This window comes from Hydra vulgaris, chromosome 08 (genome assembly GCF_038396675.1).
Source record: "Hydra vulgaris chromosome 08, alternate assembly HydraT2T_AEP".
Lineage (NCBI taxonomy): Eukaryota > Metazoa > Cnidaria > Hydrozoa > Anthoathecata > Hydridae > Hydra > Hydra vulgaris.
Genome location: NC_088927.1, coordinates 1,086,280 through 1,158,368, shown reverse-complemented (window position 1 = coordinate 1,158,368; position 72,089 = coordinate 1,086,280). Strand labels below are relative to the sequence as shown.

The 72,089-nt window shown below is 28.5% G+C and overlaps 6 protein-coding genes across 6 annotated transcripts; 2 read left to right on the top strand and 4 right to left on the bottom strand.

Annotated features, from left to right (window-relative positions):
- Positions 1 to 1,964: 1,964 nt before the first annotated feature.
- LOC136084206 (uncharacterized) lies at positions 1,965 to 2,378 on the top strand. Its single transcript, XM_065804319.1, has one exon. It carries the CDS (start codon positions 1,965 to 1,967, stop codon positions 2,376 to 2,378), a length of 414 nt encoding a protein of 137 aa, XP_065660391.1.
- Positions 2,379 to 44,997: 42,619 nt separating this feature from the next.
- LOC136084204 (uncharacterized) lies at positions 44,998 to 48,118 on the bottom strand. Its single transcript, XM_065804318.1, has 3 exons — positions 47,022 to 48,118; positions 46,565 to 46,958; positions 44,998 to 45,048 (listed from the first exon to the last, which is right to left on the bottom strand). The coding sequence occupies exons 1-3, from the start codon at positions 48,116 to 48,118 to the stop codon at positions 44,998 to 45,000; spliced, it is 1,542 nt and encodes a 513-aa protein (XP_065660390.1).
- Positions 48,119 to 48,195: 77 nt separating this feature from the next.
- Positions 48,196 to 48,867, bottom strand: LOC136084202 (uncharacterized). Its single transcript, XM_065804317.1, has one exon. It carries the CDS (start codon positions 48,865 to 48,867, stop codon positions 48,196 to 48,198), a length of 672 nt encoding a protein of 223 aa, XP_065660389.1.
- A 2,086-nt stretch (positions 48,868 to 50,953) lies between these two features.
- On the top strand, positions 50,954 to 54,857 carry LOC136084201 (uncharacterized). The gene is made up of 3 exons (XM_065804316.1): positions 50,954 to 52,205; positions 52,332 to 52,583; positions 54,433 to 54,857. The coding sequence occupies exons 1-3, from the start codon at positions 50,954 to 50,956 to the stop codon at positions 54,855 to 54,857; spliced, it is 1,929 nt and encodes a 642-aa protein (XP_065660388.1).
- Positions 54,858 to 61,471: 6,614 nt separating this feature from the next.
- On the bottom strand, positions 61,472 to 61,951 carry LOC136084200 (uncharacterized). The gene has a single exon (XM_065804315.1). The coding sequence runs from the start codon at positions 61,949 to 61,951 to the stop codon at positions 61,472 to 61,474; it is 480 nt and encodes a 159-aa protein (XP_065660387.1).
- A 1,731-nt stretch (positions 61,952 to 63,682) lies between these two features.
- Positions 63,683 to 64,975, bottom strand: LOC136084199 (general transcription factor II-I repeat domain-containing protein 2A-like). The gene is made up of 2 exons (XM_065804314.1): positions 64,922 to 64,975; positions 63,683 to 64,843 (listed from the first exon to the last, which is right to left on the bottom strand). The coding sequence occupies exons 1-2, from the start codon at positions 64,973 to 64,975 to the stop codon at positions 63,683 to 63,685; spliced, it is 1,215 nt and encodes a 404-aa protein (XP_065660386.1).
- Positions 64,976 to 72,089: the final 7,114 nt, after the last annotated feature.

Here is a 72,089-nt window from a genome sequence, read left to right as displayed (position 1 = left end):
AAATTGTTTTGATTTTATGAATAACTTTTTAAACCATTGTAAAACTCTGCTGATTATTCCGTAATTTTTAGGTTTATGGAGCTAAGTATTGTGATCTTCAGTATCAAATGCTTTAGATAGATCATTAAAAATGCACAACGTAAATTGAGAACCTTCAATGGAATAGGAGATTTTGCGTTCAAACTGAATAATTGCATGTTTAGTTGAGTTATTTTTTTAAAACCGAATTAAATTTTGCATAATAGATTATTGTTATTAAAATAATTAAAAATTCCATTAAACAAATTTTTTTCTAAATTTTTTGGCAAACAAGTCCTGAGGTTTTACTTATTTTTTAGGTATTTCAAAATTCAAATAAAACTGCTTACTCTGACAAATTGAGAATGCTCTTGTTATTAAAACGAAAGTTAAAATTTTTAAATTTTTAACGGAACTTTAGTTGTTTTTGGTCTAATTTGCCCAAAACTAAGGAAACAAGCCCTGAGATTTTTACATATTTTCAGATATCTATAAATGTAAATCAACTTATTTACTCTGACAATATGGAAAAGCTTTTTTCCTTTTACTAAGTTTAATTTTCATGGGTTTTGCAGGGCTTTAATTGCTTTTGATCCAATTGCCCGAGAAGGAAGAAGCGAGTCCTGGAATCCTTTTCATCATAAAAACAGTTAGTAAAATTAAATGCTTTGAATCTTAACAAAAAGTAATTTATCATAACTATTTTAATAAAACTTTTTTCCATAGATGGCATTTGAAAATTAAATATTATATCAAGATTTGGTGCAATAAATCCTTTAAGAAAATTAAGCAAATCTTCACGAGTTATTACGAAAAACATATATTGTCATAACTCGGAAACCATTTATCAAAATTAAAAAAAAATACTTATTCTCATTATTCACATAGTTTTGCATAAATTATAGCCGGAAATAACGATGACAAAAAAAGCTGCTCCGTAACTCGTCAATACCAACCAAGTATTTTCAATAATTTTTAAGTACATTTTTTTAGTATTTTAATGAAACCTTTCCTCATGAGGTCATAAAAATGAGAAGAAAAAAAAGATGATTGTTAATAGATTATATTATTTGCTGTTAATTATTCGCTTTTAAAATGCAAAAAAAAAAGCGAAAACTTGATTTCTAAATTTCGAATAAAACGGGTTTGTAGAAACAAAAATTATATTGGAGGGGGGACACGGTCCCCCCTCCAATATAATCCACGGTTTAGACTTTAGAAATAAGTGGAAAGTCATTATACGCAAGCGCAGTATAGTTAAAAATAATTTAGAATTTTAATAATGGCTACGGATGCAACGTTTTTAAAAACTTATCATTGACAACGAGTAACTTGTTTAATTTTAGATAATTAAATAGACTTTTAACTATTTTTTAAAATGAAATTATTGTGAAAATAACTTGCAGCTGTACTTAGAAATGTTTTAAATAAAATACAAGACAACTGAATGTGAATAAAATCTACTTTCAGCTAAAGCTACTTTTACTGTTTTTGTTTATAATCTTTAAACCTTTTTTAAAAAAATTTTGAGCGTAAAAATTTTATAATTTTTATTTATTCAGCAAGATGAACCTTTTATCTTTTTTGGATGTTTTGCTTATATGAGGATTCAATTTTTTTTGCAGGGTTAAAATAAAATCTTAATCGTTAACTTTTTGTAACCTGTTGCTACGGTACTCCTTTCCGATGTGTATATATATATATATATATATATATATATATATATATATATATATATATATATATATATATATATATATATATATATATATATAGATATACACATATATATATATAAAGAGAAATAGAGAAAGAGATCTCGAAAAGAGAATAAATAAATAGGAATTGGTAGATAAATATGGATGAATTACAAGGATTTGTAAAAAATAAATTTGTTTATAATTATATATATATACAATTTTTTATATAGTCTAATATTAAATAAAATGGAACTTCACAACAAAAATGTTAAACTCATTTGCAGAGTTTGTGGACAGTTACTTGGTAAAAAGCATTATTTTATAGGAGAAATTCTTAAAGTAAAATTAGAGAAGCTGTTTCATGTTGAAATGACAGATTTGGATATTGTCCATCCTCCAAAAATGTGTAAAAAATGTTATTGTACAATGAACAATGTGCTTTCAAGAAAAACATCAACTGCCCTTAGTCTCTGTACTAAGTGGAAACCACACTATGATGACTGTTTTACTTGCCAATCAGTAAAAAAGCTTAGAAAAGGTTTAGTAGTTTCTAAACAACAATCTAGAAATAAAGCAAGATGTAGTGGCCGCCAAAAAAATGATTCAAAGATGTGGAATGTTCACTACCATAAAAGAAGCAATAACCATAATACAAGATGAAGACATAGATATATCAGAGCTAAATAATCAGTTAAATTCACATTTGTAACATTGCTTATGTAATATATGCGGTAAAATTCCAAAGCAACCTTTAACTTTAAAAAAATGCGAGCATCTTTTCTGCTTTTTTTGTATTGTAGAAAATATTAAGTTCAAGCCAATTAGTAAAGCAATATGTCCTCAATACCAAGAATATTTATTATATGAAGATTCATTAGCAAGTAACAAAACAAATTCTCTCATTAAAATGTTGACTGTTGCATTTATTTCAACACAAAATAAAAGATCAAAATATAATTTAAATAAAAATATAAATATCTTTCATGCATAAAATACATTTTTCATTCCTTCAATCTTTATGTAAAAAATATTCTAAATATATTCATATTGATTTTAACAGTTTCAAGCTAAAAAACATTAAAAAATAAAAAAATTTAAACACGAAATACAAAAAATATTTTTATCGAGTTCCAAGAAAAAGTCTTTCTGCTTAAGTTTATTTTTCCCTTCTTTACAACAGGTTAGTTTCCTTTTCAAGACCCAAATATGGTTGGAATACTAAAAAAATATATATTTGTTTTAAATCAATTTTTATCATAAATTATTAATTTTGAATCAATATGTACAAAACCAGACTGATGATTCAATAGATAGAATCAAAATGATAGCATTCAATTGATAAAGTCCAAAACATAACCAATGGTATTGCTTTGAAGCAGGCAATACAGTTGATTTATTTGAAGTTATTGACTAAATCGAAAGCCTGGAATAATAACATTCAAAATTTTGATCATAAATAAGAGTGCATAATAATATAATGTATGTATGTGTATGTATATGTATATATATATATATATATATATATATATATATATATATATATATATATATATATATATATATATATATATATATATATATATATATATATATATATATATATATATATATATATATATTAGGGCCTTGCGAATCGATTCGATTCGCGAATCAAGTGTTGCTTCGATTGAGTCGAAAAAAAAGATTCAAGTTTTTTCGAATCATATTTTATTTTGCGAATGTTGCTATTTTTTTAGATTTCTAAAGCTAAAATGTAATTGAAATGGGTTTTTACCCCAGGTGGAGAAGAGTAAATGAAAATAGTTCTAATATCACTTTTAAACAAACGCCAAAAATATAATCCGGGCAAAAAGAATTTAATCAAAGAAATATTTTTATTTTTTTGGAAAAAAAAATGCCTCAATTTGGTTTACCACGAATTGCTGATTCGATTTGCAAACCAAGACCTGCTTTGAAATTCAATTCGAAACAAAATATGTCGATTTGCAGGGCCCTAATATATATATATATATATATCTGTGTGTGTGTGTGTGTGTGTGTGTGTGTGTGTGTGTGTGTGTGTGTGTGTGTGTGTGTGTAAATTATGTTAGTGTATTTTACAAATAGAGTATTAGAGTATTCAATGTTCTTAAAGAACAGAGCAATATTAAATGCCCTGCTAAATAATAACATTTCCAAAAAATGTATGCTATGTTCGCAAGAAAAATTTGAAATAATTACTCATTTAAATCAGGAAAATTTATTAAATTAAAAATTTGAATTAATTTCTAAATGTAAACACGAAAATAAATACCTCTTAAAAAATTATAAAAACAAATGATCAAATTAAATTATCCCCATTCCAAAGATATTTATTTAATAATTACTTTCTGTAACTTCCCGTTAACCAAAAAAATATAGTAATTTAAAAAAAAAAAATTTTTATTTTTAGTTATAATAATTTATAACTTCCTGTAAAATAATTTTTTCTATAAATTGAATTTTTTTTCGAATTTAGTAACTCTTCCTGATGATCCAGCAATGGTAAAACTTAAAGTTGAAGAAAAAAGTTAGATAAGTGTTTTTTACTAATTTACATATATATATATATATATATATAAATATATATATATATATATATATATATATATATATATATATACATATATACATATATATAAATATATATATATATATATATATATATATATATATATATATATATATATATATAATATATATATATATATATATATATATATATATATATATATATATATATATATATATATATATATATATATATATATATATATATATATTGCCACATCGGAAAAGAGTACCATAGCAACAGGTTACAAAAGTTTAATGATTAAGATTTTCTTTTAACCCTGCAAAAAAAATTGAATCCTCATATAAGCAAAAAATACAAAAAAGATAAAAGGTTCATCTTGCTGAATAAATTTAAATTAAAAGATTTCTACGCTCAAAAATATTTTAAAAAAGGTTTAAAAATTGTAAACAAAAACACTAAAGTTGCTTTAGCTGAAAGTAGATATTATTCACAATCAGAGGTCTTGTATTTTATTTGAAAAATTTCTTCGTACAGCTACAAGTTATTTTCAAAATAATTTCATGAAAAAACTAGTTAAAAACCTATGTAATTATCTAAAATGGAACAAACTACTCGTTGTCAATGATTAGTTTGTATAACGCTGTTACCGTAGCCATTTTAAAAATTCTTCATTAAATGTAATTCCACTGCGCATGCGTATAATAACTTTCCTCCTGCAAACGACCGTGGGGAGGAGGAACGAAGGGGAAGGCAGTGCCGGAATAAATCTTACTCAATAGTTTTAAGGACCTTTTATTTTTTTTTTTAAAGTCATTTTTTCAGTCAACTTTTATCGAAATTATTTATTTGAAAAAATATTGGGGAAAGGGGGCAAATGCCCCAACTGACCCCCGGTTGCTACAGGCCTGTAAAAAAAGTTACTTAAAATAAAATGCTAAATAAGAATACTACGGTAATCAAATTATCAAATGCAAATTTGATAACTAAGAAACGTGGTTCGTCATTAATGGCATAACAGGAAGTGAAAAGATAAATTCACCATCTCTATAAAAACTATTATCAAAAACACCATCTAGATAGACAGAGATGCATCTTTATCAAAAAAACCTATTATCAACAACACTGGCATATTTTGTAAAATATTATAATAACATTTTACAGAATATAAATAATATGATAAATTATGTATGACAAACTATGATAGACAATGTCTGAACTAAATAAAGTAAATACATGGTTTAGGCTAACACTCTCACTTAACGTTGAAAAAACTAACCATAAACTGTTTCATAAAAAAAAATATCAAGAATATCTTACCCTTAAGTTGTCTGACATTATTGTAAATGGTTAGTCTTATAATGGCTTGTTTTTTAGGTAATAAAAAACAAGGCGTTATAAGATTATAAAGTATTCTTGCTAATAAACATTTATTCTGGCTTGGTCAAATAAATTCCAATATAACACACCGAAATTGTTGGAATAATCGAATGTGTTCACGCATCAAACAGACATCTGTCAGCATTTAACTTTTATGTATCGGTTCAACAATAATCTCTTTCCTACAAACTTTTAAAAAACTTTGAATTAAATATAACACACCCTCGTGGAAATATTGCTAGTGAGAAAAAAAGTAAACCAGAAACCAAGGGTGTGGAGTCGTAAAAAAAAAGTACCAACTCCGATTCCGACTCCAATTATTGAAATTTTCAGAGTACAACTCCGACTCCAACTCCAACTCCAGATCAAAATTTATAAAAAAATTCTTTGAATTCTTTAAAAAATATTACGCGTTAATTTAAATAAAAGTTTTTTTGCTAAAAACATGGAAATTTCTTTGAAGGTTAATATATTGTTATTTTTTGGACGTGCAAAACCGAGAAGTTTTATTATTGGAGTCGGAGTCGCGATTATGTTGAGCGATTCCGACTTCGAATCCACTTCAAATGTCGCGACTCCAACTCCAAGACTCCGACTCCAACTTCGACTCCACAGCCTTGCCAGAAACTGATTATACCTGTACAAACGTTGTACAGTAATAATCTAAATTTTGAAAATGTTCTGTCTATATAATATAAAATAAAGGGAGGATAAAGGAGCGGATCCTGAGTGGATTTGAATCTGAATGATGCAAATTTGAAACTGTTTAATATTGATACTGGAGTCATATAAAAATGTTTTTAAAAAAATTACGGAGATTGGAGTCTGAGAACTTGCTCAAACTAAAAAATTGGGTCCTTGATTCTATGTATGAGTGTAATGAAATAAAATTAATTTCTTTAATAATATCTTAAACTAAATAGAAGTTGTTTTTATTTTGACCTTTAGTTAACTGCTCTATTTCTTCAATATTTGTTATTGTCATTTGAATTGTTATATTTTTTTTGAATGTTAAAATATCTTTTGATATTGCCAGTATATCATCAACACTCATTAGAGTTGATTTTGGGAGTACTAAAGTCCTTCGCAACTTCTAAATTTAAATCAATCTCTGGTTAAGGTATACCATTAAAGAGGATGAAGTTAGATGCTATGTCTTTTAATACTTCATCGATATACTGGAGATTAAGCTTTGTCGGAGAATCAGAAATTTGATTATATTTTACGCAAACTGTCAACAAGGATTTAAAGTTTCATCTATAAATAATTTGTTGTTAAAAACTATAGATATTTTAGGTCTATTAATTGCCGATCTCAACAAATAACTTTAAATGTTTATAATTTTTGAACGAACATTTTTTTTCGCATGAAATTTGAAATCTGGCAATGGATTTTAGTTTTTCTTTTACACAAAATTGAAAAAAAAGGAGTCTCTTGGGAAAGGTTCTTAAGTTTAAAGTCGGATACTTTGGGTATATCTCTTGTACCCTGAAAAAAAGTATTTTGGTATTTTTGATAAAGTTTTTGATTTTGAGTAGGGTTGGCTTCCATTATTTGGATTAAAAAAAATTAAAAAGGTTTTTGATCTTTTTTTTATGGATTTTAGTGTTATTTCACATAGAATAAATAATAAAGACAATTAAAAATCTTGTCAGTGTTTCCACTGAGAAGATGTACCGGTTTATTTATCTATTTAAAACAAACATGACATCCATTTAAAACATCGTGACAATCAATTAAAACAATAATGATTTTCAACTAAAACATTTAATGCATGCGCAATCTCAACATTCTATATTATTCAAAAATAAAGATTTTATTTATATATTTGTTTATTTAAATTTATTATTAATTTATTGATTTTCACGAAGTTTTAAATGAATGTCATGGTTGTTTTAAATGGATATCAAGTTTGTTTTAAATGAATGCAAAAACCGGTAACTGCATGGTAACTGCATGGGAGCAAGTACTTTTATAATCTTGGTTTCATCTAGTAGATCTGAAAACTCTCGGTTCACACAATAATAAATAATAATAATAAATGCAGCAAATAATTTTTTTTTACTAATTCTTTTTCTGCAAGCATTTTTGTAATTACTAGCTAATAATCTAATCATTCCAAACCTTCTAGGTTCACATTGAAATTGAAAACTTTGAACTTCATCTTTGCTAGATATGCACCAAGAGCGAAGATGAGTTGATTTGAATCAGTAAAAAAAGCTGTTGAAGAGATTTTTGGTGTTTTTACAACTTTGATTAAATTGCCTTATTTTTCAAACATTCGTTTAAGTCTATTGGGACATTGCATTTCGTCACGCCTGTCATCGAAAATAAAAAAGTACAACGTTTAGCATTTCGCCACGTCTGTTATTGAAATAAAAATGTACAACGTCATGCATAAGGTTGTTTAACTCTTTGCTGTTTTAGAATTTTACTCGAAGTTAAATTTTAATAGAAATTCAACAATCTAAATAATATTTTTTCATCTTTATTAAGTTGCTCCTTTAGGTTCTCAGACAACAGATATGTGCTAATCCTCGTCCAATAACATTTAAACAGCTTTTACAGACTTTATTCTTCCTTTTTTTTATATACTTGATCCACATGTTAAGATGCTCTCAGATATAATGTATATAGCACATTGGCAAAGTTTTTGGTTTCTGGTAAGAACAGTTTCTTTACCCCTAAAACCTGTAATTAGGGTTCTTAAATCAAGAAGACTTTTTCACTTAAAATTGACTCAAAAAATAAGCTCCTTAAATTTGCTAAATGGCTTATAAAATTGCAAATGAGCTCCTTATTTTTGCTGGGCTGCACCTAATTGGGGTGTTTATCGTATTGTAATTTATTCTCGTCAGGCTTTTGCCCTGCAGAGGTATTAATAATGTTATAGTAGTAAAGAATTAAAAATACAAGGTGGTCTACTGTTTCACTATTAAAATACATAAAGACAGACTCCTAGGTGCTCACGTTTAAGAAAATAAAAAAAATCACTTAATAAAAAATTGAAAACGAACGAAAAAATTAAAAGTCAAAGAAATTTAAACGAAAAAACGAAAAAGAAAAGTTCAAAAAAAAATTTTCATAAAAAATATATCTGGGCATTTTAATTTGTAAGAACTTTGTTATTAATTTCTAGATTGATATTATTTTCTCCGCTCCAGATATTTTTGCATTCTTGTAGAAAAGAGATCTTTTTATTATTAATTATAGAAATTAGAAATTCTTCTGACAAAATTCTTTTAATTTTGCCTCGGAATTCCAGCATAAGCGTCCTTCTGGGATAAATTTTGTTGTTGTGGAACGACCTCATTCTATTGCACGACCTCATTCTATTGCAATATATTATGTATAATAGTTCGTTAGTTATTAGTTTTCCAATATAAAATTTATTTACAAAAGTTGATGAAAAGTAGTGATTTGTAAGTAATTATGGTATTCAAGCCAAGGCACTTATTATAGACAACCAAACAATACCTTTTTTCTAATTATCTCGGTAAATGAATTTGCATATCTATTTATTTTGCTTGTGGTGTTTATATAATAAACTTATATGGTGTTTATATAATAAACTTATATGTTATGAAAAGTTTGTTTGTAAAAGTAAAATATAAAATTCTTGACATAAATTTGTTATATAAAGTATCACTAAACTTCTCAAAAAAAAAGATCGAGATTTTTATTTGTTTTTTAATCCATGTGAACGGAGCCAACCATGCTCAAACTCGAAAATGTTAATAAAAACTTTATCAAAAAATACCGTATTTTTTATAGATTTAAAATATCTATAATTTTTTAACAACAAATGATTGTTTAATGAAATTTTAAATTTTAAATTGATTTCTATTTAGTTTAAGACACTATAAAAAAATTAGATTTATTTCATTACACCCATAATGGTTTCAAAAATAGTAAATAAAATCTCAATCGATGGTTTTTATATTAGAGAAAAATGTTTGGATAAACGTACTGAAGTTACAAAAAAACAGCAAAATAAAACTATATTTTATAATTTTTTTTGATGAAACCAAAATTACCTTTATTGCGAAAACATAAAGTATTACTATTATTTGAATGTATGATAATTTGTTATTTACATTTGCATAATGATACTTAAAAAGCGTTTTTAAGTATCATTTTACAAATGTAATTTCCACAATTTGCAGCTATGAGATCATAGATGATCTCATACCTGCAAATTGTGGAAATTGCACTTTTTCTTTGCCAAGATTTTCAAACTTAACAATTTTTACTTTAGCTTCTTGCAGAATAACGGCAACTAGAGCCATAACAGTGATATGCAGACGTCTTCTCATTCCGTTTAGAACTAGTCGACCAACGGGCAAGTATCTTTCAGATAAATCTTTTACATCTTGTTTAATAGCAAAATAAACAGTTCCTAGTCTTTCTGAGTAGAATCCGTTTTCACTGGCTTCATTTTTGCGGAAGAACCCCGAGGCGACTTGCTTTTGATTCCGGCTCTTATTGCAGAGTCCAAAAATCAGATTAGCAATATCTTTTCTTGCTTTATCGCAACATTCTGGGTCGAAGTAGAGGTTGCAGAGTATAGCTGGACCTGTATGTTTCAACTAGTTTGCATGGTGTGGCAACTCCAAGTATGTTGAGATCAATACTACAGCTTCTTGCGTAACTTACATTTTCAAATACAGAAACAAATCAACTTAACCTTTGTCAAGTTTAATTCATCCTGGTTTGCTTCTTGACCCCCATAGTATTTTAAACAATTTTTTAACAGAACTGTTTGTCGCACCGCTGCTAACATCTGGTTCAACGCTAAGTAAATCTTCAAGCATGGATGCAAATTTTGGCGGTACACCTGTGGGTTTGGGTGGGGGTTTTCAACAACTTGATAGTAACTCGGAAATTTAATTATCATTAGGATACGTTTTTATGTTATCAATTATAATGCCATTTTGTGCTTTTTTGCATTTGGGTGTCTTTAATAATGACTTTGTCAAACTCCTTAGTTTCACGCTCAAAGAGCCACGCGTGCTTATCATGAACTAAAAGCCTCCTGAAATTTTTTAAGAAAGGCTCGGAGGGTCATATTTCCAGACAAGGTTACCGCGGATACTAATAGCACGTCCAGCAAGACGATATAGTGCAAGGCATTTTTTGCATTCGCGTTAACTGACTCCTGCTGCTTGACTTTTAACAAGTTCAAGGCTTTTTGCAATACGGTAAAAATTTGCTGTAGTTAGTTTCTCTTTATGTGTTTTTAATCGGTCATACCAGGTTTCCAGAATTAAACTTAACATACAGCTGTCTTCTCGGTTTATTAAATTATTAAATCAGCGCCTTTTATTCAACTCAAGATCTATTTATTCGGGCTCAAAACTCAAGTATTCAAGCTCAACCCACTTTTAAAGCAACAAAAAAAGCTAGTAAAAAATAGTGTTTGTTAAACTAAGCTCGTCTCATGGTAAGATATTTTTAGATATCTTTAAGCATTTCTGGCTAATTGTCTACATCACCAGCTTCCGTTTATTGCACCTCCTGGTCAACATATCTTAGAAATGTTTGAAATTTTTCTTCAAATTCTTCAGCAGGTAACACACTATTGCTAAGAGCGCGCAATATTCTTTCTTGTAAAGAAGATATAGCCTCTTCGGCTGATGTTTACATGTGGAATGTGATGTATACATGTGAAAGCGTTTGCTATTGCTGTTATATTTTTTTGCATCAAACTGAGCATTGCAGAGATAATTTCAAATAAAGCACCAGTTGCTGCAAGCTAAATGCATACATGAACAGCAACGAAAGTAACTATAATTGAGCCTGCAACTACTTTTGTTAAAAGTCCAGCTTTATCAAAACCAGTAGCCGCGATAGATAAACGTTTTGAAATTTTTTTACGGCGTACCCTTTTTTTTCAAAATTCGTACCGAGCTCATAAGCCCTCTGAACATGTGACAAAGCTGCTTGAAATTGCCAGGTTGACGGAGCATCTAGCGGAATATTTTCCAATGTAAGACCTGAAGTTTGAAACCCTATATTAGTAAGAAATGGGTATTGTTCACTTTTTTCTATTATTACCATTACATTACTTGTTTTTATTGTTTAATTCGCAACAACATCTATCCTATACATCAAAAACTAAAACAGCTTGAGAAAATCCAAATGCTGTTCCATCATAAACAGTAAATTTAAAAGTCAGTCAATTACTTAAAAAGGCTGTAAAGAAAAACTAATTCAACGATTTAGGCTCACAATATTAAAACTGACTCACTTGCAGATGCGGTAAATGTAGTGTCTATTACTCTTTGAGGATTTCCTTTAATAGTTTCCGCGTTTGAAGATATATTATCACATTCTATTATATATAGCACCAGGTGAAGTATCAACACCTGCATAGTGTATAATTCTTCGTAAAGCTATTTTAATATGCGCTGCTGTTGTAATCGGTACTGTTAAAGTAACCATCATTGTAAAAAAAAAGCAAATTCATATAGCTCACCAAGTAATACTTACTTGGTGAGCTATATGAGTTTGCTTTTTTTTTTTTTTATAAAATATTTACATTTTCTGTCTAATACTTCAGAGCATACACAATGATAACTATTTCAGCTACCGCTATTACAATACTTGTCAGCTCCTTGCTCTAGTCACTCCCGCTTTCTTCAACAGCATTTGTTGTTTCAATTGTTGAGTTGTCGAGCTGTCCGTTGATTTTGTAGATAGTTGCTATGCCTAGAGGAGCACTAACAGGGGCAATGACTAATTGATTGTTATATTCAACTGAACTACCCATTTTTAATGCTAAATTGTTTGTGATCATGTAAGCACATGGGACTACATAGTAATCAATTGGTCTGGAAGCATTTTGCATTATTGTTTAATAATTAGATATACCAGCTGTTCATTTTCTTGGCGATGAATACGCAACTCCAACGCGTTAATAAACTCCGAATGCTTAGTTGAGGCATCAAAAGAAAAATACCGTATTCGTGAATGCTTTCTGAAATAGCCACAAAACTAGTTTTAGTTACTCCATCCGTTTCATAAGGAGTCTAACCTATACTTATGTTAATAATGTAATAATCACCAATTTTTCTATCTTGAGCTAACATTTTTGGATCATAATCATACTCCCAAGCCTTAGTATTTTTACAGCTGGTAGTTTGTTAACTAATCTTGGGAGTTTAACTTGATTACTATCTGGAATGCGATACTTTTGTGGCCATTCTAGTAGAACTTCTTGATCCGTTTCAATAGCATAATATTTTGCAACTTTTCTTGATTTTTCAATATTTATTGTGTTATCGTTAACTAAAATATACTTTAAATCAAAAAAATCAAATAGCGTCATCTGGTATTAAGTATAACTTTGTTCCTGGTCTATAGTAACTCATTTTTCATATTTTAATGTTTTTTCTTTCTTGCTCTTTTTCTTTTTTCTAGATAACTATCAACTAACTAACTGAAGCAACTCTAAAATTAAAACTACTAGCAACTTTAAAAATTAAAACGCCGATAGCTATAAGAAGAAGCATTAAATTTTTTACTAAACATCCGACAACGTAAGCTGCAACGTGGAATATCAATGACAGAGTTCCTGAAATGAAACCCGGAAGGGAAATTTTTCCAGCAATCCACCTTAAACCGTTAGCCAAATGATCTAAAATATTTTTTTGGTTCAGGCTTAGGGTTAGAATTTGATGAATTTGTGGCACCGCCTTGCTTTGAAAAACTTTCCACTTTAGCTGCAATAATCGCTTCTATAGCTGTAAGAATAACTGCTACTGTCACTCCTTGTTCTTGAAAATTTGTTCGTATTTTATCACCTAAAGCTGATTCTCTATCATTAAGTCATCGATTATTGATTGCGAATCTTAGCAAATTGAATTTTAACTTACATTGAATTTACATTGAAGTATTAAGTTAAGAATATTAAACATAACACCAATTTTGAAAAAATATTAAAAACTTGCATATATGAGCTAAATTTAAAAAGCAACTTCATTCTTGAAGTTTAGAATTTGAAGACTCTGAATCACTTTATCTCTTTAGTTCTTTAATCAAGATTTAGGCTTGTCAATATTTATGATTTCCACTCTTTATACGGTGAAATTAATGGTTTCGTATTTTTTTACTTAAAGTACAGTCGCTTTCTTAATTTTTATTATAATCGATGATTGTTACTACTGAATAAATTCTTCCAGTTAAGCTAAAAATAATCATTGCTCAATATTATGTATACAAAGTTAATTCTACTAGAATTTCTACTTGTATAAATAATGTAGAGCAATTGCTAGCTGGAGTAAAAATAATCTAGATAAAAATAGCATTATACATTTATAAAAAGATTTATTTATGAAATGATTCTAACCTAAACTTACTTTATTTTAGATTATGATTTAACTATTGTAACTAGCATCTTTGTTTCTCATAATTGAGAATGGTAGTTTAACTTTTTTTGGTAGGGGAAAACAGGGGCAAGATGGCAAACGTTTTGAAAAGCCTGAGTTATTGTAAAACTATCAGTCATGAAACAGTAATACTTTGTCAGTGTGTTCACGATACCATAATAATTCTTTTCCTGCATTGATTTTTAATTAGCAAGTTGAAAATTTGAAATAAAATTTAAAATAATAAGTTCATAAATTTGTTATCTGGTCACGTGACCGGGGCAAGATGACTTATTTTGCAAATTCTGCCTCCAATTTTATAAAAATTTAAAAAATACTTACTACTCTAACTAAAGTAACACAAAAAAAACCCGCTTCATAAAAAAATATTTCTAAAAAACAACCTGAATTTTTTTCACCTGATTTTATTTTGAATAACCGGAAGCAAGGTTATTTTATTTAGCGCAAAAAGTAAACTTATGCGCATAAAGTTGCGTTAATAATATATTAAAAAACCAATTGGCGTTTTAAAAAACAAGATGGAAATACAGTTTCTTTTTCACCCAGTTTTTTGTTGAGTTGTTTCATGGTAAGTCATCTTGCCCAATTCGCCATCATACCCCGTGTTCTCCTATATATAAAAAGTAATTTTACACACATAAACAAAAAAAAAAATTATAAACAAAATACATACATATATATATATATATATATATATATATATATATATATATATATATATATATATATATATATATATATATATATATATATACATATATATATATATATATTTTGTTTTTGTTTTTTTGTTATTCACCTCCTCAAGGCCGAGAAGGCCACTACAGATGAGGAGGCTACTTAATAGCGGTTATAACCCTTTCTCAACTCTATAACTCCAAAACACGAACATATTTAAACGAATATTTATTTATATACGCACAAACATTTATATAATTTTTTAAAAAGTTTGCATATATGTGAACTAAATGTTTAAAACAAAAATTGTTTCTTGGATTTTAGCGCTTGAAGACTCTCAAGTTTTGAATATATATATATATATATATATATATATATATATATATATATATATATATATATATATATATATATATATATATATATTGTATTTATGTATGATCTTAGTAAGAGCTGTAATAGAATTTATAAATGTATATTTTACTTTAAAAAAGATTCTTTACAGTCGTATATGTTCGTAGATTCGTAGAAAAACTTGAAAATACACAATCTGTGCCATTGTCATAAAATACAATCTGTTATTAAGACTAATAAATACTCCATATTTAAACAATCGTCGTTCAAGCGACTATTAAACGTTTACTAAACATTTGCAAACCGTACATGTGCCCACTGGGTTAGTTTGGTTAATGGCCGAACGTTATTTTGGTTACTAAACGAACATTTTAACATTTAAACATTTAAACATTTATTTTGTCATTTATAAAAATTTTACAACGATCTTGTTGTACAATTTTTATCAATAAAATTTGAATAAAAAAATAAATAAATAAATAAATAACGACAGGAGCAAGTAGAAGACAGAAGTCTTGTCACCAAGCCCCTATAGTAAGCGTAAAATATTATTTATAAAGTTCTCATTATATAAATTTACAAATACTCGTTATATAAAACAAGTTAAGACATAATTACAACAGGAATACGACAAATTTTAAAAATTAAATAAATACATACAGTGAGAAATATTACAAGATTTTTTTTTTTTTTTCATTTAAAAATACAAAAGTATGTTTGTGTCTGTTAAATCAAGTATATACTGTTTAACTATGTTTTTAAAACAATTTATTGAAGTTATACTTTTCATATTTTCATTAAGAACTATAATCCACAAACGAGACCCTCTCTATGAAATTGAGTAATCAGATCTTTTAAGAGTTGACTTTTAATTAAATTGAAATTGGTAAATTAAAATTATGGGTAGAGCACCTCGTAAAGTATTTATGATTTATTTTTAGAAATCGGTTATTAAAGAATGGTCGAAACATGTAATTTTGATATTTAAACATGAATAACAAGTTTTGGAACAAGTTTAACTCTAAGACATTAAGAGCTTTTATTTCCCGGAGTAACGGCTTGGAGTGGGCGTATTTATGCACATTGCATATAATTCTACTGGCTTGTTTTTGCTTAATATATATATTTTTTTATGCTGAACGGCAAGTACTTGCCTAAGTAATTTTAAAGTGGCTTATGTAGCTATGGATAAAAAGTAATATAAATCTATTAAACATTTTTTACTTAGTAGGTGTTTTATTTTATGCATAATGCCTATAGTTTTAGAAATTTTGTTTTCAACTAGCGTAATATGATTTTTCCAATTAAGATGTTCATCAAATATTATTCCTAAAATTTTAAGTGATGAAACTCTGTTTACTACATTGTTATTTATTATTAGCCGAGGAAGTTGCAGAGGCAAGTTGTCGGATTTATATTGATGATGAAATAAAATGTACTTAGTTTTACTGATATTCAAAGAGACTTTGTTTGATTTAAACCAGTCATTTAGGTTTTCCAGCTCACGATTTACTGTAAAGAAAATTGTTTAAAATAGTGTCATCAGCAAAAAGAACAAAATTAAGCATGTTTGAAGATAGGTAAATATCATTTACGTAAACCAGAAATAGTAAGGGTCCAAGCATAGAGCCTTGACGAACTCCGCAGCTTATTGTTTGTAACTTTGTACACGTTGAATCATAAAATATTCCTTGTTTTCTATTTTTAAGGTAACTTTGCAGCCATTTTAAGTTGCTATTTATTACTCTATATGTTTCTAGTTTGTACAAGACAATTACAAGACAATTTTATGATCAACAGTGTCAAAGGCTTTTGACAAGTCAATGAACAACCTGAGAGTATAACTTTTTTTAGCAAACCCAATTAGAATTTGACTGGCTAAATCAGTTACAGTCACTAGATGTGTTGAATACCCTTTTCGAGAACCAAACTGCTTGCTGTATAAGATATTATCGTTTTAAAAATAACCATACAGTCTGTTATACATAATACGCTCAATCAACTTTGAAAAACTAGAAAGGATAGATATAGGTCTGTAGTTAGATGGTATAGAATCGTCGCCATTTTTGTATACAGGGACTACTCTTGCTATTTTGATTTGACATAGAAAAATACCAGTTGTTATTGAAAGATTGAAAATAAACAAAAGAGGTAATTTAATAACATTAAAAACAGCTTTTAGAACATTAACATTAATATCATCAAAACCGGCAATTTTATTTATTTTAGGCGCATTAAAGGATGCCTGAAGTGCATTTGGAGACAGTTCCGACTCATCCACTACATAGTGTGTTTTTTTTAAATAGGATTGGAAAGTTTTATTTCCATGAGTTATATCTGCTGCTAATGTTTTTCCTATATTTATAAAAATGTTGTTGAAGTTTACAGTTATTTCTTTCTTATCAAATATTTGTTTGTTCAAGGTTAGCTTTAATCTATTTAGAAAAGTAATGTTTTTTTGTAATTTTTTTTTCCCTGTAACTTCTTTAATTACTTCCCATGTCTTTTTACTATTTCCAATTGAATGTTCTAAGAGGTTAGAATAATATTTTTTTTTAATTTGCTTTTTTATTCTTTCAAAACAATTTTTATACTTTTTGTATTTAATTTCATTGTTATAAGTTTTATTTTTTTTAAAGTTTTCGTAAAACCTTTGTTTTTTTCTGGATGATTTTCTAGGACCATTTGTCATCCACGGAATATTAAAGTTTTTGGAATTAGTTGTTTTTCCTAATTTTTGGAAAGGATCTTTCGTATTGTTTAGAAAACAACCGTAAAAATAAGTTGTATGCATCATTAGCATCATTGCACTCAGTTAAAAGATTCCAGTCAATTTCTGTTAATAATTCACGAAATTTTATAATAGATTGGTTGTTTATTTGTCTTAGATATGTTGCGAATAAATTTTTAGATTCAGGAGTTAAAGAGTAATTTATAAGAAAATTTGGAAAATGATCGCTGATATCAGTTTTTAATATTCCACTTTTGATTTGGCAAGTCATGTCAATATTAGTGATGATGTTATCAATAATTGAAGAAGTATTTCATGTTACGCGCGTTTGTTTGTTAATTACAGGTATTAAACTGCTCTGAAGTAAAGTATTTACAAACCGTTTAGCGTAGGAATCATTATTTATTTTTTGAATATCTATGTTAAAATCACCAATTAAGTAAATATGTTTTTTAATGACTTTTGGCAATATATTTTTTAAGTGTCTTTCAAACGCTTCAAAATTACCATTAGGTGGTCTGGTCTTCAAAATTACCTTTAGGTGGTCTGTTAAGAAAAGTTATAAAAATATTTTTAGTTTTCTGATTAAGAATTTCAATTGTTATCGACTCACAATTAGCGTCATTGACACTGAGGTTTTGTAATTTTCTAAAAGTAAAAGAATTAAGAATAAAAATACATACACAATAGTTTAAATCAAAATTAAAAAGTTATATATACTTTGAATGAATATTTAAAGGTAACATATATATGTATTTTTTTTTTTAATTGGCGGAAAATAATATTTTGAATGTTTTTGATATATCTACTAGAGAAAACACGATACTTTTAATGTCAATGCCGTTTTTCCTGGGTTGGTGTATTGAATTATAACCTGGTAGAAAAAAATTAGAATTTAACTCATCGCCATTTTGACACCAAGTTTCTGGTAGACAGATTACACTAAAATTGTAGTTTAAGTTTTGTAAAGTTATTTTTAGGGATTCAAAATTTTTACTCATACTCCTGATGTTCAAATTTCATAATGAAAAATTGGATAAGGAAGAGTTTAAATAACTTGAGGCATCACTTATATTAAAATAAACAGTATCTATTGAAAAGTTATTAAAATAATTCACGTCAGGAAGTCATTTGTTAAAAGTATCGTGTTTTCTCTAGTAGATATATCAAAAACATTCAAAATATTATTTTCCGCCAATTAAAAAAAAAAAATGCATATATATGTTACCTTTAAATATTCATTCAAAGTATATATAACTTTTTAATTTTGATTTAAATTATTGTTACTAAATTTAAAAAAAGAGTTTTTTGAAGTAATAACTTTATCATACCTAAGATAAACATTTTCACGATCACCCCTTGGATCACCTTTTCTTCACTTCCGCCAATAAATCTTTTCTTATATCCACAGTTTCACGGTGAAAAGTCTTCGTTCACATACATGTTAGTTCCTTAAAGCTTATATGATTCTTTCAGAATTTTTATCTTGTCTTTATATGTTAACAAATTAATAACAATTGTTCTGGAGCGTCCATTTCTTTTTAATCCTGTTCGATGAGCGGGCGCTCTACATCTATTCCAGTTAAGCCTAATTTATTTGCAAAAGCGATTGAATTTTTTCTTCTGTTTCATTCCAGCTATTCGTTTTCAGTTTCCAACAACCCATCAGTTTTCAGATTCTTTCTTCTGGATCTATCTTCAGATATTCTTTGTTTTTCCTCGATATCTCTAAATGATGTTTCTTTTCTTGATTTTTCGTTTTCTCGCTCGTTGTTACTGGCAATTTTTTTATCGAACAGCTCCTCGTGGAAATTCACGCTCACCTTAACATCTTCTACATCATTAACGAATAACTTTATTTCGTTAGAATTATCATTAACTTTTTGTTCAACTTTTTCTAGTTTTTCATTGAATATCTTGGTGTTTGCACATAAAATGTCGATAACAACTTTTTCTTGCTGTTTCAATATAATCGCCATCTCATTTTTGTTTTCTGAAAACATTGCTGCAGTTTCTTTTTTATATTCTAAAAACTTTTCTTTTAACATTTTTTGAATTTTAACAATTGTGACTGCCATATTTATCAAACTTTCCTGTTGTTATTATATTTTTTCTTATTTTTTTTGTTCGAAATAAATATATGTTATTATAAAATTTGCTTAAAGATTAAACTTTTTTTAGCCGTAAAAAAAACAAAAACACGTCCGCTTACTTCGGTGCGCATTGCGCAACGTCCACTTACTTCCGTGCGCAATTGCGCAATTATTAGTTTGGTTACTAACAGAATTTTAATTTTAGGTTTCTGAACCAAGCTAACATTCTTAACATATTTAAACCAAAATTTGATTTAAGTTTATTTTTTTTTTAATTAAAGTTATTTGTAAAACAGTTTGGTATTTTGTATTTTATTTTATCTTAAGATTAAATTCTCAAATTTCAATGTTTTTTTTTTAAGTAATTGTAAATAGTGTACGCTTACATTTTTATTTTAAAAGTAATATAAAAAAAAACTGCACCAATCCTGAGTTTATATTTTTATTTTTTTTAATGAAAATACAAATAAAAAATGCGTTATTTCCATAATACATTAGAAAAACAATTTCATGCTGTAACTACTTAAAAAGAATTTTGTTGTAACTAACGCACAGTGGGCCAGAATGCACTTTTACTGGACAAAATTCATAACTAATTTAATATTAGAGCTATATTCACTAAAATTAGTATGAGTACTAATATGATGTCTGCGCTTTTTATGAAGGTAATATTTTTTTATTTCGTTGCTATGGATAACTTTATTTTGCTTAGCAACAACCTACTTTTGTTATCTGCAGATATTTTATAAGTGCTATATTCACTAAATTTGGCATGAGTACCAATATGAGATCACACTTTTTACAAAAGTGATAATTTTTTAAATTTAGTTGTTATGGATACTTATATTGCTTAGTTACCGGATACTTTCCTTAGTTACAAAGTGGTAAATTGATATTTAAATATCTTATCGGATTTTTGACCCACCTATATTGAATAAAAATTGAGTATTTAGGTAAATAATGTTTTAGGAATAATAAAAGCAAAAAATAGTGCAAGAAAACGTTATCAATTTTAAATTACATCAAAAAATTATAAAACAATAATATCGTTTGAAGATTGTTTAAGTAATTGTAAAACATCTGAAGGAAATGCTTTATGATTTGTTTGGTGTGATGTTGATTTACGCAATGATGAAATAACAGGATCACTGGAAACTAGGAGTCTATTGATAAGATCAGTATTTGTTGCTTTTCTGGATGTTTTTCGGCTGAAATTTTCGCGATAAGATTTAAAGTCTTTATTTTTAGCCTCTTGAGCTTCCTCTGACATAAGTCCGATGGGTAATGTAAGGCTTTTAATTATGTCATGTCCATGTATCAATACTTTGTGAACTGATTGAGCCATGTAATACCATGGATAAAGGGACACATATAGTCTAAAAGTGTCAAAACAATAACCCTTGAACTTTAAGCAGTCTATTTCATATCCTGAAGAGAGCGTTACCAAGATAATGTAAAATCTGAATATAAGGTTTTGGTCAATACCCAGAATTTCAGCTGTTTGTTCATATGCTGCAAAAGCACGCCTTGAGGTATTGCCATCATTACTTGTTCCAGAACCACCACTTTTAGGGAAATCAACAACAAGTCCCATTTTGTTCATAAAATCTGTCTGAATCTTTTGTTTAGCTACAGATGCCTTTTCTTTGTGTTCTTTAGATCTTGCTTGCCACTTTCTTGTTTCTTTTTTATATGCAATGTGCAATAACATCTCAAAAAATCGAATCCATGCATGAAGACTGGAAAGACCATATTTGAACTCTCTGTTAGTATAATCTATATTAAGGATATCAAGACTATTCATATTTTTTGGAGAGACACCACACACTGAACAGCATTGGTATGAGTTATTTTTTTCAGATAATATTGTTTGAACCTTCCCATCAATCATTGTAAGTTCAATAATACAATTCACTTCAATAGAAGATCCGCAAACCTCTAATAAAATCATACCCAAGCTTTCTATCTCACTTTTAATGTACTGATCTTCTTCAATCACAGATTCCTTGGATTCCATTTTGTATGCAAATCTTATGGGTCTACAATAGGCAGTGGAGGACGACTTTTGATTTCTCCAAATAGGCACCTTTTCGTTGCTGTTGTTAAATCCAGTCAAATCCAATGGGACAAGACAAGTAATAAATAATGATTCTTCACGCTTTAAATCTCTGTTAATGTCGGGTTCTGATAAAACTTGTTTATAAATGCTTTGGCCAGTAGCACCATCAAAACCAGCCTTACACGTTAGTGTCATTGTTTTTATTGCTTTGTCGTTCAATATCAAGTGCCTTAGCACAGGTTACTGAACTGCACAGATTCTTGCCAAAGTATGAGTCATTAAATCTTTTAAAGGAACTGAAGCTGAATAGTCCTCCACTGTTATGTTTGCAGGATAACATTTCAATTTTGCATCTCTGACATCATTGTAAGCGGGGTAGATGTTATATTCTTTCTCCAAGGCTCCGCTTCTAATCAATTGATAGGAAGCTTTTGTCAGACTTGCATCAATTATTAAAGCCAGTGCTTCGTCTGCTGAATATTTAGTTGCTTTATCTGTATTTGATATATTTAAAACATTCTTGGCAGCAATAACAACAGATTTATCTCTAAATTTGTTATTAGCAGCAAAAAATAATTCATTGGATGAATGAGATTCAATTAAACAAGATACACGCCGTTTTTTAGTTTTATTAGAACTATTATCAAATGCAACTGGTTTTCGACCACGTCTACTTGCAGTTGGTTCATTGTCTTTTTTTCTGACAATTAAATATTCATTAAGCCAGTTCACAAACTACTTTTCAAAATTTTTTCACAGTATAGTTTGCAGATTTCCACTTTTTTTTATACATGTAAACAAACCGTTGAACAGCATGTCTAAAATCAACGTCTTTAAAATCAGCAAATTTTGGCTGAATAAATTTTAATATATCTTCAGTAATATTTTGTTTTGAAATACTAAGATTGTTTTTTTGGAGAAAATTATGAATGTCTAAGTTTAACAAAACCATATCTAAATAATTATTGTAACAAGTATTTTGTATTTAAAAGTAAAATGTTATAATATATATGCCGCCTGGACTACTAATACTTGTTATTAATTAAATTACTACAAGTGTTAGTAATTAAAATTAAAGTAATTAAATTACTGTCAGTGTTAGTAATTAAATTACTAACAACTACCGAAAATATGTTGTTGCTATGTTATGCAAAGTAAGGTATCCATAGTAACCAAAAAAAGTTAACCTCATAAGAATTCTGAATCTCATTTTAATACATACCCCCAATATTGTGTATTTAGCGCAAGTAAAATACTGTTAAAACAACGTTAATGTAAAAATGAGTTGTTGCTATGCAAAATTTAGTACCATAGCAACCAAGTTAAAACATAAATAAAATCTGAACGGGGATTTAAGGGGACGAGCAATCAATTAAAACTCGATTGAAGCATCATATAGCTCAAATAAATATAAGACAGCACATGGCAAATTGTGGTAATTATTAGTTATTGTGCGGCAAAAAATAAGTTTCTTAAGAAATTTTTTTTTTTAATCTGTGATTTTCAAAGTATAACTGAGATAACATGCTATAACAAATTTATTTCACACATTGGTTTTTCTTATCTCTAAATACTCTAGAATAACATGTACTAATTTTTTGTTTCAAAAACGTAGATGTAATTGAAATATAACACAACGTTGATGTCACCGTTAATTATTTATTTATAATTTTTTTTTTTTATTTTATCTCAATATTCAAATGCTTAGAGTCCTGGTAACTAAGGGATTTAATATAAATAAATTATCAATAGATTTCTCCTAATTTATGTAGATACTAAAATTAAATAGGTTTTCAAGATTAGACAACTAAAATTTTTCCCATTTTGTCCACCTACTGGCCCGCTGTGTAACGGAACGTTAGTTTAGTAACTAACCCAGGGTTAGTTTGGTTGCTAACAAAACATTAGTTTGGATTCTCAACCAATCTAAAATTCCAATTAAACTTAAATCAAATCAAAATTATTTTTTTTATACATAAAATCATTCGTAAAACGTGTATTACGGATTTTAATATATCTAAATAATAAATTCTCAAGTTTCAATAGTTTTCTTTTAGAGTAAATAAAAAATGTTCCCTTATGTATTTCGAGAAATTTGTGCATATAATGTGTAAAAATTCATGTTATTTCAAAACATCGTTGTTCATAAAATATTATGTAATGTAAATCTATCCCCAAAAATGCCTTTTACTAAATACTGTTTCAGAGCTTCTGAAATAAAACTGAAATGCCGAACCTTCCTTTTGTTGCAATCTATGTAAAAATGGTATACCCGAGTAAACTCAAGGTTTGTCACTTACAGAAAATAGTAAATGACCATAAAATTTTTATATAAAACCATAAATATAATTATTATAAAAATAAAAAAAGAATAAATAACAAAGCAAAAGATATTACTAAAAAAAGTTATTACTAAGTAATAATCGTGCCGTAGTGGTTAAAGTAAGTGGTTAAAAAAATCTTTAGTATCTAAAGCATATTTTTGCGTTATTGGTAAGAGAAGGAGATGTGAACGCCCTAATTAAATGCTCCTCCGTGCTCTGTGGCAAGACCGTTAGGTCTTTTTGGGGCACTAAAACAAAAATTCAAAATTTGAAGAATAAAACAAAATAAAAAATACCCTATAAAGGATATATCCGTTTAGAGATGGCAAAATGCAATATTAACAAAAATAAAAAAAATCATATTTATTGTGAGCGGAGCCAAAGATTCCCAAAACACCAGAGCTCTGGATAATAAATTATAGCTCTGAACAATGGATATAAGCTCGGAATCCTTAACATATCCTATATATTAAAAAATTTTAGGGTTTAGCTCAAAACATGGTAATAAAAAATGTTTAACAAAAATGGAATATTTTAAAAACATACAAAAAAAACTGAAAATAGGTTTTGCTTTCAATTAAAACTAAAAAAAGCGAAAAAAAAACAACTTAACTCTTTGGATTTTGAAAATATAATGGAAATTAAAGATTTATCAAACGCAACATGCAATTTATTGAAATTCTTTCTAATGAAGGAATTTCAAAAACTATACACCAGTATTTTATAAAGAGAGGAATAAAAAATTTGTAAAGATAGAGACTTAAAGATAGAGACTTGAACCAGAGAATGAACATTAATAGAATCAAAAGGTGGAGAACGGACGGTAAATAAAAGCAAGTTTAGCAAGTTCTAACTTTTCAATTTATTGTATTAATGGTTTTTATGAGAGGTCAGTAGGGAATAATAAACTAAGAAGAGTTTTGTTAGAGTAACAATTCACAAGGCACTACAAGTCCCAATCTGGTACAGAAGTGAGATTAGATTCGAGATCGGCTGCTTATTCTAATGGGTTGAAAAGAGTAGACTTTTGTAAAGACAGGATTATAAAATGAAGTTTTCAGGAAAGAGAGCCACTTTAGATTTAAGATTTTCATGAACAACATTTATGACCCGTAAAAAACGCTATTTACCACAAAATTTGCACAAAAATATATACTGATGAAATTGAATTAAAAAAAAATTTTGTTAAAAAATTTTAATAGTGGTTCTCGACAAGTACATTTCATGGAAACCACATTTTGATTATATTCAAAATGTGGTTTAATGATATGTTCAAAAACATCTAAAGTTAATGGAGTGATTAATAATTCCAAATTTTATCTAATCAAAAAAATCTTAACCTAAATTTATCACACATTTATTCACAGCCATATAAATTATGCAAACATAGCAGTGGTAAAACACTGAAAAAGCTAAAGTACTAAATGCCTCTACAGCCGTTAAAAGCATGCGATTTGCTTGAATTATTTTGCGGATTGTTTTACTCTTTCCAAACCATTATTAATGGAGATGAAAATACTTAGTATTTACGAACTCAATATTAATAACGTTTTATGCTTTACATACATGTGTAAAAACAAGTTAACTTTACCAATCTTTAAAGATCTTTTTTCTCTAAACCCTGTTAATAAATATACACTTAGAAGTTTTTTTATGAAAAGTTTGCAAAGTTCAACAGATTTTGCATCAAATTTCATGTACCACATCTCAGAAATAAAATTGTTAAATCTAATTTTTATATATCTAACACTTTTTTGACATTTTAATTGTAAATCTTTTACTGCATTTTTCTCATTCATTCATTATTATAAATAGATGTCTGTGTTAACTGCATTTACTTTCTGAGCTGTTCCGAGGAGGGGGCGTAGGGGGTGTCTAGCCCCCCTACAAATTTCTTTAGTCGGCAAATTGGACACTGGAGTCTGCAAAATTGTCGGTCAACGAGAACAAAAATGTTGGCCAACGAGGACCCTTTTTTTTTTTCAGATAAGTTAGTTTAAATTTTTTTTTGGGCTTTAGTCGGCAAAAAACAGATACGTCACCTCACCCCGCACACTCCCTAAAACCCACCTCTCTCTTCGGGATGGCCCTGTTTACTGTATTTATTTTTTGTATATATTTATATATTTAATTTATATGATATTTGCGCGTTTATAGGTTCTGAAAATAAGATCCTACTTTTTGACTACATATAACATTTGGTATCCTCTTAAGATTTATATTTTTAATTCGAAAAATGATTTATTGCAATTTTTATTCTTGTTTATGTTCTCATGTAAAAAAGTTTTAAACTGGTAAAAAATTCTGATGATAAGACCATTATGATCTTATTTCAGAAGCCTTGTTTATTTGTTTTTGTAAATGATGACAAATGTAAACAAGCTAAAAGATAAAAATAAAAAATAAAACTCATTTATTCTTAAAGCATCGTAAAGCATCGTAAAGCCCAACTGTCTATGGTTAGGACTTAGAGATTGATGATTTATGAAAAAAAAATTTACTAAATTTTGCTTACTAAATTTATGTTATAAAAAATTTACCTTGGTTAAAAAAATGGCGAAGACCGGGTGCTGTGTTCAATATATTTGATGAACATTAGGTGTTAGATCCAAAAAATTGCCAACACCGGGAAGTTATATATATTTACCTTACATATATAAAACTTTATTAAAAATTTTCTCTAATTAATAATAAATACGAAACAAGACATTCAATAAGTAATTACTACATTCCATTTTGAATTGAATATGTATACGTATAAATCGATTTGTAAATTGTAGATCAACAGCGTTATCTGTTGTTTTAATATCAATTTGCGATGGTGTTAAATACTATTTATTTCATAAACAGTTTGGCGGTATTAAACCTTTTTTAATTTAAGTTTTTTTTTTACCTATGTTTTCACAAATGTTGTCATGATATATAAGCTTATAGGTTACGTTTTTGTAAAAGATGTTTTAAGTAGTGAACGATAATAAAACTAAATTTGCACTTTTCTTGCTCTAACGATTGATTTTTTTATATGTAAATAAAATATGTATACTCTAAACATATATTTTATAACCATAAAAATTTTCTTTAAATACTTACTCAATGAATAAAAATGTTTTTTATCAACAAAAAAAGAATAAAAACATCATAAAATGAACAAGTATTTAACTTACTAAAAAAACGTTTAAAATTTTATTAAAGAATTAAAGTAAAGTTATTTAAAGTGGAAAGTGTACTAACTAATACCAATAAAGTCCCTAGCCCTGGTTTATATTAAATCACAAACGCAGCAGCCAGTTAGGTTTTTTTTTTGTTCAAGACACTTATTTAGTGTATTTAAACCACAAAGGATTTTGCAGAAGTTTTTTTCTCACTCTCTTATTCTCTATTTTTGACTTCACGCGATTCAAAGCATATATTGTAATCACCACAGTTGGTTAATTTAAAAAAAAACAATATGTATAAACAATTTGTATTATATTCTTTTAGATTGAGTCAATAAGAAACTCAAAGCCCTAATAAAGTAAACCATTTTCACGTGAGTAGGTGAAATGACTTAAATAACTTTTAATTGAAGTGTCATTTTTCATATGAAGAGTTTTTTACCTTTAATAGTAAAAATGTTCATTATTATTTAATGAAAAATCAAACATTCTTTGTATTTTCGACAAATAAAAACGTCTTAATAAACATAGGTTTGTTTTTAGGTATTAAATACTTCTTATAGTTTCATTTTTCAAAGTTGAAAACGTTTATTTCAAATAATTTCGAATGTTGAAAATTTTATGTATATATATATATATATATATATATATATATATATATATATATATATATATATATATATATATATATATATATATATATAGAAATTTTACGTACATATATAAAGATATAAAGTTTTTTTTACTCATTACTGTTTGTGAAAATTAAAAACGGGGGATCTTTTATTTTTGCTTAATACTATGTAATATTCAGATTTGATATATATATATATATATATATATATATATATATATATATATATATATATATATATATATATATATATATATATATATATATATATAATTTTAATTATTTATAAATTTTTTTTTTTTATCTAATTTTAAAATACTCATTAATACTTTATTATAACCTTTTAGAATAACGACTGTACAAATTTAAATGGAACCAAATCAAGGAGATAAAATTAGCTCTTTTAAAGGTAATTTTTATATAAATACCCATTTTTTAATTCTTTCTTTCAATGATAGTAATAGTAGTAGTAGTAGTAGTAGTAGTAGTAGTAGTAGTAGTAGTAGTAGTAGTAGTAGTAGTAGTAGTAGTAGTAGTAGTAGTAGTAGTAGTAGTAGTAGTAGAAGTAGTAGTAGTAAACGACCTGCAGAAGAATCATCGGTATATTCGAGTAGATCAGACATATATAAAACTTTACAAAACACTTAAAAAAAGTTAGTAGTAATATTAATACAAAGATTTATGAGAATAGATTAGAAAACGCAGCATTATTTTGGAGCCTGGAAATTCATTTTTAATCAAATTTAGATTTTGGTATCAATTTTGTTGGAAGATATTAGTTATATAAACTTTTATAGATATAAACTCTTAACAATAATAAAACCAAATGGATCTATAACCATTCGGTCTCTTAAATACGCTTTTTACCCCAAAACTCAGCCAAGTTTTTTATTGATGAAATTGAAATAAAAAGAGATGTTGTTACGAAGCATTTAGGAGTGGTTTCTCGACAAGAACAATAAATGGAAACCACACATTAACAATATTTGCTCAAAAAAATTTAATTGTAACGGAGTCTTGTACAAATCCATATCATTTCTTAATAAAAAATCCTAAACTCAACTATATTTCTTATTTATTTGCAGTTATATAAACTGTCAAAGTATATTTTTGGAAATCACTAAAAAAAGTAACAAAAACTTTACGTAAATTTACTTTTACCGCCGTCAGAAACATGCAAACCGCTTGATTAATTTTACAGATTGATTTACTCTAAACCATTATTTATGGAGATAGTACAAAAACATAAGAAAAACAAAAAAATGTTTTTATAAACATTTATTAAATTTAAAAATAATAAACTTTTATTCAGTGTTGTTTTAGTTAACGGAAACGGAAATGTCTGTTAACTGAAATATATCAAATCCGTTAACGATAACGGTAATTGAAACGGAAATACATGCTAAAACGGTAATAAAACGGTAACGGAAACGGATCGTTAACGGAAATACTTCAGAACATTAATAGAATTGTAAATAACGAAAATATATTTATTCATCATTTTCTATGCGTATAATCATTGTGTCATCATTTTCTATGCGTATAATCATTGTGTAATTTTTTAAAAGTTTTTATTCGTGCCTCAAGTAAACGTTTAATTCTATAATAACCACAAATGCTTTACGTTGGTTTGACTTCGATCAGATCTTATATTCTACAAACAAAAATTAGATGGTTTCCAAATTTCGAGCAGAAAACCAATTAATAACAATAATTATTAATAACATTATAATTAATAAATTACAATATGGCATCAAGTCAGAGAATATATGCAGCTGGGCGAAAGCAGAAATCTGCTGTATGGGATTATTTTAAGCAAGATATTGTTTCTAACACTTCCGAATGCAAAGTTGTTGCAGAAGGTGGAACTGTATGCGGTTGTGTTTTTTCCGGTAGAAATTCAACGAATGCGAAAGTTCATTTGAAATCTTACCACAAATCGGAGTATGCCGAGTTTCTAAAGAAAGAAGCTTTGTTGTCTACTCACGCTGAGTCAAAAACAAGAGGCCAATTGCAAGTACGTCCGGAGGGAATGATGCCCACGAAGCCAGTACTACATCAAATTTGAAAAATTATTTGCGTGAACCAAAGACTTGGAGTGCTAAATCGACTGAGGCTAAAAATAAGGATGATGCCCTGGTCAGAATGGTGATTGATTGTGGATTAGCTATGAGCATTGTTGAGAAAGAGTCTTTCAAGCAATTCTGTAAAGCACTGGATGACAAATATACGGTACCTGCCAGAAAAAAACTTAACATGCTGTTCCAAACAAAATTCAATAACTGTGTAGAAAATGTGAAAGAAGCTGTGAAAAGTTGTCGTCGGGTGACAATTGGAATGGATATTTGGACCAAAAAGGGCTACATTGCTTCCTATCTTGGCATAACGGTATGTTTATATCATCCAAAATTGCACTAATCAATGCACGTCCTATTAAATTTATTCACAGTCGATCATCCTCATAATGGTGAAATGATTTCAAATAAACATGAAGAATGCCTTTGCACTTGGAATATTGAAAGAAAAAAAAATGTTGATTGTTACTGATAATGATAGTAACATGAAGAAAGCAATCAAAACACTCAATGAAGATATTTTGTTGGAACGAGTAGATGATGAAGACGATAGGTCAGATTCAGATGTTGGAGATGGCGAACTAAGAGATAATTTTGAAAAAATGGACATTAATTTTGAAAGAAATATTTCGTTGAAACGGTTACCATATGCTGTTCATACTCTACAACTCGTTGTGAGGTCACTCGACAAATGCACGAAATATAAAGAAATGGTCGACAAAGCAAGAATTGTTATTCGAACAATCAGGAAATCTTCAGTTGCTACACAGAAACTCATTCAACGATGTGGACTAACGATCATCTTAGATTGTCTCACGCGCTGGAGCTCAACATAGCTCAACTGGAGCTCACTATGCTTGAGCAATTTTTGGACCTGCGAGCATCAATTAAAGAAGTGACTGAAGGAATGAAATACGATTGCCTGTATCCTAGAGAGTGGATACAACTACAAAACATCAAACAGATTTTGGAACCATTCAAAATTTACACGAACACTCTTTAAACAGACACATCATCTCTTTGCAATGTATTGCCCTGCATTTTTGATTTGATGTGTCACCTCGAAAATCCGGAATTGAATCAATCGATAACAAAAATTTTGTATTCAGAAATAAAAAGCCGTTTTGACATGTTTATTATGCCGTCGAACCAATTATTTGATCCAATACCTGCTGCATGTTGTCTCATGTCACCAGACGTCGTAAAGCTAATACTGTTGACTCAAGAAACTAAAGAACTGCTAGAAGCTGCCAAAATATTCATGTTGTCATTAATTCATTCTTCCATTGATGCTCAAGAGGTGATTTATTTTCGTTTGCTATCAACATCACTAATACTTGACACCTAATGATTTTTCTCCTTTTAGTGCGAAAAATGTCTTACAAAATCGGGAATGTTGTTAATGATTACCTTATTTGTAAATACGGTCCTCACTAAGGCTCACTGTTCATGATTAATGAGCTTATCAAAGTCAAAGTTTCAACTGAGCTTAATTTGGGCCACTGACATGTTTATAACCTATGTCATTAGCCCCTTACATCATTTAGACCATATCCAACTCCACGCTGGACCAAAATTATATGAGGTGATAATAAATATAAATTGATGAATAATTTGAACGGAGCAACGTTTATTTGGTTTATTTTTGCTATGTACCTACATATTTTTATTTATATTATTTCAAAAGATTTCATTGAGGCTTTCGAATCCAAATTGCGTTCCCTAATTCAAACTTATCCTTATGAACCTTCTCTTGTCTTACGTTTATCAGATTTTACTTGGTATCTTTCAATGAAGTAGTCATTATTATGATTATTATTATTATGATTATGTTTTAATGAAGTAGTCATTATTATTATTATTATTATTATTATTATTATTATTATTATGATTATGTTTTAATGAAGTAGACATTATTATGATTACTATTATTATTATGATTATGTTTCAATGAGTTAGTCATTTTTATGACGATTATTTTAAATCAAATCACATCGAATTGTTACTATTTCTGTCCTGGGAATGACGCTAAACTCATCCGTTGTGTCTTGGGTATGACGTTAAACTCCGACGTTGTTCAGGGCATGACGGTTAAACTGCGGCCATGCTTGCGTTTTCGGGCATGTAGGTGAGGCTGTGTCAGGTGGAAAGCCCCCTTCAGGAACAAGTGAGGTTGGTTTGTTGAGCTGACATGGTCACATAGCGCACATTTGAGTTTGTATTACATTTTGTAAGGTACGTTACGGTGACAGTGTCACAAAACCAGATTATTATTATTATAATTATTATTTTATACTTTATACTTAGTATTTTATTTTGTATTAGTGAAACTCGTCTCGGTTAGTGTGTAATGTGTAGTTACATTTAATGTAGCGTTCAAGGCTGTGCCAGGTGGAGAGATGTTGGCATGAATATAGGCTATTCATTGAGTTGACTCGGATTGCACCTTCAAATTTGTGTTACGACAGTGAAGGGTGTGTTCAAATACCAGGTTATTATTATTGTTATAACTCAAATGAATATACATGATATTTTATAGGGAAGAGTGGCAAGTATCAGATCAAGAGAAAATCCTGGTTCTAGTACGTCCGAAAATGTCAGCGAATCTTCGAATTCAGCCATCAGTTTGCACGAACCTCGACCGCATGATTCTGTAAGTGGCGGGGATTTGTCAAATGCTTCGATTGCAGTCGCACCACCGGCTAAAAAGTTCAAACTTTTATCTCGGCGAATAGAGGAAAACCGAATTGTACCAACGCAAGCACCTCGGTCTTCAGCCTTTGATGAACTCCAAAAATACATCAGACGAATTCAGCTCGATGCCGACATCTCAACAGATTCAATGTCGTTCTGGCGTGATAACTTGAACGATTTTCCTCTGCTGGCACCTTTGGCTCTTGATTTGATTTCAATTCCTGCGTCCGAGGCCTACGCTAAAAGGATTTTCAGCATCTGTGGTCTTCTTACTGCAGGGAAAAACAATCGCACAGCAAAAAATTTGGAACGACGAGTGTTCCTTAAAGTGAACATGGATATGATGTCCGGTCATTCTCGTTTGTAACAAGTCAATAATGCCATCTTAATCGATAAAACTTTTTTATACTTAAATTTTGTTTGGTGTCATAAGGAATTGTTATCGTTGCCAACAATTTCCCATTATACTCTTCTCGTAGCACAGTAGTGACATTGCATGTACCATAGTACTATATTATATAGTATTTTTGTTTGATGATTGTCGTTTCAATCGTTTTAGTCTTTTAGATATTTTACTCTTGATTGATAATTAAATAAACAATGTGGATTTGATAAACACAATTACAATTTTAAAATGTTTTCAGTTTTCAATCTGTTGCATTGACTTTGAGATTTGTTTCTTTATTCCACATAAAATGAATACAAAAAATTCAATAACTGATATAAAATGGAAATACTTGTAAAACAAAATTGAAACTGAAATACTTGCTTAATTGAAATTGAAATTGAAACGTAAATACATTGCAAAACGATAATAGAAACAGAATTGAAATACATCGCCAATAACGGAATTGAAATTGAAACGGAAATATATCTATTAACGGAAACAACACTGCTTTTATTGTAAAAAACTTTATGGCTGTATTTACGTAATTTGAGGTTTAGAAAATAAAATAGCTGGGTTTAGTTCAAAAAATAAATCTGATCCAAGCCCCAGATATGATTTACTTTTTAATCACAAACAAGCACAGATAAGCACAATTGCTTATCTGTGTTTGTTCGTGGACATCCTTATCATTGTAAACAAGGAAATCGTCATGTAAACCTCAGAGAACTTGTATTGGCAGACCCAATAGTTGCAGAGCAGATTTCGTCAACTGTGGTTTCAGGCAGAGATGCATCACCAAGAGAAGCAGTTCGGATCAAGATGTAAATAAGATAATTTTAATTTATAATGTATTTTTTAGGATCATCAGCTTCCCAATAACTTTTTTTTGATCCTTTGAGTGTTCAAGATATGATTTTAATCCAAGAGAACATGGGGCTTTCAAATACTGGAATGAGGAAACTTGGATTTGCTCTCAACTAGATTAGCCTTGTAAGGTCAGTTGAAACCAACTTTCAACAAAAGACATTAAGAGACTACTTCACCATAAGAACTTGCTACCAGCTCAGAAGAGAGCCAGTTGGTGTGGAAAAATTTTACTTTTTCCACATCAATTGCTCTCTCAGCTCCTTGGTTATTGCTATCTAAGTTCGTTGTTTTTTGTTCTCTTTCATTTGATTATGTTTTGAAAATCAAAGATTTTAAATCTAGTTTTCTGAAGCTTCAATTTTCTGTCACTCCAAAGGATTATGCTATTTTTCATCATGTTCAACAATTTATCAAGGTGAAAAAAATTAGCCTGGGACTGTAAAGTAAAAAGCTACAAAAGCTTTACATTCTTGTTTCAAAAGTAATTGGGAAAGATACAAAAGAGATGCTTCTCATCCCAATTACTCTCATCAGTTCCTAAACTGTGTTGTTGATTACAACAACAAAAAAGTATGAACCAACAGCGCGGAACTGGAGCAAGATGCAAAAAAGTCAAATAAGAATAATCTGACAAACGTTAGGTTGTTAAAATGCTTTATTGAGAAGTGTTTTTTTTTTGCCAATTTGTTTGTTAATAAGAAAAAAGAAGAATAAAATAGTTCAGAAATCAACTCTGTGTATTTCTATTTAATATTTAGACTTTTTTGAGTAAAATAAATTTTTTTTGGAGAAGTCGTAAGTTGTTATAACTTGAGATAAATATCAGTTTTAGAAAAACGTTAATAACTCTGTTGGATTTTAATACAAACTTTTGAAATTTTATTATGGATACCTTATGGTATACAGCATCGCCACTTCAAAGGATTTTGGTGGGATTTTCTATCAGCGTTAGGATCTCAACTTTTCAGGGTGCCTGTCTGCTTTTTTCATATAAATTAAGCAAACGGAATATCTGCAGTGTTTATGGTATTTGGCAAAAATAGGCATAATGGAAAAAAATTTTTGGCGCGCGGAAATAAAATATTTTTTGCATTGACCTAAACAATAAGTTTGTATATAATAGGGATGTGCTAAGTGAATTCTCTGAGCTCAAAAAAATTGATTGAAGTTCCAGATAAGCTTTTTATAAGTGCCTATACAAAATTTAGTGTGATTAATTATCAATTTGATAATTAAAAACTTGTAAAATGCATTTTAAGAGGTGTATTTATCATTAAATAACGGTCAAGTTTAACTTTCTGCACGAAATATTCAAATTAAAATAACACTGTTGGATTTCAAACTATGATTTCAATTTTTGTGGTTATAAGAACCTTATAACATACACAATCATTAGTTAAAAGGATTTTGATGGGATGTTTTTTCAGCATTAAATCCCAGATTTTCATGGTCTGTTGTAAATATATAGAAAAATAAACTTTTCCGTACCATTTTTTTATAATACCTGAAACATTACAACAAATACGATATGAGAAACATTACTTTTTGCCATTTTGAGCCATTTAGTCAAATAAATATTATTCAATTATTCAATGCTTATAGTGGACCCCATCTATGGAGTAATACTGTTTTGCGGAAATTTAATCTAAATACCTTTCATGTTTTTAAACTCAACCTTAAAAAAAAGAGAATTCTTTAACTTGATATATACTCAGATACTTCTAATATTATGAAAGTTGTTATACAACTAGGGTTTTAGTAATAAATTTTTTAATATAATATACTTCTCTTTATTTCGTTTGCTTATACTTTATAAGGTTCGGATTTTAATATTTATAAAGCTCAAGATCTTATAATTGTCTTTCAGATCCTAATACTTAGATAAGTAAAAACATTTATCCAAATATCTTCAACAGTCGGTTTCACCATCAGCATGTTCATCAGAAAGCTGCTAAACCTGTTGAAAGAAAACAGACCGTAGAAGATAACTTGATAAGTGTTTTTACTAAATTATTATTTTCTCTGTTCTTTAAGTACATTCAGTACTCTATTTGTTTCAATATTATTTTTTTTATTTAAGGAAAAAATTAAAGTTAAATAACTATAATATTTTTTTTACTCATTCAAATTATTCAAATTTACTTTTTCGGAAATATTTTTATTTTATTTTTCAATTAATAAGAAATCCATTTTTAAAAAGTATTACTTTCGTGATAGTAATGAATGCTACAGAACAGTTACTTTTGAACAGCTATTAACGTTTCTTATGTTTTATTTGCACAATCACAACTATGACTTTTTTAGAGATAAATTCCGCACGAAGGAACTCTCAAAAGATTTTTTTACTGAGTGACATAGTTATAAGCAAAGTAAACTGATCACCTTCAAGATAAAGGTGAAGCCTAAAAATCATTCAGGTGCCATCCGTTATCATACATGTTATGACATGATATAACATCTAAAAATTCTTTTGTTTTGATTGTGCAAATAAAACACACAATTTACCACACACCACATTGCGCAAAGCTCTGTCTATTCTGAGCCTGTATATATACAGGCTTAGAATAGACAGATTTAGTCTATTCTGAGCCTGTATATATACAGTCTATTCAGATACAGTCTATTCTGAGCCTGTATATATACAGGCTTAGAATAGACAGAGCTTTGCGCAATGTAGTTGTTTAATTTTGAAATAGAGGCATGTGCGCGTTTATTGAAATTAAAACAAATGTCAAAAATTGTATTGAATAACAAAAGAGAATGAAAATAATAATACAATGTTTATATCCTTTATTAATTCAGCCCTGAGCTATACATACAATAAAAATGTGCTTACGTTGGGCCACCTCGTATAAAAAAAAAAAGATTTAAAATAATTTTTGCTGTTTTACATCAATAGAGACTCATCAGAAATGCAGTTATGCATTTCTGATGAGTCTTTATTGATGAAACACAGTGTTAAATGAATTAATTTTTTGTTATGTGATTTTCTACTAATCTATAATTGCTCTGTTTTTTTAACCACATAGAGCGCTGTATTTTTATAATAAATTTTGAAATTGTTTATATATATACATATATATATATATATATATATATATATGTATATATATATATATATATATATATATATATATATATATATATATATATATATATATATATATATATATATATATATATATATATATATATGTTTTGTAAGATGGTTTTGTTGTTTTGAGCCAAGTCTGATGACTAAGATGGTTTTCTTGTTTTAAACACACAAGTTAGACAACTTGTGTTTTCAAAACGACAAAGCCAGAGCTTAATGTCGTGTGAAAAGCTTCCTGCATCTAGCCAAAGTCAAAATATTTATAAGCATCCAATGCTTTTTAATTATCTATAGCCTCAAGAGAATATATTCTTGGACTTTTTATTAAATAATTATAGGCATCATGGTATTGAACTCATGACCATTCAGTTTGATCATCTTTCCAAGTATTTGCAAGGAACTTGTATAGACACCGGTTGATTCCAAGTATTGAAAGTTTATTTATATACCTTTCTGCGGCGTTAAAATCTAATCTTTCAAAGTATTTACAAACCGATATTTCTTTTTTTAAACTCTTTAAATCACTTTTTCGTACGAATTCTCCTGCTTTATTATCTCAAGTAATCATTTGCTTTTCCCCATCCAAGATAACAACTTGCGCTATTGTTATTTTGCTTAACCACGTGACTTTCCGACTGCGAGAATACAAATATAAACAAGTAATATATAAACTAGGGCATGGAAACCGGTAATAAGAAACCGGTTTTTACCGGTAATTTTTATTCCCAAAAATTACCGTTACCGGTTTTTCCCCAATCTATTACCGCGGTTTTAAAAATGATATTTTGTTAATTAAATAATTCGGTATTTTGCTTTCATTTTAATATGGCAACTCCTCTAAAGACGCAACACAGTGAGAGAAAGCAGTTATTTGATGAAAAAGCAATAAACACGAAGATGACATTCGATGCAGGAAACAATAATTCCGAGGTATGGAAGCACTTCTTTTACAGTAAGGATCTGCAGCTGGCGAAGTGCAAAACTTGTAGCAAAGAAATCAAGTGCAAAGGTGGATCTACCAGTGGTATGAGATCTCATCTCAAATTAATGCATCATATCGAGGCCGATGCTATGAAACAAGCATCAGCCAAAGTTGAACAAAAAGTTGGAAAAATTGATCACTTCTTCATGACCCAAAATGATACCTTGGCAGTTGTCTTGTCCGAGTTAGTCGCCATTGATGGATTACCAATTCGAATACTGGCAAAAAGTCAACGTTTTAGAGCGGCATTGGGAGCTCAAGGATACCACTTGCCAAAAGATGCAAAATCGATCAAAGTAATTATTATGAAGCACTGTCTTGAGGTTAAAGACAATTATAAAAAGCAGTTTGAAGAAATGAAGATAGACAAAATTTGTTTTAGAATTACTCTTGATGAAAACACATCATCTCGTAACAGAAAGTTTATTAATATCAATGTTCATGTCAAGAATCGGCATTGGAATTTAGGAATGGTAAGAATTTTTGGCTCAATGCCAGTGGATAAAGCTGTGACCATTGTTAGAGAAAAGCTAAAAGAATTTGGAATTTGTCTGGACTCTTATATTGTGGCAGCTACAACTGATGGAGCTGCTGTAATGAAAAAATTCGGAAAAGCTATTTTACCAACCCATCAATTGTGCTTAGCACATGGCATCCACTTAGCAGTCTGTGATGTTTTATACAAAACAACTCCGGTTCAAGAAGTCATTCCTGATCTCGATGAAGAAGAAGATTTTTCACTTGATGATATTTCCATCTATGATGACAGCAATTACGAAGATGATGAAGGTGTTGGATTACAGGTAAGTATTATATATAATTATTCAAAAGTATAAGGCATCTAAATAAGATTATTTTTATTAAAAAAATCATCTTAATTACTGACACTTTCAGGTAGTAATTGAAGATGATCAACCCCCTGAAGTTCGTCAAGATCTGAGACACATTATTTCAAAAGTAAGATGTTGTGTACGCCTGTTTCGCAAGTCCCCTGTCAAAAACGATGATATTCTTCAAAAGCACGCTCTAGTTGAGTTTAAAAAAGAATTATCACTTATACTTGACTCAAAAACTAGGTGGAACAGTTTGGTGGACATGATGTCTCGATTTGTTAAGCTAAAGAAGCCTATCGAGATGTCCGTGATCGAAATTTCTAGTGAAATAAGCTTCTCCGATGAAGAATTTAACACACTTGAAGAATTGATTGCAACCCTAGAACCAGTAAAAGTGGGAACAGAAGCTTTATGTAGACGAGATGCAACATTGATTTCAAGTGATCAGATTCTGAAAATTATTTGCCTTAAATTGAGCATGCAGAATTCAACTTTCAGCAAAGAGTTATTAGAAATGTTAGTCAAAAGAATAAAGGAAAGAAGAAATCCTGATATAATAAATCTATTGATTTATTTAAACGATTCAGAGGCCTTGGACAAGCAAGGGCAAAGTACGGATGTCTTTGACACTCCACAAATGAAACGAAATGCCGATGCAAATACTGCTGCCAAATTATTCTGTCGTCTGTTTGAGGAGAGCTACGAAGATGAAGATAAATCGAAAGAAGAATGTCAAGAAATACCCAATATTGATGAAGGACAATCTTCCTTGACAGAACAATTGAAACAGTCTATCAAGGATGCTCTGAAGTGTCCCTCTAGTTCAAAGAGGATGAGAGTGGGCACCAGTTCCACATCACTGTTGAAGGAAATGGCCGTTTTTGAGCTGACAAAAACTCGCACAAACAACTTAGAAATACTGTATAAAGCATTGATGGGTATACAGTGACTAGTGTTGAAGTTGAACGTTCTTTCTCAGCCAGTGGTCTTTTTGTTACAAAACTCAGATCAAGCTTGAATGATAATACTCTTGATGCCTTATGCATTTTACGAGCTTATTTTCTATTGAAAAAAACTCAGCAATCAGCAGTAATTTTTGTATTGAATGCCTAACAACTGTGTTAAATATTATATCAGTCAATCTATAGAATTTGAGTTTATTTAAACTGTTTAAGCTCTTTCTTTGTGATATTTAACTGTAATATCTGAAAGTGGATGTATTGTTTTGAACTTAATATGAGATTAACTTTATGTGATATAAATCTGTGTTAATTATAAGTCGGTTTGCTGCATTTCAAGCCTTTTTTTATTCCTTTGAAAAAACTTTAAATTACCGGTTTTACCGTTAATAAAAATGGCAAAAACCGGGGTTTTACCGTTACCGGTAATTATGAAAAACGGTAATAATTCCATGCCCTAATATAAACTTATTTGTAACTAACGTAAAAAAATTGCAAATAAAAAAAAAAATAGTAAAAACTAATTAAAAAACTTGCAAATAAAAACTAAATAAAAAAATTACAAATAAAAAAAAATAGTAAAAACTAATTTAAACTTACAGAGTGATATTGCATGACACGTGTCTAAAATAGCAAATTATAAAACTTAAATATACAAATTATAACAATCAATATATAAACTTTGCTCTAACTAGCCGAAATAAATAGCCATAAAAAAAAGGAAGTAAACATTTTACAACTGATTTATTTTACAACTGATGAAACTTACAAAGTGATATTGCCATATGTCTAAAATTAATATCTAAATCTAGTTCTATGTAAACATAAAATTTATATCAAAAATTTAAAATAAGTTTAACAACCTTCGAAATTACAAATAATGGAGTGTAATTCAAGCTGTGGTTATTTATTTGCTTTCTCTACTAAAATTTAGTAAAAAAGAGCAAGTGGATAAACACAATTTAAATTACGCTTTATTTAAATAGCTTCACATTTAGTCGAAATGTGAAGCTATTTAAAAAATGGCAAATTAAACTTACTTCAACAAACGTTTTATATACGACTTAAATGTGGTTTGAAAAAACGCCTTTTAAAACTTTATCATTTATAAATAAAGAACTATAATATATTGACAAATCTAAAACAAACAAACAAGGTTTAAAAATATAATGTACAGTAGCACCACTTCATAATTTCTTATGGAAACCCTTTTTAATAAAAAGTTTAGTTGTTTTTCAACGGGTTTGAATATTTAATCCGATGAATTAACGAAATTTTGAAGAATCCGTTAGTAGTTAATTTTACCCCGTTGGTTTTGTGATTTTGGGTTTTTTAGAAAAAAGCAATCCGTTGTTCTAACGGATTGATTTTAGAGTGTAAAACTATTGATAAAATTAAGGACAATTTTGTTTTATCAAAGTTTACAAATTGCTTGGTGCCCCGGCCCCGAGCAATTTACTCGAGCACCAGTGATTATGAGGTAATAAATAAATGGGCTCCTTCAAATGTTCTACAAAAAGTAAAGCGCAAAGGTTTTGCTGGGGAGCTAATTTTTTTATTATTATTATTTTTTTTTTTTTTTATTATTATTTATTTATTTCGCCGTTGATAAATATTGCAAAAAAGAAATTACAATAAAAGAAAAATCCTGGCCGGAGCAAGAAGAAGACAGGTTGTCTTATCACCGAGCCCCGTCACACAAAAATTTACATGCACAATAAATCGCGAGGTTAGAATTATTTTGTTCTATCTCCACAAATCAAAAAATTTGAGTTAGATAAATTTTTTTTCTTTTTATAGTTAAAATATTTATTTTTTACTACCAAATCAGTAAAAAATAAATTATTTCTTAATATACCTGACATTGCATTTTGTTCTACCTCCTTAATGCAGTTTATAAATTAAAATTATAATGTGCTATCTCCGTTTTATCTGTTTTATATTTGAAAGTTGTTAAAATCAAAATGGCAGCCGCGGTAGATTTTTTTGTTGAAAAATTACAACAAAACGTTGAAGGTAAGTTATGTATATATATATATATATATATATATATATATATATATATATATATATATATATATATATATATATATATATATATATATATATATATATATATATATATATATATATATATATATATATATATAATGTTTTTTTTTCATAGATCATAGTTATTACATTTGAACTTTCTTATATATATATATTGTTCATGGTTTGGGTATTATTTTTATTTGTTTATTATTATGTATATATATTTTTTTTAGAAACTGATCTGACTGTTCTTGGATATCATAATGGTGCACTTGTAATAGCATCAGCTAGTCGTCTGCCCCCACATGGAGGCCAAACTAGGAAACGAAAGTCAGCACCTAAAACTTGGATACAGAATGTGAGAAAGCAGTTAAGACAATTTGGTCAAGCTTATTAAAATAGAAAAGGAGAAAATGTTCCATGCAAGTCTGTAACCACAAGAAAAGACTGTTTAAATTCTTGTAAATTTAAATGTAGACAACATATCAGTGATGAAGAACGAGCACATATATTTTCTGATTTTTGGTCTATGGATGATACCCAAAAAAAGCATTTCTACAGTAGAACTACTGAACGACTCCAGAAGAAACGTCATCGAACCATCAATGAAAATTCGCGAAAAACATGTTTATTTTATTACAGCTTTTTTGTTGGTGATATGCAAACTCGAGTTTGTAAAGAATTTTACCTCACTACTTTAAATATAAGTAGAAGAGTTTATCATCATCATGAAAACAAGAATGATGCTACTGGAAGCCCAGCCTTTTCAAAATGGGGGAAACACACCAAAAAGGTTGTTGATCAAAGATCAAAACAAAGTGTTAAAGATCATATCAATGAATTTCCACGTGTACCATCACACTACTGTCGTAAAAGAACAAAAAAAGAATATTTTGAAGCTTTTTTAAATCTTAATAAAATGTATGAACTTTACTCTACCTATTGCAAAGAAAAGAATATTGCCCCTGTTAAGAAGCATATGTATAGATTCATATTTGAGCATGACTTTAACATCGAATTTCAAAAGCCAAAAACTGATTTATGTGATACATGTTATGAATACCATAATGTAGTAAATCCAACTGAGGAGCAAACCCCAAAATTTTCCAAACATGTAATGTTGAAGAATGAAAATCGAGCAGAACGTGAAAAAGACCGCAAACTTAAGGATAAAAATGTAGCTGTAGTATGCATTGACCTTGAAAATGTAATAAGTTTACCAAAATCAAACATAGGAGCATTTTTTTACAAACGTAATCTCTCAGCTTATAATTTAACTGAGCATTGCTCCCTAAATAAAAAAAGTTTTTGTATGCTTTGGCATGAAGGCATTTCAGGTTGTGCAGGAAATGACCTTGCAAGTAGTGTAACATGCTTGCTAGAGAAGATAATTGCTGACCACCCAGATGTTAATAAACTTATACTATGGTTTGATTCCTGCGTGCCTCAAAATAGAAATAGGCACATGTCCATTGCCTTACGTGAGTTTTTGATACGTTACCCGAAAATCAGGGTAATAGAGCAAAAGTTCTGTGAATCAGGGCATTCTAGTATACAAGAGGTTGACAATATACATAGTCAAATTGATAGAGCACTAGCTCCTCTTGAAATATATAGTCCACTTGGTTTAATCAGAGCAATTGCTAATATTCAAAAGAGAAATCCTTTTTCTGTCTACCAAATGAAAAGATTGGATTTTAAGCATTTTTCAGCTATTGCAGGCTATTTTAATTATAACCTTGTTCCCCATACCCAAATAAAGCATCTGGTTTACAGGGTAGAGTTTTCAGATCATATATACTACAGAAAGTCATTTACTGATGTTTGTTCAGATGTACGAATTAAGCGTCTTCCTAACAATCCACGATCTTCATTAGCTGTGGCAAGACCTCTTGCAGTTGTACCAATGGCTTCTGTCTTAAACCAGTGTGCTCAAATTTCTAATGATAAAGCTAAGGACCTTCAACGTATCTTCAAGTATATGCCTGCTGTAGACATAACATTTTATAATAGTATTTTAAAATAATTTATTTTAATGTCAAAATATTTATGTTTTATGTTTATGTTATGGTGTTAAATGGGCTTCTTATTGAAATTGTTGTTTTTAATGAATTAACCAGATGTGCTTACCTTGCTGAATTTAATCTTTGAAATTCATTTCACTGTGAAATGTATTTTGGATAAGATGTTCTTGGAGCTTATTTCAACCAAAGTTTTATTTTTTTGTAAAAATCTTGGTACATACTTTAGATAATTAAACTTTATAAATATTGCATTTATAAAGTTTTTTTACTAGTTAAAGTAAGATTTTATTCCAATAAAACAGAGATATGCAAAACAGTTCTTTACCTTGCTACAATATATACAATATATATACAAAATACTAATTTGTATTATATTTTTATATAAAAAATGGAGATAGAACAAAATAATATTGTATTTTATAAAATAAGTGTGTAATATATTGTTCTATCTCCAAATCAGGGTGTGGTAATTCAGATACCTGCACATTATATCTTTTGAAGTATTTACTTTTAAACTGTGGTAGCAAGTATGGGAAATTAATATGAATCTAATTTGTTTACGTCTTTTATGTTTAAGTGGTCTACAGGTCCTTTTAAAACTTTGAATTTGATTTTCTCAGTTCGGAAAAACATGGAGTTAGAACAAAATAATTCTAACCTCGCGAAATGATAAAAGACAAAAAGACAGTATAAATACAAAAACAAAAACAAATCAAATACTTCAGCAATAAAATAATTTGTTGCTAACAATCTTCCAGCAGAATAAATTTAAAAATAAAAAAGTAAAAACGACAGAAAATCATGAAAGTTATAAAAACACAAAAAAAAAAAAAAATGCGTTGTTTAATTAAAAAAAAAGCAATATATGTAAACATAAGTATTTGGGCTGATTATTTAATATCATCAAAAATATGAACGAAAAAGACAATTTTATTTTCGTTATCTTTTATACTAATGGTTAGAAACCATTTTAATAAAAGCTAAAGAAAGTGATAAAGATTTAATTTATTTTCAAGCGATTCAGTCCAAACCTTTAAATTGTTTTCAAAAAAGGTATTTGAAATCTAATATATCGAATTCCATGTTCAGTAAATACCGTTTTGAATCATCCTTAAAACTTTGCAAAGTGCAGTTTAAAACGAAGTTTTGTTTTTTACTAAAGATTGGAAGAAATTTTTTCCAAACTAAAGGTCCCCGATATTGAATTTGGTACGAACTTAATTTAAGAAGGTTTATGGGAACCACAAAGTTATTCACTGAAAATTTGGTTGGATATTTATGGGAGATTTCATTAAAGTAGGATTGAAATGTTACTGGAGAAAACCCAAGTTTTGCTTTAAACATAAATAACATTACTTGATGAATATTAAGCTTATAAATATTTAAAGCTCCAAGCTGACGTAAGAGAGGTTCGCATTGTGTTTTTCTATTTGCCCCAAATACTATCCTGCAAGCATGTTTTTGTTTACTATAAATTTTTTTGAGTTTAGTGTGATTAGTGCTACCCCAGGAAATGTTACAGTATGAAAGATAATTGTGTATAAACGAAAAATATAAATTTTTTAAAGACTCGTTATTAAGAAAAGGTTTTGTTCGGTATAACATGGCAATATTTTTTGAGATCTTACCTTCAATATATCTAGTATGAAATTTCCATGACAATTTTTCATCTAAGAGCACTCCCAGAAAGTTTGTAGTCAATTCCCTTTTAATTATTTTATTATTAATTAAAAGATTGGGTAGTTTAAGAGGAATATTCTCGGCTTTACTAGGTTTATGGAATAGGATAAATTTTGTTTTCTCTACATTTAATGATAGTCGGTTACTTATAAACCACTCGTTGATCTTATCTAATTCTTCGTTAAATATTTTAAAAAGAACAGTAATATCTTTGTGAGAATAAAACAAATTAGTGTCATCTGCAAATAAGATAGTATTTAATACTTTTGATGATAAATATAAGTCATTTATATAAAGTAAGAACAATAATGGTCCCAAAATAGAACCTTGGGGTACTCCACAAGTTATTAAGTTGTTTTTTGAGTCTTTTGTTTCTTTAAGTACAAATTGCTTTCTGTTAGTTAAGTATGATTTAAACCAAAGTAAACTTTGATTTTTAACACCATAGTTTTCTAATTTTTTCAAAAGAATTTCATGATTTACTGTGTCGAAAGCTTTGGATAAATCAATAAAAACCCCTATTGTATAGCAATCACTATTAAATCCATTTGATATATGCTTAACCAATTCAATTATTGCATGGTTAGTAGAATGATTTTTTTTAAAACCGTATTGATTTTTATATAAAATCTTATTTTCAGATAGATATTTATAAAGTCTGTTGTACATAATGCGTTCAATTAGTTTAGAAAAGCAGGGTAAGACTGAGATTGGTCTGTAGTTTGAAATATTGGTCTCATCGCCAGATTTGAAAATAGGTGTTATTTTTGCAATTTTTAGTTTATCTGGAATATGACCTGATTTAAGCGAGAGATTAAAAATATGGAATAATGAGGGTTCGATAATATCAAAAACAGATTTAATTACATTAACATTAATTTGATCTATACCTGCACTTTTATTTTTTTTCAGACTATTAAAAGCAGTATGTAGTTCACTTTTGGTTAAAATCGGTTCTTCCATAATTAAATCAGTTGTTGCAAGATATGAATCAAATTTTTTTTGACCAACTGGAATTTTCGCTGCTAGGTTTGGGCCAACATCAAGAAAAAAGTTGTTTAATTTCTCAATAATAACTTCTTTATGATAAATCATTTTTCCCTCAATTATAAGTTTTTGCGGTAAGGTATTTTTTTCAATTTTATTTTTCCCAATTAAGTCTCTAATAACACTCCATGTTTTTTGAGGGTTTCCTTTGTTTTTTTCAAGCAGTTTAGCATAGTAATTTACTTTTGATCGTTTTTTAGTTTTTTCAAATAAACTTTTATAATTTTTGTAATTAGTTTCATTTTTATAAGTTTTATTTTTTAAATATTTATCATACAATTTTTGTTTTTTCCTTGATGATTTTAGTAGGCCTTTGGTCATCCATGGGGATACAACCGACTTTGAGTTTATTACTTTCACTTTTAAAGGAAATGCCTTTTCATACATTTTAGAAAATTGGTTTAGAAATAAATCATAAGCATTATTTACATCGTGTGATTGCAGTACAAGATTCCAATCGACGTAATTATTTAATAAATTTTTAAATTGGCATATGGAACTTTCATTGATATGTCTCATGAATACTGTTGATTTGTGGGTAGCATTATTTAGAGTAACGCTCTCAGTAATAAAGAATATAGGAAAATGATCGGTTAAATCAGTCTTGATTATACCAGTTTTAACACGGCTATTATGAAAATTGTTAGTTATAACATTATCTAATAATGTCGATGATTTTTTAGTTACTCTTGTTGCTTTGTTTATAGTTGGGATAAGGTTGTATTCGAGAAGAATATCAATAAAAGTTTTTGCTTCACTATTTAAGGCATGGTTGAGTAAGTCAATGTTGATATCCCCAACTACGTAAACATGCTTTTGCAATATATTTTTTGTGTTTAGGAATGTGCGCAGATAAATTTTGAATGTTTTTAAACTACCAGCTGGTGTTCTATAAATAGCATTGATTATAAAATTATTAGCTAATTTATTTATTATCTCAACGCATAATGCCTCACAATCTGTATTGTTTACATTAAGATCTTTACGCTGAATAAAATCAATAGAATTGTGAACGTATATGCTTATACCACCACCAACGCAAATATCGCGCATTTGATGAACTGATGTATAGTTTCTTAACTCAAAATTAGAATTTGTTTCATTGCTTTTAAGCCAAGTTTCTGTGAAACAAATTATTTTAAAATCATGATTAAGTTCTCCCAATAAACACTTAAAGTTCTCGAAGTTTTTATTCATACTTCGAATATTAATATGCAATATTGAAAATTTATTCTTATTCTCACAGAGATATTGAGTAGATTCAGGTATTGAATAGTACTCACTTTCTAATAAGGTTTCAGTATGATTATCAGAGTTATTATCGCTAAAAACAATATTTTTAGCATTAATATTAGAAGAGAGATTATTCTCCATTTCTAAAAGTTAAATTAAAATTTGAAAAACTAAAAAAAAAATAAAAATAAAGTATCGTTAAAAGAAATATAAAATATTTACGTTGCTTTTCGAGACCATTCGCGAACCACCAACTTGTCGTATGAAATATACGCAAACATTCCAGCTTCTCGTACTTTTTTCATGCCCGCCCGTAATTCTTTTCTTATTAGCATCGTCTCCGCGCAATAATCCTCATTGATATAAATATTTTCCCCTTTCAATTTCCGAGAGTTTTTTAGAATGTTTTCCTTGTCTTTATAATTGAGCAATTTCAAAACTATGGATCTGACTTTTTTATTGTCTCTAGAACCAGTTCTATGTGCCCTTTCTATTTTTATATCTTTTAACCCAAGAGTTTCTTCAAATAATTTTTTCACTTTAGCCTCACTATCACTCCAATTTTCATTTTTGCTTTCCTTTAAACCATCGACTCTCAGATTGTTTCTTCTGGATCTATCTTCTATTTCTCTAAGCTTACTTTTTAGTTTTAATATCTCGCTGTTGTCTTTTAGCTTTGAACTTATCTCTTTTGTTTTTGATTTCACAAGTTCAAATTTTTCTGAAGCAATATCGTCATTGGTTTGAATAAATTTTTTCATTTCAAGTAAATCATTTTCTAAGGAGACGACTTTTTTATTTGTTTGTTCTAAATCATTTTCGAATTTATTTATTTTTATTAGGTTCTTTATATTTTCTTTTTCGTACTTGTCAAGTCTCTCAGTGAACATTTTCAAGTTCGCAGCTGTTAAAGACGCAAAGCTTTTCTCTTGTTTTTTCAAAAGTTTTTTGGTTTCATCGAAAATTGCATTGCTTTGTTTTTCAAGTTAATCTGCAACAAATTTCTCAATACTTTCTAAATCCATATTATTATGTTATCTTGATAATGTGATATTTTTATTCAGTCTTCTTTTTTATTTTTATTTTAATTATAATAACTAATAAAATAAAAACTATTATTTTTTATTTTTCTATATTAAACTTCTTCCGTTCACACGTCTGCTCTTAATGCTTGCGTATGAGGTTTTTAATTGAATTTAAATTGAATTGATAAACATGTTACGGAATCAACAGAGACAGAATGAGGAGAGGTAGGAACATTTCGAGGATTAGTTTTATATCACATTTTTGATTCTGTGATTCGTGGATTCACTGCTCGTACCCATTCAATAAATTTTTCTATTTTTTTTTTTTTTTGTTGGAATATTAAAAACTGTTTGAATCAGAAATCAAGAGTGCCTGCTCCCATTTTTTTGCAGAAATATTCATGTGACAAGACTGAAAATGAACTGACTTAAGAATTGCTTCTTATGAAACAAATTCATTCGGAAAACTTTGGAGAGAAACCTCTTGTCTCATTCGGCTTATTAAACAAAATTTCTGAGATAAAACTGGGGGAACTTTTCAAGAAATGTAGTGATTGCACTGCGTATCTTTCATTCAATAAATTGAGGCTCTTCAAGAACTTTTTTCGCAAGAACGAACCAATGATCTTGCTATTTTAAGTAATAGGTCTCAATTAGTTCAAAATACTGACTTGATAATGTGATTAAAGAGTTTGTTAAAAATAAGGCAAGAAAAATAACATTGTAAGACACAAAAGCTGGACTACTTAATTATAATTATATACCAGCAGTTTAATGAAAAAATCCTGTGCACGGCCCTGGGTTGAAATCAGGTTAATTAATCAACATCTGAGGTTTGACGTGAAAAATATGTAAAACTTTAAAAAAAATGGCTTCAAAATATTTTAACATTGAAAAAACGGAAAATGCTTGTTGGGTACGTAATCACTTATGACTGTAAAAAATAGGTTTGTCAAAAAAAATTCATCTAGATATGTTGGATGAATAGTTCAATTTAGATTTGCAAAGGTACTTATTTAGAGCCTCGGAGTAGAAACTAATAGATATTATTCTAATGCATCAGCTATCTGTACTTCATTTTCCAAATGATTATAAACAATGACCAGAGAGTGAATCAAGAAACCATTTTTGAGTATTCAAGCTGCAGTTTTATAGAAATATTGACTATAGCTTTTACATTATTTATCATAACCTGCGCAAGCAATCTTTCGACCTGATAATTAAATATATCACTACTTTGGTTAGTTTTCCTTAATTTAATTCAAAAATAGATATTAAATTTATTAATTAACTAATTTGTACAAAATTTTAGAATTCGTACTTAAATAAACAAGCAAACATAAAATAAAAATAGAAATTTTATGAAAGTCCAAACATTTGCATTACAGGTTGGTTGAGCACAAGCTTTAAAAAATGCTGTTTTTTTTTTATGAATTATAAACTCCCAAACTCAGTTAAAATTTAAATTTAGTAAAATTTTAATTAAAAAAAAAAAAAACATCGTTCTTTTGGTTGTATTCTCTTGAGTAATTACTTGATGTTTTTCAAATTGTTAAGTTTACAAAGTATGTTAAGATTTGTTTACAAAAGCGTTCTCTTAGTATATAAAAATTTTGTAACATGAGACTTTACTCAAATATATTTTTAAAAGTAGTATAATTTTATAATTTTTTTATATTAAAACTTTTTAAAACTGGACTTAATACGCTAATATTAACGCGTCGCCTTTTGAAATAAATGGAAAAAATTTAGGAAAAAATTAAAACTCTTTACTAAAATAAATGATATTAAATTTATTTTAACTGAGAGAATAAGTTTTTATAAACTAACCAAGCGTTAATTTTTAGAAGTTCAACCGTTTTCAGAAAATTTATTTTCACGCGAAAACCTACTTCGTGAAATTCGACGTTTTTTACATGGAGCAAACAAGTCAACTTTAATATTATATGGAATGTCCGGTGTTGGGAAGACACAAATTGCAAGAAAGTATTGCGAAATTTATTATAACTTCTACAAAAACTTTGTTTGGATAGACGCAGCAATTGAAAAGTTAAGAACCTCCATGAGAAACCAATGTCAAATATTAGGTTTCGATGTTTATGACTCGAAAGGTGATTATTTGAATATAGAAGTGATTGTTGAAAAAATTCACAACCATTATAAAAATGAACAAACTTTGTATATTTTTGACAATATCGACGATGAAAGTGTTAAAAACCTGACCATGTATATTTCAAGAAAACCGAATTCATTTACGTTGGTTACCTCCCAATGGAGAGCGTGGTCGAATAACGTAAACAAATTGCTAGTTGATGTTTTTACTTCAGAAGAAGCATTCGCTTATGTAAAAAATAATATTAAAGAAAACGCCGATGAAAATATAAGAAACCTCATTAAAGAACTTGGTTATCATCCGTTCGCTATTACTCAGGCAATAAAATATATAAATATTCATAGAATTTCGATAGAAAAATACGTAGATCGATATAGATCGAAACCAGAAATATTAGACAATAACTTTCCAACCGAAGAAGAACCAAAGTCTGCAATAAAAGCAATTAACTTAGTTTTAATAAAATTAGAAAAAAGTAAACCTTTTCCATTTAAAATATTAAACTGTTTATCTCATTGCGACTATCAAAACATAAGTAAACAGTTTATAATCCAAATTTCAAAACAAATGGAAATAAACGAAGAAGATGTAATAGATGAAGCCGTTGGGTTACTAATGAGTTATTCTTTACTAAACTGTTTTGATGATGAAAAATATTCAATGCACGAACTGACACAGCTGACGTGTAGATGTTTTCAAAATAGAAATTCAACTACAAATACGTATCTTAGTTTAATTGAAAATTTATTTATATTTGAATTGAATGAAGTAAAAGATCACATGGATTACGGAAACTATTTTGTTTTCCATTTTATCTGTATGTTTCGCACTAACGGAATAAAAATTTCAAAAACATTTCATAATATGACGACATCTATTACAAAGTTATTATTAAGTAAAGGTTTATTTGAAGAAGCAATCGAAATATTAAAAAGTATTCAAAGTTTTAATACGGAAACTTATGGTGAAAATAATAAATTTACGCTTGATACAAAACTTAATATCGCAAGCTGTTTGTACGCTATGGGAAAATATAACGAAGCTTTAGAAATTTATTATTCTGTTGATAAAATACGAACTGAAATTTTAGGTATCAACCATCCAGATACAATGTCAACAAAAAATAATATCGCAATCTGTTTGAAAGCTATGGGAAAATATAACGAAGCTTTAGAAATTTATTATTCTGTTGATAAAATACAAACTGAAATTTTAGGTATCAACCATCCAAATACAATGTCAACAAAACATAATATCGCAAACTGTTTGTACGCTATGGGAAAAAATAACGAAGCTTTAGAAATTTATTATTCTGTTGATAAAATAGAAACTGAAATTTTAGGTATCAACCATCCAAATACAATGTCAACAAAAAATAATATCGCAGTCTGTTTGGACGTTATGGGAAAATATAACGAAGCTTTAGAAATTTATTATTCTGTTGATAAAATACGAACTGAAATTTTAGGTATCAACCATCCGGATACAATGTCAACAAAAAATAATATCGCAAGCTGTTTGTACTATATGGGAAAATATAACGAAGCTTTAGAAATTTATTATTCTGTTGATAAAATACGAACTGAAATTTTAGGTATCAACCATCCGGATACAATGTCAACAAAAAATAATATCGCAATCTGTTTGAAAAATAAAGAAAAACAGCAAACAGGTTGTTTAATTATTTGATTATTATTTTAGTTTTAATATATGTAAAGCGTTATACTTAACTTATAATTGACAAACATTTTTCTTTAAAACTTGTTGAACTCAGTTCTTAATTCTTATAAAAATTTTCTTAATTTTTGTTATTTTCGTATAGCGCATTTTTTTAAAATAAAACGAAAGCTCATTTGCTTTATCATATATATACATGTTATAAATTGTATTTATTATTGATTATAAATTAAAAAATGAAACTAATTTATGGTTTTTACTAATTTTAGTTATTTACTCAAATAATTAAAGTATTTAAATTGGTTTAGTTAATTTATAAAAGTGTGTTATTGCGATATAATATATATATATATATATATATATATATATATATATATATATATATATATATATTTATATATCTCTCTCTCTTTCTCTCTCTCTATATATATATATACATATACATATATATATATATATATATATATATATATATATATATATATATATATATATATATATATATATATATATAATATATATATATATTTGTTAAAAGTATATTCAAAACGTGAACCAAGGAATTTGATTCCCATAGGAATTATAGCATAGAATGTTTAAAACGGTATATGTTACATTTGTAAACTCTCACTATAATAATTTTCTTTACGTAAGTGATGATGATTTAATTCTTCTATTCTTATTAGTTTAAATTAGATAGATGTTAAATAAAATTTATCATCGTTTAAAAAAATAACACTAAGAATATTGTGATCTTAATAGATTGGTAACACGAATAAGAATAGTCCCAACAAAGCGGGAAGAGTCTTTATTAAACATGTTATGTTTTGAGATTGATTTCGTTTAAAAAATAATATTATTTTATGGACATATTTTGCTGACATATATTTATTCTGAATAAGTGTTGCAGTATGTTAATTTCACATATGTGTATATATATATATATATATATATATATATATATATATATATATATATATATATATATATATATATATATATATATATATATATATATATGTAATTCCATTTTTAACGGGTGATGCAGAAGTTATCGGACAAATCCTAATTTCATTATTTGAGCATAATAATTAGTTTTTGTGGTTTTATGCGTAGGAATAAACGTTCTATAAAACATAAACTTTATTATTTGAAACACAATTATTTAAAATGAGGTTAAATACAGCTGAACGAGAACCTTTTCAAAAGCGACTAAAAATGTTTTTTGTAAATAAACCTAATCTAAAAAAAAAAAATCGTAAATCGTTTTGAAGAGGAAGGATTTGCTCGAAATACAATATATGATAACCTACAAAGACTTAAAACTGATCAATCGTTTTCTGATAGAAAGCACCCTGGTCGTCCGACATCCTGGACTAGAGAAAAGAAAGCCGAATTAACGAGACTTGTCAACAATCGAAAAAGGGTCAGTCAGAGAAAAATAGGTTTTAAATTCGGTTTAAATCAATTGGTCGTCAGTTAAAAAAAATGAATATTAAATATAGAAAACGTGAAGACTCCAAAATACATTATAGAACAACAAATAAAGGCAAAGAAAAGAAGCAGGAAACTAGTTAACCAACTCTATAACACAAAATCGCTTCTAGTCATCGATGACGAAAAATACTTTTGTTTTGCAGGGGACAACATGCCTGGAAATTCTGGATACTACACAAACAACAAAAAGACATGCCCAGAAAGTGTTCGTTTTATAGGAAAAGAGAAATTTCCAAAAAATTTATTAATGTGGATAGCCATATCTGACCGTGGTATGTCCGAGCCATTGTTTCGCACTTCCAAGGCTGTAGCGATCAATTCATCAATCTATATTAATGAATGTTTAGAAAAACGACTTCTTCCATTTATTCACAAGTATGATGGAGACTTTAACTATTTATTTTGGCCAGATTTAGCAAGTTCTCATTATTCTAAAGATTCTCTAAATTGGATTGACCAATATGTCTATTACGTTGATAAAGAATCAAATCCCCCAAATGTGACTCAAGCACGACCAATTGAAATTTTTTCGGAACATTTGGCACAGAAGGTTTACGAGGGAGATTAGCAAGCTTCAACAGAGCAAGTTTTGATTGATCGCATTAAACTAAAACTACAAGAAATTGATTTAAACTTTTTACAGTCGCATATGAAAGGCGTCAGAGCAAAATTGAGATCAATTGCAGATGGTGGTGTTTTTTCATATAAAAAATAATATATTTTTAATAAAAGATAAATGCTTTATTTAAAAAAAATATAATTGTAGTTTGTTTTTTTATTTATAAATAAGTTATTGATGTTTTTATTTTGTCCGATAACTTCCGCATCACCCGTTAGCTTAGGGAAAATAGGTCAAAATGAGCACCTTGGTAATATAAGCATACTTAAAGATTTTCTTATATGTAAGCGGTGAAATTAAAGCTGCTTTGTATCTTTTGAGTCAACTTTATGTGGTGATAACAGGAATCAGTACATTTTGCGAAAATTTATATGCAGTAATTAGCGGCCAGTGGCGTCCCGAAGAGAAAGGATAATTAGGAAATTAGCGTCTATAAACAATAAAATAGCTTTATGTACCAAAATTTTTCCACTTTATCCTGTTACATTAGCTAAAATATGTAACATGAATTGGGTAGTTGTAATTTTCACATTACATTTATTTTTGTTTCCTTATTTTTATATTTGTAGTTATTGCTATTATGTTTATATACTAAGTTTTATATTTAGTTATATTATATACTACAAATATAAAAGTTAATAATAATATAGTATAAGTTAAAAAAGTTTTATTAAAAAAAAAATAAAAAATGTCTATATATTTTCATTCAGTAAATAACGCACTACAATCAGCGGTTGGAAGTGAAATGTTAAAACTCAAACATTACACACGCTCTATATAAGAAAGTTACACACGCTCTAAATAAGATTTTATTATAAACTAGAGGAAATATATATTGCTACGTCTTGCTGTTGATCTAAAATGAGATTTATAACAAAAAAACAAACACTTAGTATATTTTGGGAAAAAACATTTTTTAAGTCAAGAATATTTATTATATTTCAAATTTTAAAATTCTATAATGAAAAATTAATATCTTTAGGGCAACCAAACATAAGGGGCCCCATAATAAAATTGCGCACCCGGTGCTAGGTGTGCCGATAATACGGAACAGATGGTATATTTGATTGCTTTTTTACCACAGTAGTTGTTTTATTACGGTAGTTAACACCTTTATCACGTTTACTGAAATATAACACAGAACAGAAACATGACAAAAATAGTTATTTTTAAATAAGAAATAAATTGATACGAGTGTTATGATATGAACTTTATATATATATATATATATATATATATATATATATATATATATATATATATATATATATATATATATATATATATATATATATATATATATATATATATATATGTATATGTATATATATATATATATATATATATATATATATATATATATATATATATATATATATATATATATATATATATATATATATATATATATATATATATATATATATATATATATATATATATATATATATAGGGTAGATTAGGGTTATATGAGCACCTTAAGCAAAAATTGGAATAATTTCAAAAATAATTAAGCTGGATCCAAAATTTTTGCGACTAAACAATATTTAGGGATCCCTTCTCATGATCCACTTAGATAATTGGGCACCCGAAATTTTTCTTAAAAACACAGAGGTTTTAAAAAAGTCACAAAAATGCTCATATTACCCAGACCACTTGGCAATATGAGCACTTTAAATTAGCTCACAAAAAAACATTAATTTTGTAAAAAAAATACCAACCTGACTATTAGAACTAATTTTTGGAATATAATGATTCGTTATTAACAAAACTTATCATTAAAAGATCAAATTTAAGCCACTTTTTGTTGAAACAATACTACTATGTTTTCCGCAAGAAAAAAAAAAAGTTAGTTCGTTATTTTTTCAATTTTATCAACTCAAACCTCTGAACGATAAAAATTCCATTTTGTTGAATTTAAATTACAGAAAAATATTTAGTATTGTTAAAATATTAAAAAAGTTTTACTTTATTTTATTTTTATTCAAAAAACCAATTAAACCAATGCTTTTTTAGGAATTTAAACTAGGTAATTTCAATAAAAATCACTGGGTAATTTGAGCATGCTCATATTACACAAAAATGGCATCTTTAAATAAAGTCAAAACTAAATGTTTCTATGCATTGTTTTTCAAGCCAAAAAGTATTGGATTTTTAGCTAACATATTTTTCTTTATGAAAAAATTAATTTCATTATTTTAGCACCAAAATTTCGCGCCACAGATTTATTCATGCGCGATGATATTATTTTAAAAACGCAAAAAATTTAACAGCGTTTTAATTAGATGATGCCCGCTAATTACTGCATATAGATTTACGCTAATTGTACTGATTCCTGTAATCACCACATAAAGTCGATTCAAAAAATACATAGCAACTTTAACTTCACTGCTTACATCTAAGAAATCTTTAAGTATGCTCATATTACCAAGGTGCTCATATTACCCTAACCTACCCTATATATATATATATATATATATATATATATATATATATATATATATATATATATATATATATATATATATATATATATGTATATATATATATATATATATATATATATATATATATATATATATATTTGAACAGCTTTAAAATGTATTTTACACAACAGAGTGCTCAATGTTCTTCAAACAACAGAGCAATTATATATTAGTAGAAAATCACTTAACAAAAATTTTTTACGTTTTACACATGAAACACAGTGTAAAATGAACAAAATTTTGTTAAGTTATCTTCTACTAATATATATATATATATATATATATATATATATATATATATATATATATATATATATATATATATATATATATATATATATATATATATATATATATATATATATATATATATATATATATATATATATATATATATATATTAAGTAATACAATCGTAAAAAATATTTTGGTTTTATCTAAAGTGTTAAGCTATATTTTTCGGAAAGAAATTGAACATTCTGAGAAACAGAAATTATGTTCTGACATATCATCAAATGAAAAGCATAAAAATAAAATATCTTGAACAGATACAAGAATTTCTCAGCGGAAAGAACAACAATGTTCTTAATAACTTAAAGTAAAAACTTGATATTGAGAGTCTTTTTCTAGCAATATATTACATTATTAGTTACAAAATAATAAAAGAGGAAACCAAATTAAAAAAAAAAATTAAAGAGCAGCATTGAGTAATTCATTTTTTTTTTGTTAGCGAAACTGTTAAAAAAGCTCAAAAAATTGGAGTTCCACTTCTACTAAGTACTGTTAAATATCAAAAATCAGATAGCCGCGACTTTTTCATACATTTTCGTAGTAAACTTTAATATTTTGCCTATTTCCATTTATATATATTAAAATTTATTATTCTAGTGAAAATATGTGGTATATATATTTCTTTTTTCTATTTTCATTTCATTATGGAATTTCTATAAATAATATAAACAAGATCCAAGCACCAGTACCGCTTAATTTTTATTTTGACAGATATGGCTGGAAAAAAAGATAAAGACGGAAGATTATCTAAAAGAAAAGATAAAGACAGAAGATTATCTAAAAGATCTTTATTTGGAACGCAAGCCTTTATCAACATACATTGTCAAAAACGTTTGTCTTTATCTCAAAGAAACATAGAAACTGAAGAATCTTGAGGTCAACCTGGCGGCAGTATTTCATATTCAGGTATATTCGTAAACATATTTTGTAAAATAAAATATGAACATGTCTAGCTAATGAAAACAGAGTGTAGTAATAATAATATTAAAAAATTATAACCGGTAAAAATACTCTAGTACAATTATGTGTTTGAAATTGGTCTTAAGATTCCGTCAGTTCGTGAAATTTATTCTGAAAAGCTTTTTTTATATTATAGGTTCGAACTCTGATACCGGCGATGATCAAGTTATAAAACCAGTCTGTAAAATGAAGGTATTTCCCATTAAGTAACTATTTTCATTTGTTTCCGAAGCTAATAAGTATATTTGTTTGATGTGTCCAGAAAATGGAAGGCTTGTATCCACATACATGAGCCTGAGCCAAATCTGCGGAAAAAATTTTTTCATGTTCATAAAAAACCGGAGTACCTTTACGATTCTCAAAAAGAAAAAAAAATTTCTCAAGATCAATTCCTCGGAACCAAGAACAGATATGAAATAAATGAAGCCATAATAAATTGCATTATTCAAGATAGCCGCCCTTTCAATGAATTTCATAAATCTGCTATGCAACTTTTAAACACTTTTGCTCCGCATTACAAGCCACCTCATTGAAAGACAATTGATTGAGAAAGCGGTGCTATCAATACAAGAATGATCTTAATGCTAAGCTTAAATCAGTTACCTGCATAGCACTAGCTACAGATTTGCGGAAAAATTGAGTTGGATTGTATTGGCTTTGCAAAACAGCGCATTATCGAACAAAAAAGTTTAAATATAAATCAAAAGTAGTTTGCTTTCGTAGGTATTATGGAAGGCAATAAAGTAATAGACTTACAGCATTTGTACAAAAAGAAATTAACAAACTTGAAATTGAATCTAAAATTATTTGAATTACAACTGACAACGCTGAAAATATTAAAAAGGCGATGGGATCTATTGCTTTACGACTTTCATGCGTTTGTCATAATTTAAATCTTGTTTTGAACCATGGAATCAAATTGTGGACTAAACTATCACATAAATTGTTAGATAGCACAGCAGATGTAGATGAAGATCTTATATATTACAATAATTGTAATGAAAGTGATATTGAATCTAATGGAAATACTTCATCTGACAATCAAGAAGAAATTGCATGCACTTATGGCAAAGAAGACGTTAGCTCAGATGATGAATTAAGTCTTAAATCCATTTTATGAGCCAAAAAATCTTAAAATAGTTTTTTTACTATACTATCACATTTATTCTTACAATGTACTATCACATTTAGCAACCAAAAATGTTTTAAATTGGTTTTTAAAGGTTACGTTACGTTCATAGTTTTTAACGTGACTTAATTTCATGTTTGTAAACCAAGCTGACCGCACCCGGGTCTTGTTAAGTCTGTTTAACACAGGCCATTTTTATATTATTTGTATGACCTCTTTGTTTCAATAGTTTTTAGTAAACGGTAATTTGCTACCATTTACTAAAAATTCTTTGTGTTACTCGGAATTTAATTCTCTTAAATATTTTGACACTAATAAAGGACCTCCCTTCCTCGTTTTTGTCTTAATGGTGGCCAGAAGAATAGAGTTATTTTAATTAATAGAGTTATTATTTTTTTAGTTGCGAACCCCGTTTAAAAACATCCCTTAAGTTAGGTACAACAAATTATTAGGCATAAAAAAGAGAAATTTAAAAAAAAATTGAACTAATTGCATATATTTATATCATTTTAACTGACAAAAATTTACAATAAAAGAAAATCAGGTTTTTTTTTATAAATCGTATTAATGCGTCAATCGTAAATCTTAAATAAAAAAAAAGTGGAATTATAATACCTTAAAAAGTATAAAAAAAAACAATAATAATAATAAAAAAAAAAAAAAAAAAAAAAACACCACATAATAACTCAAAATCACTTTATCTATTTATAGTAACCTATGTTGATAAGGCAACATAAACATGTTTCGAAGTACAAAAGGATTAAATATACTCAAAAAAAAAAAAAATCAAAATAAGATATAAATTGCATTTTTAGCAAAATGTTGTCTTGGCTTTTAGTAAATAAATAAAAGCAATAAGTTCCAATTATGAATTTTTTACCAATAGACACCAACGTGTAGGTAAGCCAAGCAGTCTATCAACACAAAACATCACAACAATAACACTTAACAATAGAATATTTACACCCTTGATCCTAAAATCCAGCGAAAATAACAAACCAAATTAAAATATGAAAGACAAAATTAGAAAACCAATTTTAAGTTAACTATATTTATCTTTTTACAAAACATATAAATACATAAAAGTATATTTGCTTTTATATTCAATATTATTTATTCAATTACTTCAAATTTAGGTCATTAAAACGCCCTAGATTTAAAGATCAAGATTGCATACTCTCTCATACACATTACGCTAAACATTAACAAACATTATGTGTTTCCAGAATAATTAAAAAAGAATAGACAACACAACCTAGCTCTAAAGCAGTAACACCGCATGGCACTAAATGTTGCCACACCTCTGCTATAAGTACACCGCTTGGCTGGCAAGGTTATTAATCTTGCTCAACATAATGCCGAGTCAAACCACTTTGAAAACATGGAAACAACATAATTTTAACATATATACAACTGTAAACAAATATGGTTTTATATAACACATATAAACACATTTTATAACAATATTAAATGACAGATATATTTATCAAAAACTATGAAAAAAAAATTAAAATAATAAATAAAGTTATACATGCAAAATGTGCTCACAACCTACAAACAGTAAGTTTTCAAATTGAAAATCTAAAGAATATAAATTAAGAACATTAGAATATATAACATTATTTGTGTAACACTTTCAACCTACCATACCTTGAATGAGATGTTTATCAATTTTGAAAAACAAACTATTAAATGCTCTAGTTCTTGAACATGCAACATATAGTTGACCATGAGAGAAACACGGTTTTTTGAGATATAATAATTTTAATAATTGTCATTGAATAAACCAATCTGACAGGAAACTGACGATCTTTTAGAAAAAAAGGTAAATTAGAATCTGATGGAGCCAACTGAATTCGAGGGACGAAAACCCATTTACCACCAGAAAAACCTGTCAAAACCTCTGCATCAATATAATTATTTTGGAGAGCACAAACTTTCATTCGAGTACCATTGCATAACCCAGCTTTGAGATGATAGTTTATGAGTAGCATAATTACACACCCAATTTTCAATTTTAAACAATGAGGTGACATACCTGAAGGAGTTAAGCTGTTCAAAAACTCAACAGGAAAGTTATTTCTTTCATTAAGGTCATCAGTATCAAATTGATCAGCACTTAAACAAATTTTGATCTCACCCGGCAGACATTCACCTTCCCCATTTTGCACTCTCATATTTTCAGTTAATGCAAACTTCTGCACCCATTGCAAATGCAAAGAACATTTTATACAGAATTCTACTATTTCAGCTGGTTGTCCTCTTTTCACAACACGCAGAATTTGCCTAAAAACACCACCAAAAAGAATGACTTTTGCTCCGAACGGAAAGTTGTTGTTGCAAATATCTTTTAACAACCTATTAATTGCATTTAAGGCATGTTTAGGTATAATGGATGTTTCATCAAGCAAAAACAAACTAACTTTTCTTAAAAAATGCCCGTGTATAGAGTTAGGAGTTAAATTACATGTGCTAATATCCAATATTGGAACAGGTAGTTTGAATAAGCCATGCAATGTAGATCCATTGAAGAGAAGAAGAGTTGCTGCTATGCCATTCCATGCAGCTGTAGCAGATTTAAAGCCCCTACTTATGGTTTCAGCTATCAAATAATTATAAGTAAAGGTTTTTCCACTACCAGATGGTCCATCTATGAAAAATAATTTAGAATGTTGGTTTTCTGCACTTGGTTGCTCATTCAGTGCAGCAAGGAAAGCATTTCATACATTTAATTGATTGACATTAAGCAACAGTCTCATTTGGTTGGCATTGTCAATAGATTGTTGATCATTTTCATAAAAATTTTCTAGATTTAGTCGCATAAACTCATTAATAACAGGCAGATTGTAATCAGCCAGCGTTTTACCACTTTGATTTATAATCTTTTTAATTTGATGAAGAGTAGCTTGTTCAGCTATTAGAAGTGGGACTGAGCGGTGAATGAAATCTTCCATCATAAAAGCTTTGTATGTATTCCAGAGATGCAAAGGATTGTCAGGTTCACAAAAGGTCAAAATAATTGAAAACAACTGTCTAATTTGCTTTGGCATACGTGTTAACACCGCCTCAGAAAGAGTATTTTGCCATTCAGTGTCATCTTGAAACATACCTTTTAAAACACATGCTTCACGAAATGTTTCAAGGACAATACCATTAACAGTACGCACATCCTCCCAAGATGTTGCACCTTTTGATTGCAAAAGCAACAGTCTAAGAAAAAACAATTCTCTAGTTGGATTAACTTTATACATTCTTACTATCACCTTTTTTACCACCGCTTTGTCTAACCTTCCATTTACAATGTTTATCATCAAGTATAAAGTGATAAGGAATGTCTACATACAAATAGCGATGTTCTCTTTCATTTTCAGTATTTAACTTAAACCATGCCGTTAGGTACGCATCACGTTGAGCTGCACAATCTAAAGCCATTTGTTTTGCTCCTTCTCTAAACCAGGGATGTCCAACCTTTTTACAGTAAGGGCCAATAATTCGTTTCAAAATTAACTTGAGGGCCACAAACATAAAATACCCAAAATAAAATTATTAAATTTGAAGTTTTTATTTAAATTTAAATAAACAGTTACACTCATAGTTAAGGTTCAAAGTGAAGCTATTCAAAAGTTCGATCAATGTGAAACTTGACACTGTTTTTTTTTGCATAAATGATCTATGTCTGCTTTTATATTTGATGATGCAATTCGAAGGGTATTAGTAAGGTGTTCATCTGTCAATCTATTTCTCTGTTCTGTTTTTACATACTTCATTTTTGAGAATAACTGTTCGCAGATGTATGTGCTTCCATAAAGTGAAAAATATTTAATAGCATGTCTGCACAAATGAGGAAAAACTTCAATGCTCATGTATTTTTTATAAAATTCTAACAATTCTACTTCTTTGTAGGCTTCTTAAGAGTCAATTGTATTAATATTTCTTTCTGATAATGCCTTGAAATGGACAAGTACTTTAGAACTTAATTGTTGTTTCAGAAGTTTTAATTTTAAAACAAATGTTTCTACATTTTCAAACAATTTACTAATAAGTTGATCTTTACCCTGCAACTTAAGATTTAATTCCATTAACATCTGAGTCATGTCAATCAAAAATGCCAAATTATTCAGACAGTCAATATTTTCAAGCAAGCTTGTGTCTTTCCCTTTAATTTTTAGAAACAGCACTATTTCAGGTAATAGTATCCAAAATCTTTTCAGAGTAGCAGCTCGACTAAGCCATCTAACCTGGCTGAAATAAATTACATCTTCAGCCTCACTACCACAACCTTCAAGTAATTGTTTGAAATGTCTGTGATTAAGGCCACGACTTCTTATAAAGTTAACAGTATGAACAACAAGTTCCATAACATTCTTCATCTCCAATACTTTTGCACATAACTGCTCTTGGTGTATAATGCAGTGATATGAAATAATTTCATGATTAATGGATTTCTTAAGTAATGCAATAAATTCAATATTTTTTCCTGTTAGTGCACTTGCTCCATCTGTAGTGACACCACAGAGTTTCTTTTCTGGTAATTCAAATTTCACCAATGTTTTTTTTACTTCAGAGAGAATATCTTCTCCTTTTGTTGTGTCCTTCATATGATCAATATCTAACAGTTCTTCAATTACTTCAAAGTTACTAGTTATACCTCTATTAAAACTGGCTAGCTGAGCAGTATCACCTCTGTCTGTTGATTCATCCAGTGCCAGACTATAGGCTTCACATTTATTTAATTTTTCTTTTAATGATAATTCAATATTTTTTGATAGATATTCAACTCTTCTAGCAATAGTCTGGTGTGAGAGGCTAAGATCTTCAACAGTAGGTGTTTTTTCAGGACAAAAAGGTTTACCTTTTTTTGCAATAGCTTCTGCCATTAAAAACCTTATTTTGGTAGCACTGTAAGAGCTAATCACTTTAGTTTTCATCACTGATTGTTGTGCAAGAAAAGTTTTCTTCAACAATTCAATCTTATCAATTCGAAATTGGCCTTTAAATTTGTCATAACTTACAGCATGTTTTGTAGTGTAGTGCCTGTTCACATTATAACTTTTACACACGGCAATTTTCTCCAAACAAATTAGACATATAATAGAATTACTTTGTTCATGTACAAAATAGTCAGTTGTTTAAGAAGGATTAAATACACGACCCCCATGACCGCTTTCAGTATCAGATATACGTCTTTTAGCTGAAGCCATCTCTATTAAATATATAAAAATAATGTTTTTTCTTTAGCGCGCGTTTTATTATTTCAAATGCGGATTTATATAGTGAAAGTATAATCGAAATCGAATGTATAATTCGAATTATAAATATATAAATAATATGCTGTTGCTGTAGAACTTATTTTATTATTGTTATTTGAAATTTTTATTAAAATAAAAATTCAAAATTAATGGACCGTGATATGCGGGCCATGCCATAGGCTGACGAGGGCCACCTTCTGGCCCGCGGGCCACGCGTTGGACAACCCTGCTCTAAACTACACTAATTGATTTTGAGGTAGATGAACTTTAAGGCGTATAAGAGTGTGTGACGTATGACTTATTTGATACTCGAAAACTTGTCACAATGCCTTAGGTCCACTGACATAACGACAATCTAAAAAAGTGTTTACTTCATCATGATTAATTTGTTCATTTATTAAAATATTGGCACAGTCGTGACCCTTGTATATATATTTGTACAAATATTTAACAGCCTTAACAGACATGCAAGCTTCAACATTAATGTGAGCTTGATATTTTTTTGATAACCATGGATTGTAAGGTACCACCCAGCGGTTACGTACATTGTTACCTTTAATATTGATAACCAAACCATTATCATGACGTCTATAGCGTGAATAACCATTATGAACTGCTACTGTGTTAGCATTAAATTCTTTTGGATAGTTTTTGCTGCACACCACGTCTTTTATGCAGGGAGAATTTGGATTCAGTATGCCACGTGGACCGTGAATCATGCAAGTTTTAACGACGTCATAAAGGTCTCGATTAAAAGTCGGATCTGGAATTTCTGCAGATATTAAATTATTGATATCATGTGCTGTTTCAATTTTATCATCATTTGCAAAGTGAAGTAAAATATGAACATGTGGCAAACCAAGCTTTTGAAATTCAATAACCTGAACATTGTTTGTTCAGGTTATTGAATTTTAATGCTTAAAAATGTCATCGAGAAGGTGATTTAATTTGAGTTTAAATACTGGAGTAACCAAGTCAGGTCTATCATTTGCTGTCTGACCTGGATATAAATTTTCAGTTATTTTGCGCCATTTTGCGTTGCAAGTGAAGGTATTAAAAAGATCTGGTTTACCATAATTTTTAATTATAGCCATAGCATCTTTAAAGTTTTATTTTAAAGCTCTAGGGCCTCCTTCATAATTCGATGGCAAAACTACAACACGCCCTAGTTTAACAATATGATCATTTCCAAGGTTGTTTATATGTGTATTTAAGACATCATTCTGCTCGCTTCTCAGTTTGTTTTGGCTATTTCTGATGAAACCAAGGCGCTGGCCTTCAATTTTAACATACGCATCAACAGCATATTGCTGAAACAGTTTTTTGCCAAAAAAGAGTAAAGAAAAAAGTTGACTAACGGAAAGTTTATAATTGTAATACTGAAATAATGTAACATAATTTCTAACCAATGTAGCACGTTCAGCGTTGTGAACCAATTGATTATTCCAACAAGCATCACCCCTCTCGGTGATGCTGGTTGGCATAATCATATTTATAGACGTACTTGATATAGTTTTAAGAGGATGACCTCTTGGGTAAATAACAACTTTCCTGGAAGCAGGTGGTGCACCATCTTCACCAACAAATACAACTGCAACTTCATTATGTGAAGGGAGATTGTAGCGACGTCTATTATGCCCTTCAAGAAAAGACATTTTTACAACTGACATTGAGCGACCTTCTAGAGCTGCTCGACAAATTTCTTCACCTTCCACTTCAGCCATGTTTTTAAATGCAAGAGCAAATGAGTTTTCTTCACTAATAATAGTTTGCAATCGAAACATTAAGTCATTTAAGCAAACATTATTACCACGTTGTTTTATTTTAAAATTTACTGTTGCAAGTGGATCATAGATGTACTAGTTGACAATATGTCGGCGGAACATCTTGATTTGGTCTTGAATTACCAAAACGATGAAAAACTTGACCACATATTCTAAAACATGACGGTCCATGACGCATGTATTAAACTACATTAGCTTCAAATGAAGCAAAAGAAAGACAGGCATTATAACTTCTACTATACTTTAAAAAATTCAGATTGGCATTTCTATCGGCATAGTTTCCTTTAAATAAATCTTCTAAATCTTGTGGAAATGACGAAGGATGCGACAAAACTACCTTTCCATTATGGCAACATAAAAAATGTGTTTCGTCAGGAAATTTCTTAGCACCACAATGCTGACAAATTTAATTCATTTCTCCTAAATAATTATAATCTGGAATAGAATTACTTCTTGCTATACAATGCATTCTTTCGTATCTAGCAGCAACACTCGCACTTTGTTGATTGTCAACTCGCCTAACCAAACCCTCCTCATTTGGATCCAAATTATTTGCTGCTCGCCGACCAGCATTTATAGCATTTTGTCGTTTATTAATTTCATCTCGCCTAAGCCTATCTCTTTCACTTCTGCGACAATTATTTTCAACTCGCCTAACCAAGCCCTCCTCATTCGGGTTCGAATTATTTGCCGAGCAGCATTTTGTCCATTATTAATTTCATCTTGCCACAAACAACTTGCCTATTAACATTTCCATTTTCTAAACTAATATCTGCGTCTAGTTTAATATCATCCATTTAAACTTCACTTTTTATTGAAAGTAGTAACAAAAAATCTTAAACGAATCCTGAAGATTGCGATCTTTCCTAAATAATTTTTTTTCTACTCTAAATAGCACACAAAAATAATTTTTATGTATAACAGACTGTCATTTAAAATAAATTAAACAATAATCTTATGACTTTAAAAAAATATATATATCAGCTTGGAGATGTATGAAAAAAAATTAGCTAAGCAAATAATAATAAAAAAAAATTATTAAAAACATGCAATTCTAATAATAAACATACTGCTAACAAAGAAAAATTAAAAAAAGAAAACGTTGTAAACCCTTTGTTGCAAACTTAAAAATTATTTCTTCAAAAAAAATTATTAGTTAACGTTTTTTTTAAAAATTAACAAAACTTTACCATATTTTGTTCTTCTATACCACATTAATACATCATCTGATAAATCTAAAATAAAAAATGTAACGAATAAGTAAATAAATAATAAAAAGATTACATACAAAAATTGAAAATCAATGCACCTTATAGAGAAAAGCTGTAATAATTTACCAGAGTAGTAGTTGTAAAATATTATTATTTCATGTTAGCTTTTACAAAATAATTTATGCTGGAACATCATGATTCCGAAATATTTATAGTAAAATCATGTAGTAAACAGTGCTAAAGACAAAAAATCAAATTGACATAAAACAAATTGTATATATGGTTTAATTTGTATTAGCTTTTAGTGAATGATTTAAAGCAGTGATTTTTAATAAAATTATCTATTTACCATTTTTAACAATAGACGCCAACAAGAAGATAAGCCGAATGTCCATCAACTCAAAAGATAACAAAAAAACAACACATCAACAACACACAATAGCACACACCATAAGTTAATATAATATGTATATAATATGACTTAAGTAAGATAACATTCATATATAAAAAATCATAAATAACAACATTACGCAAAATGTTATTAAAATACATTATTATGTATCACTTGGCTGGCAAAGTTGGCAAATCTTACTCTACACGTTTACCAAGTCACAGCACTTTGAAAACATGGAAACAACATAATATAAACATATGTACCAACTTTAAACACAATAAATGTGTTTAAATATGTATATAAGGTTAAATATATACCTTAAATCAAATCAAATCAAATCAAATTTATTCTGAATAAAGGATCTTACATCAAGGATATTTACAAATAGTAATGATACTAACCTCAAGTAAACACCTATCAAATTATTTATAATAAATAGTGATAATAAAAAGAAAAGTAAAGTCAGATAAAAGGTGATAATTTTAATAAAAGGAAGAAATAATAGTAACTGTAAAAGTTATATAACGATGTTAACCAAAAAAATAATACCAACAACAATAATATAAATAATAACTTTAAATTAAAATAATTTCAGTAATAATAACAGGTTAATAATAATATTAAAAATAATATAAAAATAATATTAGTAATAACTGATAGTATAATAATATAAAGTAAATACAAATTAAATCGATATTAATAATAATAAAATATGAATGATAGTAGTAATTATTAGGAATATATTTATATAATGATATAAAACAATAATAATAAGGAACAACACTAGTATTTATCAAAAATTAACAATAACAATAGTAATAATAATAATAAAAGTCAATGTTACAAAAAATGTATAACATATAAGTATATAAATGTATACGCACAGATGAACACATACATACATATATAAATATATTCACATACACATATATACATAAACACATACACATATACACACATACACTCACACATTTATATATATATATATATATATATATATATATATATATATATATATATATATATATATATATATATATATATACTAGGGTGTCCCATAAGTTCGCGGGCACTTTGCGACAAAACTTTATTTCATTGTAACTTAATATTTATTAACAATTATTCTTCAAAGTAAATTCCATTGTTTTCTACAGCTTTCGTCCATCTTTGCGCCAATTGCTCAACTCCGCGACGATACCATTCCGTCGGTTTGGAGGCGAAAAACTCTCTACACCCATTTTCAACCTCCTCCAAAGAATCGAAGGTCCTACCGCAAAGAAAGTGAGCCATCGAACGGAACAGGTGGTAGTCGGATGGCGCAAGGTCCGGACTGTATGCAGGATGAGGAAGAACTTCAATTCCAGGCAACTCCGAAATTTTTTCCTTGGTGCGAACGGCGGTGTGTGCTGGAGCGTTGTCGTGTAGCAGGAGCGCGCGCTTTCGATTAACCAAGGCAGGATAACGAGCCGAGAGAGCGGCGTAAACACAATCCAGTTGTTCAGTGTAGAGTGCGGCGTTCACTGCAAGACCATTTGGAACAAGCTCAAAGTGAATTATCCCCTCGAAATTCCACCAAACACACAACATGACCTTGTGAACGAACCGATCCTGTTTAGCGACTTGTAGAGCGGGTTGGCCGGGCTGGATCCAAACGTTCGCCTTATTGGCGTTACGGAAGAAGACCCACTTTTCATCTCCAGTAACAACTCGACGCCAGAAACGAAGGCCCTTGGGGTTTTCGAGCAGATGGGTGCAGGTGTCGACGCGTCGTTTTTGCTGCGCAAGCGTCAATTCGTGAGGAACTTCTCGGCAGCACCTATTGACGAGTCCGATTTGATGGAGGTGGCGATCGATGGTGGACTTGGAAGGGCCGAGCTCTGCCGACAATCTGCGGGTGCTAGTTTGTGGTTGCTGCTCCACCAGCTCGCGCAGCGCCTCATTGTTTACAGTCGATGGACGGCCTGACCTGGGTAGATCTGCCTTCCACATTGCAAATTTCAGCTGCTGCATCTCTTGAACTCAGTCCTTTTTTCCAATAGTGACGCAAAAGTACGCGAATCTCATATTTTTCGTCCGTCATTTTAGAACTAAAAAGACACATTTTTAAATCACAATTACAAAAAGCGATACACCATTTTAAAGAGGAATAAAAATACTACAAAATAATATCAATCATTAATTGATTTGAGTCAAACGTCATAAAAAAAATTATGTTTGAAAATATTAGCTTCAAGTGCCCACGAACTTATGGGACAACCTAGTATATATATATATATATATATATATATATATATATATATATATATATATATATATATATATATATATATATATATATATATATATGTATATATATATATATATATGTATATATATATATATATATATATATATATATATATGTATATATATATATATATGTATATATATATATATACATATATACACATATATACATATATATATAAATATATATATATATATATATATATATATATATATATATATATATATATATATATATATATATATATATATATGTAAATTATGTTAGTGTATTTTACAAATAGAGTGCTCAATGTTCTTAAAGAACAGAGCAATAATAAATTAGTAAAAAACACTTATCTAACTTTTATCTTCGAGTTGAAGTTTCACCATTGCTGGATCATCAGGACTCTTCCTGATGATCCAGCAATGGTGAAACTTCAAGTCGAAGATAAAAGTTAGATAAGTGTTTTTTACTAATTTACTAATTTATATATATATATATATATATATATATATATATATATATACACATACACACATATACACATACACATACACACACATACATTTATATACATACATATATACACACATATATACACACACATATATATATATATATATATATATATATATATATATATATATATATATATATATATAAATACACACACACATACACATATATATATATATATACATGCATACACACATACATACACACATACACACGCACTCACATACATATATACAAATAGACACATACCTGCATACATATGTACACACATATACACACGCATATAAATACATACACATATACATACACACATATAGAATAATTTTATAATAATATTTATATCACTATAAGAATACAAAAGCAATAATAATAATGACCCACAATAATTCCAGTATTTTACAAACAGTATCTCTCCAAAAAAAAAGCATGAAGACGGGTTACAAATTGTGTAATAGAGATTGTGTAATACCTTATACACATATTTAAACACATATTTAAATTGTGCAACACCTTATATACATATTTAAACACATTTTTAAACAATTATATAACACATATTAACACATACACAAACAATAAAAAACACTTTACATTAAGGCGGGTCATACTTTTTTTTTTTTTGTGGCTATAGCATAAAAAGTTGTTCTATTGGTCCAAAATCTAGGGACCATAAGATTTTTTAAATTTTAAGCTCAGTAAGTACTTGCAACTTGTAGTTGAAAATGTGGAAATAATGTGAAAACGTATATCAATTTATAAAGGCATATTCTTATTAGTGTTCACTGCGTTTAGTTTATATTACATTCGCTGGTACATGAAATGAGATTAGATAAGTATAAGTAACCATAAATTAATCATACATTACCTTAACTCAACCAAAAGTAATCCTAGC

Excerpts from the sequence above, each read along its gene's own strand:
- LOC136084206 (XM_065804319.1), top strand. The coding sequence starts at position 1,965 with ATGGAACTTCACAACAAAAATGTTAAACTCATTTGCAGAGTTTGTGGA.
- LOC136084204 (XM_065804318.1), bottom strand. The coding sequence starts at position 48,118 with ATGGAGAATAATCTCTCTTCTAATATTAATGCTAAAAATATTGTTTTT. Across the intron at positions 46,959-47,021 it reads TCAAGGAAAAAACAAAAATT|TTTATTTGAAAAAACTAAAA; the intron begins GTATGATAAATA and ends AAATTATAAAAG. Across the intron at positions 45,049-46,564 it reads TAGATCAAATTAATGTTAAT|GTTTGGACTGAATCGCTTGA; the intron begins GTAATTAAATCT and ends AACAATTTAAAG.
- LOC136084202 (XM_065804317.1), bottom strand. The coding sequence starts at position 48,867 with ATGTTCACTGAGAGACTTGACAAGTACGAAAAAGAAAATATAAAGAAC.
- LOC136084201 (XM_065804316.1), top strand. The coding sequence starts at position 50,954 with ATGTCCGGTGTTGGGAAGACACAAATTGCAAGAAAGTATTGCGAAATT. Across the intron at positions 52,206-52,331 it reads AATACGAACTGAAATTTTAG|GTATCAACCATCCAAATACA; the intron begins GTATCAACCATC and ends CTGAAATTTTAG. Across the intron at positions 52,584-54,432 it reads AATACGAACTGAAATTTTAG|GGGACAACATGCCTGGAAAT; the intron begins GTATCAACCATC and ends TTTGTTTTGCAG.
- LOC136084200 (XM_065804315.1), bottom strand. The coding sequence starts at position 61,951 with ATGAGAGTGCAAAATGGGGAAGGTGAATGTCTGCCGGGTGAGATCAAA.
- LOC136084199 (XM_065804314.1), bottom strand. The coding sequence starts at position 64,975 with ATGGCTTCAGCTAAAAGACGTATATCTGATACTGAAAGCGGTCATGGG. Across the intron at positions 64,844-64,921 it reads AAAGCGGTCATGGGGGTCGT|AAAATTGCCGTGTGTAAAAG; the intron begins GTATTTAATCCT and ends ATTTGTTTGGAG.